Source organism: Dromiciops gliroides, chromosome 3, assembly GCF_019393635.1.
Source record: "Dromiciops gliroides isolate mDroGli1 chromosome 3, mDroGli1.pri, whole genome shotgun sequence".
Classification (NCBI taxonomy): domain Eukaryota; kingdom Metazoa; phylum Chordata; class Mammalia; order Microbiotheria; family Microbiotheriidae; genus Dromiciops; species Dromiciops gliroides.
Genome location: NC_057863.1, coordinates 593,365,631 through 593,426,298, shown reverse-complemented (window position 1 = coordinate 593,426,298; position 60,668 = coordinate 593,365,631). Strand labels below are relative to the sequence as shown.

Genomic DNA, 60,668 nt, shown 5'->3' with positions numbered 1-60,668 from the left:
GTTCAATTAAGTAAATAGCACTGTCCTATGCTAGGTATTAGGGTTAGAAAGCCAAAAAAAAAAAAAAAAAAAAAAGGAGGATCCTTGCCCTCAGGGAGCTCCTATTCTAGTTCTAGTCGGGGAAGATACATGTACTCCTCAATGAGTTTGACAGCTGTCTTACAATTTTTCTTTTCTCCAACTCCTACCTTTATACTAGGGGACATCAACATACATATTGATTCTCCCTCAAATACCTGAACCACTTAGTTCCTACTCTCCTCCTAGGAGCTACTCCTCCACCCCACCTCAGCCACACAACAAAATGGTCATACCCTCAATCTTGCCATCACCCACAAATGTACCTACCACCTCCATGTTCAAGAATTCTAAAATCCCTTTATCCAACCACAATCTATTGACTTTTTACCATTCCCTCTGCCTTCCTTTATATAATCCTACTTCTTCGTCCTCACTACCACCTCCATTCCCTCGAACCCTTAATTCTCTCCCCTGACATCTTCCCTGCATCTTCCTATCTTGAACCCTTGGGGAACCAATTCTACTCTACACCGTTCTCCTCTCTCTTATTTTAAAATAATAAACATTTTTATTTAAAGTTTTGAGTTCCAAATTCTATCCCTCCTTCCCTTCCTCCTCTCCCCCATCCCTAAGGTGATAAACAATCAGATATAGGTTATACATGTGCAATTATGTAAAACATTACCATATTAGTCATTTTGAACAAAAAACTCAAATAAAAGAAAAAAGTGAAAGAAAGTAAAAAATAGCATGCTTCAGTCTGTGTTCAATCAATATCAATTCTTTCTTTGGAGGTGGATAGTATGCTTCATCATCAGTCCTTTGGGATTGTCTTGCATCGTTGTATTGCTGATCATTGAATTGTGAAGTCATTCACAATTCCTCATCCAGCAATATTGCTGTCACTGTGCACAATGTTCTCCTGGTTCTGCTGACTTCACTATACATCAGTTCATATAAGTCTTTCCAGGCCTTTCTGAAATCATCCTGCTTGTCATTTCTTATAGCACAATAATATTCCATCACCACAGCTTGTTTAGCCATTTTCCAATTGATGAGCATTCCTTTGATTTCCAATTCTTAGCCACCACAAAAAGAGCTGCTGTAAATATTTTTGTACAAATAGGTCTTTTTCTCTTTTGGGGGATATATTTGGGATATAAACTTAGTAGTGGTATTACTGGAACAAAGGGTATGCACAGTCTTATAGTTCCAAATTGCTCTCTAGAATGGTTGCATCAGTTCACAACTAAACCAGCAGTGAATTAGTGCCCTAGTTTCCTCACGTCTCCAACATCCAATATTTTCTTTTTCTGTTATATTTGCCACTCTGATAGGTATGAGGTGACATCTCAGAATTGTTTAAATTTGTATTTCTCTGCTCAATAGTGATTTAGAGCCTTTTTTCATATGACTATAGATAACTTTGATTTCTTTGACAGAAAACTGCCTGTTCAAATCCTTTGACCATTTATCAGTTGGGGAATAATTTGTATTTAAATTTCTCTAAATATTTGAAAGTGAGGCCTTTATCAGAGATAATTGTTTAAAAATTTGTTCCCGGTTTTCTGCTTTCCTTATAATCTTGGTTGTATTAGTTTTGTTTGTGCAGAAGCTTTTAAATTTTATATAATCATAATTATCTATTTTACATTTTGTATTGCTTTTTGTCTTTGATCGTAAATTCTTCTTCTGTCCATAAATATGACAGATAAATGATTCCATGCTCTCTTAATTTGCTTATGGATCACCCTTTATGTGTAAATCATGTAGCCATTTTGACCTTATTTTAGATGTTGGCTATACCTAGTTTCTACCATACTGTTTTCCAGTTTTCTTAGCAGTTTTTGTTAAATAATGAGTTTTTGTTCCAAAGATTGGATCTGTGGGTTTGTCATATACTAGATTACAATAGTCATTTACTACAGTGTAATTTGTACCTATTCTATTCAACAGATTCACCTCTCTATTTCTTAGGCAGTACCAGATTGTTTTTGATAATTACTGCTTTATAATACAGGTTTGAGATCTGGTACTGCTAAACCACCTTCTTTTGTATTTTATTTTATTGATTTCCTTAATATCCTTGAGCTTTTGTTCTTCCAGATTAATTTTGTTATTATTTTTTTCTAGATCTATAAAATATTTTTGATAGTTTTATTGATATGGGACTAAATACATAAATTAACTTAGGTATGAATGTAATTTTTATTATATTGGCTTGACCTACCCATGAGAAATTAATATTTTTCCAATTGTTTAGATCTGACATATTTGTATGAAGTGTTTTATAGTTCTGTTCATATAGATCCTGAGTTTGTCTTGGCAGGTAAGCTCTCAAGTATTATATATTGTCTGCAGTTATTTTAAATGGAATTTCTCTTGCTATTTGTTGTTGCTGGACTTTGTTGGTAATATATGGAAAAGTTGATGGTTTATATGTGTTTATTTTGTATCCTGCAACTTTGCTAAAGTTGTTAATGATTTCAAGTAGTTTTTTAGTTGATTCTCTAAGATTTTCTAAGTATAACATCATATCACTTGCAAAGAATGATTGTTTTGTTTCCTCATTACCTATTCTAATTCCTTTAATTTCTTTTTATTCTCTTATTGCTATATTTAACATTTCTAGTACCATATTATATAATAGAGGTGATAATGGGCCTCCTTGCTTTACCCGATTGTATTGGAAAGGCTTCTAGCTTATCCCCATTATGGATAATGCTCGCTAATGGGGTAAGATAGATTTCTATATCTAACTGAGTGTGTATGTTATTCCCTCTTTGAACCAGTTTTGATGAGAGCAAGGTTTAAGCTTTGCCCACCACCTCCCCAACCCCATCTTCTCCTCCGTTATAATAGTTCTTTCATGTTTCTTTTATGTGGGGCAATTTATCCCATTCAATCTACCTCCTCCTTCTTCCATGTAATTTCTTTCTCACCCCTTTATTTTGTTTTTTTGAGGTATTCTCCCATTAATGTCACCTTATAACGATACCCTCAGTTTACATATACTCCTTCTAATTGCTCTTATGAGAAAGTTATTAAAATTTACAAATATTATCTTGTCATATAGAAATATAAATAGTTTAACTTTATTGAATTTCTTGCTTTTTTTCCTACTTGTTTCTTTTTTTAACCTTTTTATGTTTCCTTTGAGTCTTGTATTTGTAGGTCAAATTTTTTATTCAGCTCTGGCTTTTTAATCAGAAATGCTTGAAAGTCCTCTATTTCATTAAATATTCATTGTTTCCCCTGAAATATTATATTCAATTTTGCTGGTTAGGTGATTCTTGGTTATAAACCTAATTTCTTTGTCTTCTAGTATATCATATTTCAAGACCTGAGGTTCTCTAATGTGGAACCTGCAAAAATCTGTGTAATCCTGACTATAGCTCCATAATTTTTGAATTGTTTCTTTTTGACTGCTTACAACACTTTCTCCTTGACCTGTGAGCTTTGAAATTTGGCTGATATTCCTGGGAGTTTTCATTTCAGGTGATGATAAGTGGATTCTTTCAATTTCTATTTTGCCCTCTAGTTCTAATATATCAGTGCAATTTTCTTTGATAATTTCTTGAGAGAATTATCCAAGGTTTTTGGTGTTTTTTTTTATCATGACTCTTGGGTAGTCCAATAATTCTCATATTATCTCTCCTGGTTCTATTTTCTAAGTCAGTTTTTAAAAAATTAATAAAGCATTTTATTTTTTCCCCATTACATGTAAAGATAGTTCTCAACTTTTGTTTATACAAGCTTTCCAATCTCAGATTTTTCTCCCTCCCTCCCCTCCCTCCCCTCTCCCCTAGGCAGGTAATCTGATATAGGTTACATATATACATATATACATATATATAATATACATATACACACAATAACATTAAACATATTTCTGCATTAGTCATGTTATAAGAGAAAAATCAGAGCAATGATGAAGAACCTCAAAATAGAAAAACATCAGCACCAAAAACAAAAGAAATAGTATGGTTCATTCAGCATCTACTCCACAGTTCTTTTTTTTTTTTTTTCTTGGATTTGGAGATCCTCTTCTAGCATGAGTTCCCTGGAACTCTTCTGTACCATTGCATTGGTGAGAAGAATTTAGTCCATCACAGTAGATCAACACTCAATGTTGATGATACTGTGTACAATGTTCTTCTGGTTCTGCTCATCTCACTCATCATCAGCCCACACAAGACCCTCCAGGTTTCTCTGAACTCCTCCTGCTCATCGTTTCTTACAGCACAATAGTATTCCATTGTATTCATATACCACAACTTGTCCAGCCATTCCCCAATTGATGGGCATCCCCTCAACTTCCAATTCCTTGCCACCACATAAAGAGCAGCTATAAGTATTTTTGTACATGTGAGTCCCTTTCCCCTTTCCATGATTTCTTTGGACAAAAGACCCAAAAGTGGTATTGCTGGGTCAAAGGGTATGCACAGCTTTATCGCCCTTTGGGCATAATTCCAAATTGCTCTCCAGAATGGTTGGATCAGCTCACAGCTCCACCAACAATGCATTAGTGTTCCAATTTTCCCACAGCTTCTCCAACATTTATTATCTTCCTTTTTTGTCATTTTAGTCAATCTGATAGGTGTCAGGTGGTACCTCAGAGTTGTTTTTATTTGCATCTCTCTAATCATTAGAGATTTAGAGCATTTTTTCATATGGGAATAGATAGCTTTGGTTTCTTCATCAGAAAACTGCCTGTTCATATCCTTTGACCATTTCTCAATTGGGGAATGACTTGGATTCTTATAAATTTGATTTAATTCCCTATATATTTTAGAGATGAGGCCTTTATCAGAAGCACTGGCCTCAAAAATTGTTTCCCAGTTTTCTGCCTCCCTTCCAATTTTGGATGCATTGCTTCTGTTTGTACAAAAATTTTTTAATTTAATATAATCAAAATCATCCATTTTGCATTTTATAATATACTCTATCTCTTGTTTGGTCAAAAACTGTTCTCCTTTCCAAAGATCTGATAGGTACACTATTCCTTTCTCTCCTAATTTACCTATGGTATCACCTCTTATGTCTAAATCATGTATCCATTTTGACCTTATTTTAGTATAAGGTGTAAGATGTTGGTCTATGCCTAATTTCTGCCATACTATCTTCCAGTTTTCCCAGCAGTTTTTGTCAAATACTGAGTTCCTATCCCAGAAGCTGGAGTCTTTGGGTTTATCAAATATTATATTACTAGTGTCATTTACTACTGCATTTCCTGTGCCTAGCCTATTCCATTGATCTACCACTCTATTTCTTAGCCAGTTCCAGATAGTTTCAATAACTGCCGCTTTATAGTAAAGCTCCAGGTTTGGTACCGCTAACCCACCTTCCTGTGAATTTTTTTTTCATTATTTCCCTGGATATTCTTGATTTTTTGTTTTTCTAGATGAATTTTGTTATTATTTTTTCTAGCTCTATAAAATAATTTTTAGGTAGTCTGATTGGTATGGCACTGAATAAGTAAATTAATTTAGGTAGTATTGTCATTTTTACTATATTAGTTCTGCCTATCCATGAGCAATTGATATCTTTCCAATTATTTAGATCTGATTTGATTTGTGTGAAGAGTGTTTGGTAGTTGTGTTCATAGACTTCATGGGTTTGTCTTGGCAAGTAGACTCCCAAGTATTTTATATTATCTACCATTACTTTAAATGGAATTTCTCTTTCTATCTCTTGCTGCTGGACTTTGTTGGTCATGTATAGAAATGCTGATGATTTATGTGGATTTATTTTATATCCTGCTACTTTGCTAAAGTTGTTAATTGTTTCAAGTAATTTTTGAGTTGATTCTCTAGGTTTCTTTAAGTATACCATCATATCATCTGCAAAGAGTGATAGTTTTGTTTCCTCCTTGCCTATGCTAATTCCTTTAATTCCTTTTTCTTTTCTGATTGCTAAAGCTAACATTTCTAGTACAATATTAAATAATAGGGGTGATAATGGACATCCCTGTTTCACCCCTGATCTTATTGGGAAGGCCTCTAATTTATCTCCATTGCATATAATACTTGCTGATGGTTTTAGGTAGATACTGTTTATTATTTTAAGGAAAGCTCCACCTATTCCTAAACTCTCTAGCGTTTTTATTAGGAATGGGTGCTGTATTTTGTCAAAAGCTTTCTCTGCATCTATTGAGATAATCATATGATTTTGGTTGGTTTTCTTTTTTTTTTCCCCCGTTACATGTAAAGATAGTTCTCAACTTTTGTTTCTACAAGCTTTTCAATTTCAGATTTTTCTCCCTCCCTCCCCTCCCTCCCCCTTCCCCTACACAGCAGGTAATCTGATATAGGTTTTATATATATATATACACACATATAATACAATTAATCCTATTTCTGCATTAGTCATGTTATAAGAGAAAAATCAGAGCAATGATGAAAAACCTCAAAATAGAAAAAACAACAGCTTGGTTGGTTTTCTTATTGATGTGGTTGATTATGTTAATAGTTTTCCTAATGTTGAACCAGCCCTGCATTCCTGGTATAAATCCCACCTGGTCATAGTGTATCAACCTGGTGATCACTTGCTGTAATCTCCTTGCTAATATCTTATTTAAGATTTTAGCATCAATATTCATTAAGGAAATTGGTCTGTAATTTTCTTTCTCTGTTTTTTGCTTTGCCTGGTTTTGGTATCACCACCATATTTGTGTCATAAAACAAATTTGCTAGAACTCCTTCTTCACCTATTTTTCCAAATAATTTGTATAATATTGGAATTAATTGTTCTTTAAATGTTTGGTAAAATTCACCTATAAACCCATCTGGCCCTGGGGATTTTTTCTTAGGGAGTTCATTAATGGCTTGTTCAATTTCTTTTTCTAATATGGGTTTATTTAAGGATTTTATTTCCTCTTCAGTTAACCTGGGCAGTTTGTATTTTTGTAAATATTCATCCATTTCATTTAGATTGTCAAATTTATTGGCATACAGTTGGGCAAAATAATTCCTAATAATTGATTTAATTTCCACTTCATTGGTGGTAGCATCACCCTTTTCATTTTTGATACTGGTAATTTGGTTTTCTTCTTTCTTTTTTTAAATCAAATTAACCAATATTTTATCTATTTTATTGGTTTTTTCATAAAACCAGCTCTTAGTTTTATTGATTAATTCTATAGTTTTTTTGCTTTCAATCTTATTAATTTCTCCTTTAATTTTCAGGATCTCTAGTTTAGTATCTAATTGGGGATTTCTAATTTGTTCTTTTTCTAGCTTTTTAAGTTGCATGCCCAATTCATTAATCCCCCCTTTCTCTTTTTTATTCATGTAAGCATTTAGAGCTATAAATTTTCCCCTAAGCACTGCTTTGGCTGCATCCCATAGATTTTGGTATGTTGTCTCATTATTGTCATTCTCCTGGATACAGTTATTGATTGTTTCTATGATTTGTTGTTTGGCCCATTCATTCTTTAGAATGATATTATTTAGTTTCCAATTGATTTTCATTCTACTTTTCCCTGGCTCTTTCTTACATGTAATTTTTATTGCATCATGATCTGAAAAGGATGCATTTAGTATTTCTGCCTTTCTACATTTGACTATGATGTTTTTGTGCCCTAATACATGGTCAATTTTTGAAAATGTGCCATGTACTGCTGAGAAAAAGGTATATTCCTTTCTATCCCCATTCAATTTTCTCCAGACATCTATCATGTCTAACTTTTCTAGTAATCTATTCACCTCTTTCACTTCTTTCTTATTTATTTTTCGGCTAGATTTATCTAATTCTGAGAGGGGGAGATTCAGATCCCCCACTAGTATAGTATTACTGTCTAATTCCTCTTGTAACTCATTTAACTTCTCCTCTAAGAACTTGGATGCTATACCATTTGGTGCATACATATTTAATATTGATATTACTTCATTATCTATAGTACCTTTTAGCAAGATGTAATTTCCTTCCTTATCTCTTTTAATGAGATCTATTTTTGCCTGCACTTTGTCTGAGATAAGGATTGCTACCCCTTCTTTTTTTACTTTAGCTGAAGCATAATATATTCTGCTCCAGCCTTTTACCTTTACTCTGTGTGTATCTCTCTGCTTCAAATATATTTCTTGTAAACAGCATATTGTAGGATTCTGGTTTTTAATCCACTCTGCAATTCGCTTCCGTTTTATAGCAGAGTTCATCCCATTCACATTCACAGTTATTATTACTGTCTATTCCCCTCCATTCTATTTACCCCCTTTGTACTTTTCCCCCCTTCTTTCACCCTATTCCTCCTCACTGACATTTTACTTCTTATCCCTGCCTCCCCCAATCTGCCCTCCTTTTTTATCACCCCCCTCTCTTTTCTTTACCCTTTTCTCCCTTGCTTTTGTCCTCCCTTCTATCAGTCCCCCCCCTTTCCCTTCTCCTTTTGCTTCCCTAAAGAATGAGCTAAGTTTCTTTATCCCAATGAACGTATATGTTATTCCCTCTTTGAATCAAATCTAATGTGAGTAGGGTTGACACAATGTTCACCCCTCCTTTTTTTCCCTCTCTTGTAATAGTTTTTTTTCACCTCTTCATATGATATAATTCATCCCATTCCACCTCCCCTTTCTTCTCTTCCCCATAGACTCCCTTTTTTACCCCTTAATTTTTTTGTGTGTCATCACATCAAAGACAATTTATATTTATACCCTCTGTGTAAAGTCCTTCTCTCTGCCCCAATACATTTACAGTTATCAAGAGTTATGAGTATTATCTTCCCATGTAGGGATATAAACAGTTTAACCTAATTGAGTAACCTTTTTTCCCCCCTCTGTTTACCTTTTTAAACTTCTCTTGAGTCTTGTATGTTAAGATCAAATTTTCTATTCAGTTCTGGTCTTTTCATCAGGAAAGATTGAAAGTCTCCAATGTCATTAAATGTCCATCTTTTCCCCTGAAAGAGAATGCACATTTTTGCTGGGTAATAGATTCTTGGCTGCAATCCAAGCTCCTTTGCCTTCCAGAATATCATATTCTAAGCCTTGCCGTCCTTTAATGTTGAAGCTGCCAGGTCCTGAGCAATCCTGACTGTGGCGCCATGATATTTAAATTGCTTCTTTCTGGCTGCTTGGAGTATTTTCTCCTTCACCTGATAATTCTGGAATTTGGCTACAATATTCCTTGGAGTTTTCCTTTTGAGCTCTCTTTCAGGAGGTGATTGGTGGATTCTTTCAATGATGATTTTATCCTCTGATTCTATGATATCAGGGCAGTTCTCCTTAATAATTTCCTGGAATATGGTGTCTAGATTATTTTTCTGGTCATGGCTTTCAGGCAGTCCAATGATTCTCAAATTGTCTCTCCTGGATCTCTTTTCCAGATCAGTTGTCTTTCCAATGAGGTATTTCACATTTTCTTCTATTTTTTCATTCTTTTGATTCTGCTTGACTGATTCCTGGTGTCTCATGGATTCCTTATCTTCCAACTGTCCAATTTAAATTTTTAAGGCATTGTTTTCTTCAGTGAGATTATGCACCTTTTTTTCCATTTGGCCAGATGAATTTTTTAAGGCATTGTTTTCTTCAGTGAAATTATGCACTTTTTTTTTCCATTTGGCCAGTCAATCTTTGTGCTTCCTTTTCCAAGCTGCTGATTTTTTTCATAGTTTTCTTGTTTTGCTTTCATTTCTCTCCCCATTTTTCCTTCTACCTCTCTCAATTGATTTTTTGTTTTGTTTTTGTTTTTTGTTTTTAGAGAGGCAATTGGGGTTAAGTGACTTGCCCAGGCTCACACAGCTAGTAAGTGTTAAGTGTCTGAGGCCGGATTTGAACTCAGGTACTCCTGACTCCAGGGCTGGTGATCTATCTACTGCACCACCTAGCTGCCCCTCAATTGATTTTTATTATTATTATTATTATTTTTTATTTTTAGTGAGGCAATTGGGGTTAAGTGACTTGCCCAGGGTCACACAGCTAGTAAGTATTAAGTGTCTGAGGCTGGATTTGAACTCAGGTACTCCTGACTCCAGGGCCAGTGCTCTATCCACTTCACCGCCTAGCTGCCCCTCAATTGATTTTTAAATCCTTTTTGAGCTCTTCCGGGAAGGCTTTTTGTTCTTGAGACCAATTTACCTTCCCTTGTGAGGCTTCACATGTAGGCAATTTGAGGGTATTGTCCTCATCTGAGTTTGTGTTGACTTCTTCCCTATTGATACAGAAGCTCTCAATGGAGAGGGCTCTTTTTTGCTTCTTACTCATTATTGCAGCTTATTTACTTATTTTTAAAGTTGAGGTCTGCTCTGGGGGTACCAGGGTCCCTGTTTTGTGCATGGGTATAGGTGCTGTGTGACCAGCTTTTTACTCTGAGGCCTTTATAGTGTGTGCAGTTCGCACCCCTGCACTTCCTGTCTGAGCGCGCTCGGCCAGTAGCCTGATCCCACCTGTCCCATTTGTGGCCCTACAGCTGGCAACCTGCCCTCCCGGCCGGTGCAGGTAGGTTTTTCCACTGTCCTTTTTGGCCACCAGATTTTTGAGCCAGGTTCCAGGGGCCTCAGTTGTTCGGCAGGCTGTGGCCTGCAGCTCCTGTTGACTTGTTCCGACCCCCTTGGCGCTGGGCTGCTGCCCTGTGCTGGGCCTCCCTTTTGCCCAAGTTAGAACGACCTTTTCATGAAGTCTTCTAAATTATCTCTGGTTGGAAGACTGTGTTTCTCTGTCTCTTTGCAGGTTCTGTAGTTTCACAATCCATCCAGAGGCTTGATTTAATGTTCTTTTTGAGGGAACAGAAGGAGAGCCCAGGCAGCTTGCTGCTTCCTCTCCGCCATCTTGGCTCCACCTCTCCAGTTGTTTTTTTTCCAATGATACATTTCACATTTTCTTTTCTTTTTTCTTTTTTTTGATTTTGTTTTATTGTACCTTGATGTCTCATAGTATCATTAGTTTCCATTTGTTCAATTCTAATTTTGAAGGTATTATTTTCTTCAGTGACCTTTTGCACTTCCTTTTCCATTTGGCTATGTGATGAAATAATGGGATTTAGCAGATACTCAAAGACCCACGTGGAGATTAATTTAGACTGATTGAATCAAGTGAGAGTGATTGACTGCTGATTAGCCTACTTCAAGTTAACTGGATTGTAATCACACCTGGCTAGCCCTTAAGAAGGTATTGTTCTCAGAAGCTAGACTGTGAACTCAACTTGAGAACACCTTCAAAGCCAATGGATTTGGATGATGCCAACCAATAAGCTTGAAGCAGTGTGTAAGGACCACCTCTGTTCCAGACCTATAAAAAGCTTCCACAATCAGCTTGCTGGAGAGTTCCTGATTAAAGCAGGCTCCTGTCAGAGGACTTGAGGAAGAACCCAACCAGGCTGGAATCTAGGCTAGATAGACCTTTTCTTAACTTTCTGAACTCCATGTTAATACCTGTATGCTTTAATAAATGTTTAATGCCCAAAGACTGGTGCTGAAGCTTCTAATTTAAGGCGATCACACAATATAGATTTTAAACATCACAATTAATTCTGTTTTTTAAGGGGTTATTTTCCTCAAAAAAGTTTTGTATATTTTTCCCATGCTATTGACTCTTTTATTAATATCTCATTTCTTTCCCCAATTTTTCTTCTACTTTTCTAATTAGATTTCACCCCCATTTATTTAGAATTTTATTTCCCCCCAATTACATGTAAAAACAATTTTAACATCCATTTTTAAAACTTTGTGTTCCAAATTCTCTTCCTCCCTCTCTCCTCCCTTCAGAACACAAGGAATTCAATATAAGTTATACATGTGTAGTCATGCAAAACATTTCCACATTAGTCAGGTTGCAAAAGAAAACAGATAAAAAAAACTTAAGAAAAAGAAACTAAAAAAATATGCTTCAATCTGTATTCAGACACCATCAATTCTTTCTCTGGAGATGGATCACATTTTTTATAAGTCCTTCAGAGTTGTCTTGGATCACTGCAAATAATTTGCTTTTTATAGTCCTTTTTAACCTTTTCTAGGGATTTTTTTGGGCCTGACACAAAATTATACTTTTCTTTGAAGCTTCAACTGTAGCCATTTTGTTTGGTTTTTGTGGGGCAATGAGGGTTAAGTGACTTGCCCAGGTTCACACAGCTAGTAAGTGTTAAGTGTCTGAGGCCAGATTTGAACTCAGGACCTCCTGGCTCCAGGGCTGGTGCTCTATCCACTGTGCCACCTACCTGCCCCGGGTGTCTCATATTAAATAGTCATGTTATGAGAGAAGAATCAGAACAAAAAGGAAAAACCTCAAAAAAGAAAAACAACAACAACAAACAATAGAAATAGTATAGTTTGATGTGCTTCTAGATTCCACAGTTCTTTTTTTTTTCTTTTCTGGATTTGTAGAACATTCTCTGCCTCATGTTTTACAGAAAAAACAACAACTGTGGTTATGCGCTCTCCCTTCTCTTCTCCCCCTCATCTCCTATCACACAGATTCCTCCTCCCTCTCTGCTCCTTCACCCTTCTCACATGATGGAGTGGCCTTGCTCCTCCACTGTCTCCTTCATCCCGTCTCTTCTGACAGATAGATTGTTCCCCCCCATCATCCCTGCTCTTTCCCTTGTTTTCTTTTTCTTTTCTTTTCTTTTTTTTAAGTGGGGCAATGAGGGTTAAGTGATTTGCCTAGGGTCACACAGCTAGTAAGTGTCAAGTGTCTGAGGTCGGATTTGAACTCAGGTCCTCCTGAATCCAGGGCCAGTGCTTTATCCACTGTGCCACCTAGCTGCCCCTCTTTCACTTGTTTTCAATCTTTCCTTCCCTGCTGGCTCATTTCCTTCTCCCTACAAGCATGCCCATGTCTCCTCTATCTTAGAAAAACCTTCACTTTATCCTTCCATCCCTACAAACTATCATCCTATTTTTCTTCTGCCCCATGTAGCTAAACTCCCCCAGAAGGCATCTACAATGGATGTCTCCACTTTCTCTCCTCTCATTCTCTTCTTAACCACTTTACAATCTGGCTTCCACCCTTACTGTTCCACTGACATTGCTCTCTCCAAAGTTACTCATAATCTCTTGCTGGCCAAACCCAATAGCCTTTTCCCCATCTTTATTATCCTTGACCTCTCTGCAGCCTTCAACACTGTGGATCACTCTTTCTTCCTGGATACTCTCTTCTCTCTAGGTTTTGGGGAAAGGAACAGCTGAGTGGTACAGTAGATAGAACACTGGCCCTGGAGTCAAAAGGACCTGAGTTCAAATTTGGCCTCAGATACTTGATACTTACTAGCTATGTGACCCTGGGCAAACATCCGGGGCCATCTCCAGTCATCCTGATGTATATCTTTCCTCTGGACCCAGATGGGTCTGGAGGAGAGAGTGAGGTTGGTGACTCTGCACAGCCCTGCCTCACTTAAATCCAATTCACTGCAAGACATGATGTCACTACCTGATGTCATGGTTGAAGGACAAACAACAACAAGGATTTGGGGAAACCATTCTCTCCTGGTTTTCCTCATACCTATCTGACAGATCCTTCTCTGTCTGCTTTGCTGGATCCTCATCCAGATCATACCTTCTGGTGCTCCTCATGGTCCCATCCTGGGTCCTTTTCTCTTCTCCCTCTACACTACTTCACTTGGTGAATTAATCTGCTTCCATGGATTTGATTACCATTTTTATGCCTTTGCCTTTCCTTTGCCAAGTTCTCTGCTGACTTCCTGTCTTACATCTCCAACTGCCTTTTAGACATCTCGAATTAGATGTCCAGTAGACACCTGAAACTCAATATGTTCCAAACAGGATTCATTATCTTTCTGCCTAAATTCTCCCTGCCTCCCATCATGCTCTCCATGCTCCCAGTCCCTCAGGCTCATAACCTATGAGTCAACCTGGATTCCTCACTACTTCTCGTCCCCCCATATCCAAGCTGTTTCCAAGGCCTGTTGATTTAACCTTTGTCTCATCTCTCTAATGCACTCATTCCTCTCCTCTGACACTGCCACCACTCTGGTGCAGGTCCTCACCATCTCATGCCTCAATTACTGCAATGGCCAGATGGTGAGTCGGCCTGCCTCAAGTCTCCCCCAGTTCCCTTCATGACCCAGTCTCCTCCTACCTGGCTGGTCGTCTTACACCTTACTCCCCTCCAAGTGGTCTTTGATGCAATGTCACTGGCCTCCTGGTTGTTCCAGGAAGAGGACACTCCATCTCTCGGCTCAGGACATTCTCTCTGGCTGTCCCTGAATTCCTGGAACACACTCCCTCCTTGCTACAACTACTGACCTCCCTGACTGCCTTTAAGTTTCAGCTACAGACCCACCTTCTGCAGGAAAGCTTCCCCAACCTCTCAGTTCCAGCACATTGCCTCCATTCATTATTTCTTGTTATCCAGTATATGGGGTGTTTTGTATATATTGTTTGCTTGTGGACTCCTCTGTTAGATTGTAAGCTCCTTGAGGGCAGGTACTGTATTTTGCCTCTTTTTGTATCCCTGGGGCTTAGCACAATGCTAGACACATAGTAGGCACTTAATAATATTGAATTGAATTAAATGTATACAATAAATGTAATAGAAGGTAATTTGAGGAGTCAGAAAGCAGTAGTAACTGTGGGAAGATTGGGGAAGGCTTCATGGAGGTGGCATTTGACCTGAAACTTGAGGAGGGAGTGCTGGGATAATTCTTCCTAGCACCTTTTTGATAGAGGAGGGCATGGAAGAGAAGACATCTTCATTCTTCATTCATTCAACAAACATTTAGAATGTGTCTGTTGTGGGCAAAGTCCTGAGCTTGATGCTTTAGGGGATGCAAAGATGAAGATGTCTGGGTCCCTGTCCTCAGAGATCCAAAAATCTAGGCCTTTCTTGTATACATGGGGATGATGTAGGAGAAACAGAACTAGACTGGAATACTTTCATCCCTCTGACATCTGCCCTTATGTAATTAAGGTAAGGCTTTTCTTTTCTCTGAACGTGTCAAATTGAGGGGATGAACAAAGACCCCTTTGGCAAATGGTAGCAATAGGTACAGACGTGGATTGAATTTTCAGCAGACAGTAACTACAGACTCATCACCTACTCAACCATAGGTATAGAGCCAGCATGCATCTTCAGGTATGGCTCGTTTTTAAAAGGGCACAAACAAAACATTTATTTTTTATTTTATTTTATTTATATTTTTAGTGAGGCAATTGGGGTTAAGCGACTTGCTCAGGGTCACACAGCTAGTAAGTGTTAAGTTTCTGAGGCCGGATTTGAACTCAGGTACTCCTGACTCCAGGGCCAGTGCTCTATCCATTGTGCCACCTAGCTGCCCCGTAAATCTACAATATTTTTTTTTGTTTTTTTTGGTGAGGCAATTGGGGTTAAGTGACTTGCCCAGGGTCACACAGCTAGTAAGTGTTACTTAACACTTACTTAACTGTCTGAGGCCAGATTTGAACTCGGGTCCTCCTGAATCCAGGGCCAGTGCTTTTACCACTGCGCCATCTAGCTGCCCCAAAACATTTATTTTTATTCATTTCTTTCTTTCTTTCTTTCTTTCTTTCTTTCTTTCTTTCTTTCTTTCTTTCTTTCTTTCTTTCTTTCTTTCTTTCTTTCTTTCTTTCTTTCTTTCTTTCTTTCTTTCTTTCTTTCTTTCTTTCTTTCTTTCTTTCTTTCTTTCTTTCTTTCTTTCTTTCTTTCTTTCTTTCTTTCCTTCCTTCCTTCCTCCCTCCCTCCCTCCCTCCCTCCCTCCCTCCCTCCCTCCCTCCTTTCTTTCTTTCTTTCTTTCTTTCTTTCTTTCTTTCTTTCTTTCTTTCTTTCTTTCTTTCTTTCTTTCTTTCTTTCTTTCTTTCTTTCTTTCTTTCTTTTTGCAGGGCAATGAGGGTTAAATGACTTTCCCAGGGTCACACAGCTAGTAAGTATCAAATGTCTGAGGCCGGATTTGAACTCAGGTCCTCCTGAATCCAGGGCTGGTGCTTTATCCCCTGTGCCACCTAGCTGCCCCGAAACATTTATTTTTAAAAAAAAATTTAAATGAGGGAGTTGGTGCCTCTAAGGTCCCTCCTACCTTTAACCTTTTTGGAGTCAGGAAGACCTGGGTTCAAATTTGGCTCCTGACACTGACTTCTCTAAGCTTCAGTTTCCTCATCTCTAAAATGGCTATAATAATACCCATAGTGCCTACCTTACCAAGTTGTCTTAAGAATCAAAATCCAAGGGAAGAGAAAATGACTATGGAGAGAAGGTGGTGGTAATATAGGAGGTCAGGAGGGATGAAGATTGAGGAAAACCACTGGAGCTGGCAATTAAGAGATCACTAGTAACTTTGAAGAGAGCAATTATATACATTTCAGCTGTTATGATCCTTTATTAGGAGCTAAGGTTGGCATGACCATCTACCCTTATTATGAAGATCAAATAGGATTAAATGTGTGTGAAAGCCTTTGAGAAGCAAGGCAAAGATAAGGTATTACTATTTCTCTGCCTGTTGTCCCATCATTTGTAGGACTGAATTAGTATCTTTAGTAATATGGAGATCATTATTTTGGTAGGTTATTGTTAAATTAGAGCTATCGTCTTCAAAGATCTTTCCTCCCTATAGGAGCAGCAAGGTGGCGCCATAGTGCACAGAGCCCTGGAGTCAGGATGACTCATCTTTGTGAGTTTAAATCCAGCCTCAGACACTTATTCCTCTGTGTGACCTTGGACAAGTCACTTCACCCTGTTTGCCTCAGTTTTATCATCTGTAAAACAAGCTGGAACAGGACATGGCTAACGACCCCAAAGCTTTGGTGGGATTTGCCCCTAATATACGGTCTAATCATGGAGAAGATAGACTGTATCAAATGGTCTATCCCTGCTATCTCTGCCTCCTGGGCTCTTAATACTGGTTTATACTTCTATAGCACTTTGAGATTTGCAAAGCACTTCCCAAATATCATCTCAGCAGAGCTTTACAACAGTCTTGTGAGGCAGATACTGCAGGGATATTGGATTATTGTTCCAATCCATCCTCAGAAGACACTTTGTAAACTGTGTGACCATGGGTCTGTTCTCAGTTTCCTCACCTGCAAATGAGAATAAGAGTAGCCCCTACTTGACAGGGCAGTTTGTGAAGCTCAAATGAGATACTATTTATCAAGTGATTGGCATAGTGCCTGGCACACAGGAGGTGGTATACAACTCTCTTCCCTTCTTGTCTCCATTTTAGAGAGGAGGAGCCTGAGTCTTAGAGGGAGGTTAAGGGGCGGGCCCAGGATTAACTGGGAGCAGAGCTAGATTTGAACCTGTTCTTCTTGACCAAATCCAGCATTACATTTGTAGACTTTTGTCCACAGCTAGAATCCAATCCAACTTGTAGAGTACCTACTATGTGTCTGCCTTGTGCCAGGTCTGGTTTAATGGGTGTAGGAAGCTTCTTGTGAGGACATTCCCTCTGCGGAGAGGCTTACATGACTCATCAAGGGTCCCATAGCCAGTATGGTGTCAGGGTTGACTTGAAGCTAGTCTCAGTAGATCCTTAATCTATATTTGCTGAATTGAATTGAATTGAATGAATGTCACTGACCCACATGATGAAATAACAGGTTTAGAACAAAGAAATATGTGTGAGGTTTGGGGACACAAAGAACAGCCCTCACCCTCAAGCAACTTACATTTTACTGAAGGGTTACAACGTGTGCCCACATTTATCCACAGCTACAAAAGTCCAGGACTATGGTGTAGTGCCCAGAGGGCTGCGTTTGGAATTGAGAGGACCTAACCAGGTACAGATTCTGCCTGACAGTTGCTGTGTGATCCTGGGTGAGTCACAACCTCTTGGAAACACATTCAGCAATGGAGAGCTGGCCTGGGTGGGTAGAGGGAATTTCTACACTAGACATTTCAAGAGGGTGAGAATATGACTGCCAACAAGTGAGGCTTGGGAACGTCTCATGTAGGAGGTGGCGCTTGATTTGTTTCCAGGGAAGCAAGGGGTCCTCCAAGGTTTCAGTTAGTGGGGGTGTGCATTCCAGATGTGGGTGAGGAATTGTATGAAGTCACAGAGGAAGGAAATGGAATGTCAAGTATGGGAGACAGCTTGAAGACCAGTTTGACCAGGGTGTGAATGAAAAGGAATAAACTTAAATAAGACCAGATAAGTTAAGAGGTGCCAAGATGTGGAAGGCGTTAGGGCTTGCTAGACCGAGGATTTTGTATTTTGTCTTAGAGGCAATATGGTGCCAAGGATGATTTCTTGAGTAGAGAAATGACATTTATTTATTCTACAAGCATTTGTTAAATGCCTACTATTTGTTAGGGACTGTGCTCAATCCTGCTGATATAGACATAAAAACAAAGAAACAAAGTGGTGTTATGGAAAGATCACTGGTTTTAGAATAAAAAAGACCTGGGTTTGAATCCCAGCTGTGCCACCTGTATGCCTCTGGGCAAATCACTTCACCTCATCTATAAAATGGAATTCTTTCTCTAGATCAGTGATCCTATGCAGGAGGGCAGCTAGGGGACGCAGTGGGTAGAGCCCTGAAGTTTGGAGGACCTGAGTTCAAATCTCACCTCAGACACTTACTTGCTGTGTTACCTTAGGCAAGTCACAACCCCAATTGTTTTAAACATTTGGGGCCCTCTCCAGTCATCCTGATATATATCTTGCCACTGTACCCAGATGGCTCTGGAGGAGAGAGGGAGGTTGAAGACCTTGCACAGCCTTCCCTCACTTAAATCCAATTCATTGTAAGTCATGACATCCTCTTCGAGAATGAAGGACAAACAACAACAATAAGATTAAATGCATAGCTACATGGACAATTAAAATTTATACGGAGTCCATACAAAATGATTTCCTGGGAGAGGATACTAGTAACTGGGATGTGTAAAGAAGCAGCTAGCACTCCCCAATTAAAAATTGGTCCCCACAGATGGAATCAAGAAAGGCTTGTCATAAGATGTGGCCCTCAGGCTGATCTTTGAAGGAAAACGAGGACTTTATGAGACTAGAAGCATTTACGTGTAGGTTAGAAAAGGGCAAATGGAGATGGGAGGGGGAATGGTGTGGTACAGGAGACAACATGGGGGTCAGTTTGATTGCAGTTTTGAGGATATGAAGAAAGGTAATGTGAGCTCATGGGCAGCTAGGTGGCACAGTGGATACAGTGCTGGGCCTGAAGTCAGGAGGACCCATCTTCATAAGTTCAAATCAGATACTCAGATACTTACTAGCTGTGTGACCCTGGGTAAGTCACTTATCCTTTTGGCCTCAGTTTCCTCATCTGTAAAATGAGCTTCAGAAGGAAATGGCAAACTGCTCCAGTATCTCTGCCAAGAAAACCCCAAATGGAGTCATGAAGAGCTGAACATGACTGAACAGCAACAATGTGAGTACGGTTTGGAAAGGTGGGTGGGAGCCAGACAGACTATGAAGGACTTTAAAAGTGCAATGGAAGTGTGCCACCTTCTACTTGAACCCTTTCTTAATCTCCTCAACTGCTAGTGTCCTCCCTCTAAAAGTACCTTGTATTGAGCTGCTTCGTATTCATTTGCATTAGTCTGTTTATATTTATTTTTATATATTGATACATTTCGCTCCATTAGCATTTAAGCTTCTTGTGAGTAGGAGTTGTTTTCTTTCATTCTATTGGCATTCCTAGTGCCCAGCACAATGCCTGGCACACAAAAGGCTCTTAACAAATATTTGTTGATTGGCTGACTGGGTCACTGGAGTTTCTTCAGGAGGGGAGTGACCTGGTCAACCCAGTGCTTTGGGAGTATCATTTTGGCATCTGTGTAGAGGGTAGACTAGAAAGGGGAGATACCGGAAGTCAGTTAGGAAGCTATCTCCATTGTCTAGGTAAGAGGTGATGAGGGCCTGAACTAGGGTGGTGGCTGCCATATAAGTTGCTAAAAAGGGCTCGATAAGAAAGAGTGGAAGTAGAGACATCAAGACATGGAGGTGAGGGAGAAGGAAGACTTTGGGATGACGTCAGGGCTGTTAATGTGGATAACTGCAAAAATGATGCTGTCTTGAGCATACATAGAGAAGTTAGGAAGAGGGGTGGGTTTGAGGGGGAAGATAATGACAACTCCCTCATTTTGTTGATGAGGAAACTGAGGCCCAGAAAGGGTAAGGGATTTGCCCAACATCACAAGTGCTGTTAGTGTTAGAGGTATGAATTGAATCTAGTGCCCTGATTCCATATTGAGTTGGAGATGCTTAGAGGGGCATCCAGTTGGAAATGTACATCCTTGGTGATGTAAGACTGGGGTTCAGGATTGGGGTGGATATATATTTCTGGGAGTCATAGTCTAGAGATGATAGTTGAACTCATTGAGGGAGTGGAGAGAAGGCAGCTGAGGACAGAGCCCTAGGGCACATTCATAGCTGGGGTCGGGGGGGAGAGGTGAGGTATTAGTGATAGTACAGCAAAGGTAAGTGAGGAGTGGGCATTTCTCCCATAGGTAGGAGATATAAGGGAGAACAGTGTCAGGAAAATTGAGGTTGGAGAGAATACTCAGGAGGAGAAGGTGGTCTCAAATGCAGCAGAGAGGTCAAGAAGGATTAGGCCGAGAAAAGGATGTCAGATTTGGCAAGGAAGAGATCGCTGGTAACCTTGGAGAGAGTGGTTGAATCTGAGTGATGAGGTCAGAATCCACATGAGGTTTCTGACCTGTGTAGTAAAAAAAAAATATGAAAGTTTTTTTAACAGTTGGTTAGGATAATTGAAAGACGCCAGTTTTTCTTTAAGGACCATCCTTTCTGGGAGGAGACCAATGGCATGAGCTGCACACGCCAGTGCGCCTGCTGCGCATGTCAGACTGCCTGCTATGCACTCGACTTCCGGGGTGCGAGCTGAAAAGGCAAGGAGAGAACAGAAGTGGGTTTTTTTTTCTGCTCCGCTGGTCTCCTGGCTGCGCTGCACAGACAGACTCGGACTGGAGTTTGACTTGGCCCGGCTCTCGGTTAACAGCACGAGCTTGACTCGGTCTCTCTCCCTAAAAGTGGCCTTCGGTTTTGGTGAGTTTTATACAGAATATAGACTAAGCCTAGACTTAAGACGATTTGTATTGTATTTCTATTTTCCTATCCTTCTAATCAACATCACCTTGTGACTACCATACAATAAAGGCTCTATCTAGAAAACCAGAAGCTTCTTCCATTTACTAGTCTGGGAGATAAATTAAGGGAAAAGTTAAGTAGGGGAGATTTATGATCTAATATCCAATTTTAATCTCACACCTGATAATGGCAAGGGATTGAGAAGTCACTGGGAGTTGAAAAAAGTGGAGGCAGTAGTGGCCAACAGCTTGGAGATTGGCCGCCATTTACCCTAGAGATGTCTTGTATGGACAGAGATGCTTGCATGTGGTTGTCCCCATTAGACTATGAATTTTTTGAGAGCAGGGACTGTGTTTTTGCCTTTATTGGTATCCTCAGTGCTTAGCACAGTGCCTGGCACATAGTAAGTGCTTAATTGTTGTGGAGCATGATCGTGTCAACTGAAGGTCAAGTTCTATGTTTCAGTCTTGATGAAGAGGACAGCCTGGAGAGGGGACAGCCTGGAAGCAGAGGAAGCTAAAACTGCTTGGCTCTGTAAGGAGGAAAGAGGATTTTTTTCAAACACTTCTCGGCCTACCCAAGAACCTCATCCAGAAGCTCCCTCCATTTCTGTATCCTTATAGAGGACTGAAGTTTTATTTTGCTTCAAGAAGGTCCAAGAAATTGTGCAAACTGAGGTTTGTGGAAGCATCTCTGGTTTTTAAATCTTTTGCACATGTATTCAGAAGGCCAACATTGATTCTCAGGGATGCAGTTTATGTTGGGGGAAAACACCACACTGAAAAGGCCAATTCTTCATTTCCCTAGCTTAAAAAGCATCCTTTCAGCCCACAACCACAGAGTGATTGCTGCAAGACCCTGCAACTGGGATGAAATAACAGCTTCTAGGATGGCAAATAACTCTGTTAATCTCTTTGGCCCCGAAGCCCAATTTGTAGTCTGTAGTTACTCTGGCTGCTTAGCAACACCACCACAAGCCCCAGGGCCAAGCTGATCTGGGCATCGGCTGTGGCCTACCAAGTGCTGCCTGCCTCCCAGCTGCCTGGACCAGAAACCCACATCAAGGGAAAATTCAGTAGGGACAGAGTCCCATTGGTTGAGGAACCAGGGTGGGGCTCAAAGAGAATTGTTGGGCTTGTTTTTTTTTTTTTTAATAGACCTTTCCTGTCATTTTAGGCTGAAAGGTCTTCTTGTTTGTGCATATCAAGGGAAGCAGAATAAATGTGAGATTCAGGGGGGTGCCAAGGTCACCTGTGCTGGGTGAGACAAGCCAGGGAAAACTAGAGGGGTTCTGCTGTCAGAAGGGCCCCAGAGCCCTTTGCAGGTACAATCTTTTCCCAGATCATTCTCCTCATTCTAGGACTCCTCGGAGGCTGCCAGTGGGGAAGCAGAGCTGAGCTGAGGATGCTCCCAAGGAAGCCCTGTGTCCAGCCCACTGTGGCAATCTCGTGATTTAGTCTCCTCCCTCTGTTATTGCCTTGGAGCATGTTCGTAATTTCCCAGTGGCCAAGGCTCACCTGGGCTCCTTTGGCATTTTGTGACCTTCAGGGGACTGTCATGTGGTTGGGAAGAAGTGGAGAGGGAAGGAACCAGAAGATTTCTGCCTGGCAAACAGATTGCTGATTTACATCCACATTGCTAGGCTCAATGTGATGTTCTTTTTGAAGATAGGAATCCAGGGTCTTTTTTTTCAGCCAGTCCCAATCTCTCCATGTTCCCTCAATGAATGGAATGTGACAAAATGGGGTATGGATCAGGGCACAGGTAAAGGGGGGTAGGTGGAAGTACTGTCTGATAACATGGGTGGTTACTTTAGAGTGGGTAGTCAGTCAGTCAATAAATGCTTATAAAGAGCCTACTATGTGCCAGGCACTGTGCTAAATGCTGAGGATAAAAAGAAAGGCGAAATACAGCCCCTGCCCTCAAGTAGCTTGCAATCTAATGGAGGGTAGGAGGAGAAACATGGAAACCATTATGTAAAACAGTAACACCTGGAATATAATAAAATAATAGTGTATACTCTTCTAGGATGTTAAAGTTTACAAAGTGATTTCCTGACAATGATAGGAAGTAGACAGAACAACTGTTACTATTCCCTTCCTCCCATTTTACAGATGAAGGAAGGTTGTAATCTCTGAACTCAGGTTTATGATTCCTCATCCAGTGCTCCTTCCTCTACATTATCTGCCTAGAATTAGGCTGAAACATAGACAATGTCCTTTTTGTTTTTGTTTTTGTTTTTTTGCAGGCAATGGGGGTTAAGTGACTTGCCCAGGGTCACACAGCTAGCAAGTGTCAAGTGTCTGAGGCCGGATTTGAACTCAGGTACTCCTGAATTCAGGGCCGGTGCTTTAACCACTGCGACATCTAGCTGCCCCGACAATGTCCTTTTTTACTCTAAGTTACAAAGAATGGTCCAAATTTTTTTGCCATATAAAAAATGTTCCAAAAAGGCATGGGCTTCAAAGATGTTAAAACATTTGGAAATACTGAACCCTCGAAAAAAAATTTACAGACATTTTGGGAAATGGTAACATATGTAAGACATTTTAAAAAAACACTCCTTTTAGATATAAAGTCATTTTGCAAGTCTGAGACATTTAAGTGTATTCCATCTGCTTGAAGAAGTTATAGTATGTAAACAGGAGGTAACAGACAATGATATAGTTTTCCCTTACACATCTCAACTTTCCCCACTGAGATTTTGATATATCATGGGCCAGCAGAAGAAATTAAATGGATATTTTGGGGGAGTTTTGTGAAAGCCCCAGACAATGCGTGAAGGCCAATAGACGACACAGCGTCTGACCAAATACTTATCTCAGATTTTACAGTAACATACTGTAAACACCCAATAAAAGAAAAAGAAAAATTCAGACTTCTCTGGTACAAAGGGAGGGCCAAATTTTTTTTTCCAGATTGCAGGGTTCTCTGCACCTAATCCCATGATGTGGAAGGGATAACTGTATATGGGTGTGTACTTTTTTTTTAGTGAGGCAATTGGGGTTAAGTGACTTGCCCAGGGTCACACAGCTAGTAAGGGGTGTGTACTTTTGACCCCCTATAATTTCTTTTTTTTTATTTCTTTTTATTTTTTTGATAATAACCACTTTTATTTAAAGTTTTGAGTTCCAAATTCTCTCCCTCTTCCCCTCCCTCCCATACCCTGTGCCCTGAGGTGGTAAGCAATCAGATATAGATTATACATGTGCAGTTATGTAGAACATTACCATATTATTCCTTTTGTATAAGAAAACTCCAATAAAAGAAAAAAATGAAAGTGAAAAATAGCACTCTTCAGTTTGTGTTCAATCAATATCAGTTCTTTCTTTGGAGGTAGATAGTATGCTTCTTTGGGATTGTCTTGGATCATTGTATTGCTGAAAGTAGTTAAGTCATTTACAATTCTTCATCCAACAATATTGCTGTCTTGGTGCATAATGTTCTCCTGGTTCTGCTCACTTCACCATATATCAATTCATATAAGTCTTTCCAGGCCTTTCTGAAATCATCCGGCTTGTCATTTCTTATAGCACAATAATATTCCATCACCATCATATACCATAGCTTGTTTAGCCATTTCCCAATTGATGGGCATCCCTTTGATTTCTAATTCTTAGCCACCACAAAATGAGCTTTTATAAATATTTTTGTACAAACAGGTCTTTTTTCTCTTTTTTGGCATGTCGTTGGAATGAAAACCTACCAGTGGTATTACTGGAACAATGGGTATGTACAATTTGAGAGCCCTTTGGGCATAGTTCCAAATTGCTCTCCAGAATGGTTGGATCAGTTCACAACTCCACCAGTAGTGGCTTATAGTGTCCCAGTTTTCCCACATCTCTAACATCCAGTATTTTCCTTTTCTGTTATATTTGTCACTCTGATGGTGCCAGGTGGTACCTGACCCTCTAAAATTTCAACCAGCTGTTTGGAGGGAACTTAACTGTTACCCCCCCCCCCCCACTTCTCTTCTGAATCAGATGTGTTCTCTGAATAAGTTAAAAGGGGCTTTTTCCCTTTCCCCCACCATTCCCTCCCTTTTCTTGCTGAGTTAACCAGGAGAAGATGCTCCCCCTCAGATAAGAGCAGACTACATACATTATTCAAATCCCAGCTTATCTCCTTTTCCAAATTTCCCTTCCTGAGTTAAAGTTAGATAATAAAGAATCTAAAATCTCAGGGTCTGGGTGGGTGGTGGTGGTGGTGGTGCCACATCTGGGGGAGGGGTATACATGTTTAGAAGTATCCTGAAGAATGTGAACCCAGAGTAACCAGTTCAGGTGAAAAAGGGCAGGGAATCCTTACATTAGGGACGTATATAAACTCAGTGTGAAACAAGCATGGTGTACACACAACTTCTTTGGAGTATGCGCCCTTTCTTGCAAGATCGTAATAAAGGCCTTCCTGCTTTGCACCAGACCAGGGACCCTGTCTCAGTTTACCTGTTTCTTACATCTTCTAAACTCACAAAATGATCGTGCTTTGTATAGTAAAAATATAATGTATTCAAGGCAATGATTACAAATTTGCTACTTGAATTTATTGTTAAATGTTTCACGTCATTATTACAAATGGCCTTCGAAGCTGTTCTGAATATGGCTTCCAGAGTGCTCCTTCAGAGGTAGTCTTGTAACCCAGGTACCTTCTGGCCTTGGTATCTGCACCTGTTGGCAGATTGGGCCCACTAAATCATGCACATCTGGATTCTCTTTGAAAATAACAGTGAACTTTATAGGTAAAAGTAGATCATTGTTACTTTTTTTTAAAGGTAAACCAACCATTTTATTTTCCTCTGATTGATGGAGGAGGCAAAAAGGGGTTAATAGAAAAACCCAAGACCCAAGCTCTAATACAGACATTAGCTCTAAAAGGGAGTCAGACCCTAGTTAATGGATAACTTATGTTAGGTTCTCATACCCATAGTGATCAACATCCATAATGGACCAGAATGGGTCAGGTCAAAATAACAATAAAGGAAAAAGACAACCTATAGAAATTCTCATGAAAAATGATTTTGAAACTAGCCATGGGGATCAGAAAGAGACATGGGCAGAAAAGGCCAAATCTGTCCCCAGGTTCACCTTTTGACGTGTAGACGCCCAAAACACACCTCCACTGAAAAAGGTATGGGCCTCGGGGGTTGGCTTAGGACCCCAGGAACTCCAAATTAGAATAGGCCCTCCCCTGTACCTCCCTGAGGTGGAGAATATTATAATGAGTAGAACAGGCTCTCCCCTGTACCTCCCCAAGGTGGAGATTATTATAATGAGACTGATAATCAATTTATCCATACTATAAATATAACTCTCTTTCCTTTCCTTATTTGAGAGATACCTTTCCACTTTTCTGGTTCTCTCCCATAGTATTGCAATAAAACTTGGGAAACTGAGTCACTGAGTTTTGTAATTCTTTTGGGATAACTCACAATCAATTTGACCCCAAATTCCAGCCCACATCATGATTAGTTCAGGAATTTTGATAGGCAGACAGCTCTTTACATGGGCTTTGGAGGGGATCTGGGGGGCAGCACCTTGCTGTGGATCACAGCTCACACAGTAATGTAGTTTCACATACAGTTTGGGCAGCAAAGAGTCGAAAACATGGGACTCGGAGATATCCCTGATGGCCGTGGCTTCCCCAATGTTGGGGATGACGACCTTCTTGTCCTTGGGCACACAGCGGGCACGGTTGGTGCAGCAGCTGCACGTGGTGGCGGCCCTTCTTGGCGTGCCCATTGTTTCTCCTGTTCTTAGTCATCTTGTAAGTCAGAAGCTGAAAAAGCCCAATATTACTTTAAAAGCAGGCATTCTTAAATTTATTGTGCGTGTTATTGACCCCTTTGGCAGGCTGGTGAAACCTAAAGACCCCTTCTCAGAACCACAGTTTTAAATAATTGAAGGAAATGCTAAATTTAAATTAGAGGCTAGTGAAAATAATAATGTCATTTCCCCCACCCCCACCCGTTTACAAGAACTCCTATTTAAGAGGAAGTTTTGCCTCAAACCAAATTACCACTTACCACACATCTTTTTGGCAAAGGGAATTTGGTTCTAATGCAAAAAACAAGTACATACACACAAAACATGCATGCCCCAAGGAGGGAATTACACCTTCCCAGTCACAGATCTAGAAGGGAGAGTTCATGTAGTGACTTGCTCAAGTCTGTAGAGTTACCAGATGGCAGGAATTTTGACTCAATCACAGGTTCAGAGGTCTTCTGACTTCTAGACCACTGTATTTTTCCACTTCACCCATAGGCCCTTGAAGTTCTGTGGAACTATTTCTCCTTTTCTTTTCTTTTCCTCCTCCTCCTCCTCCTCCTCCTCCTCCTCCTCCTCCTTCTTTTGTGGAGCAATGAGGGTTAAGTAACTTGCCCAGAGTCACATAGCTAGTAAGTATTTGAACTCAGGTCCTCCTGAATCCAGGGCTGGTGCTTTATCCACTGCACCACCTAGCAGCGCCCCTGTGGAACTATTTCTGAAGCTTTGGTTATATGGCCTGGGGACCATCAGTCCAAGACCATGAGGATCTTTCAAGTGACCCTGGGAAAAGAAGAGCTAAGCAAAGTAGCCAGGGACATGAGGGTATCCCCAGTTTCAAAAGGGGTCATCCCCCCCAAGAAAAGACCTTTATAAACCATTGGTTCCTTACAACAAAGGTCTAGGACTTTCTGGTTTAAGGTCATACTCTCCTTCCATTGTCAGGTCTGTGGTCTCTTCAGATCAAAGGTCAAAACACCTAGTTTTGTGGTTCTGGCAAGGGGCAAAAATAAGAAGGCAGCTATCTGGCATAGCAGATAGAGAAGGAGACTTGGAGGTGGATAGACCCGAGTCCAAATCCTGCCTCAGATATTGACCAGCTAGCTATGTGCCCCATGGCAAGTCACTTAATGTCTGTATGCCTCAGTTTGCTCATCTGTAATATGGGGATAATAACAGTACTTATCTTCCAAGGTTGTGAGGATCACATAATATTTGTAAAATGCCTTGCAAACCTTAAAACACTATGTAAATGCTAGCTATTGTTGTTGCTGTAATTTCCAATTTCTTAATTTTACCTCTTTGGCATACTACCCACCTCCTGACAGAGAACTGATGGATTCATGGAGCAGAATGAGACATGGCCAGTGTGAGAATTTGTTTTGTTTGACTACACATATTTGTTACAAGGGTCTTCCTTCTCTTCTCTTCCCTTTCCCTTCCCCTTCGCCCCAAAAATAATTTTAAAATTGTTCACCTTTCCTTTCCCCTTTGGGAGTATTCTTGGTATTTTCCTTGTTTCCATATTCATACCTGGTAAAAGGGGAGGAAGAGAGAGATCTAAAGATGGAGGATCCTATCCCCACTGTTCCTTCACACTACTGTCCTTTTCATGTCTCTAAGCCAGCAACCTTAATAATTTTTTATTCATACATTCCACAACTATTTATTTATTCATTCATTCATTCATTCATTTATCTATCTATTTATTTTGGGCAGGGCAATGAGGGTTAAGTGACTTGCCCAGGGTCACTCAGCTAGTGTCATGTATCTGAGGCAGGATTTGAACTCAGGTACTCCTGAATTCAGGGCCAGTGCTTTATCTACTGTGCCACCTAGCTGCCCCACAACTATTTATTAAGCATGGACTCTGTACCAGGAATTGTGCTAGATTATGTGAACACTATAATCATAGACCAAACTAAAACAGGCCTTGTCCTCAAGTAGTTTACATTCTATTGGGATGAAGTGTATATATTTTATTTGTTCTTCATTCTTAAAGAGGGCCATGACATTGGGAAGTGATGTCATGACCTGCAGCGAACTGGATTTAAGTGAGGGAGGGCTGTGCAAGGTCATCAACCTCACTTTCTCCTCCAGAGCCATCTGGGTGCAGTGGGATGACTGGAGATGGCCCTGGATGTTTACAATTGGGGTTAAGCGACTTTCCCAGGGTTATACAGCTAGTGTCTGAGGTGAGATTTGAACTCAGATCCTTCTGACTCCAGAGCTAGTGCTTTATCCATTGTGTCCATTTCCTCCCCATTGGGAGGAAATAACATACAAATGATATACCAACTCAATACAAAGCAATTTATTTTTGGTTGAGGAGAGGGCACTATCAACTTTGGATAAGCCCCACATGTGGGGCTTCAAGGAGTTTTTCCTTGTTTTTCTCTGGTGTCTCCTATGGGCCTGGTTTAAACTTGTTCTTTTCTAGCCTTTGAATTTCTTCTGGAGGGAAGAGGTCAGTTGAGTTCCAGAGAAGTCCTCTCCCACCTTCAGAGAAAACAACTTCTTTAGTCTAGTTGCAGAGCTCCTGGATTAAGCTTTTTTTTTTTTTTTTTTTTGGTGAGGCAATTGGGGTTAAGTGACTTGCCCAGGTCATACAGCTAGTAAGTGTTAAGTGTCTGAGGCCAGATTTGAACTCAGGTCCTCCTGAATCCAGGGCCGGTGCTCTATCCTCTGTGCCACCTAGCTGCCCACCTGGGCTGAGCTTTAAGGATTCTTGCACCTCTTCCTTTTTGCCACTTTGAGAAGCAACAAGAATTCAAGAAGAAACCATCGATAGAATGTTGAAAAAAAAAAGAGGTGGCTATTTTCTGGACCTGGTGTGCTTTGAGATGTTAGGCAGATACAGAAAGTCTCCACTTTCAGAAAATTAACTGAGGAAAGATATGCTGGGAAGTGGCTAATGGGTCAGAGGGAGAGCTTGTATTTGCTTCACTAGAGGTCTGTCTAGCAGTCTCCCTGACATGCCTGCTAGAACCCAGGCTGGATCCTCTCCTCCCTATTATCATCTTAATTCCTTCCACTCTTCCAAAAATTTAAAAGTACTATATAAATGGGATATCATGTGGAAAGAGGGTTAGATTAATTCTGCTTGGCATCGCAGGGCAGAACTTGAGAAAATTATAGGGAGGCGATTTTAGCTTAATCTAGGGGAAAACTACTTATCAATTAGAGCTGTCTTAAAATATTATGTATTGCCTGGGAAAGGTAGTGAGTATCCCTAGTCAATCAGTCATTTAGTTAGTTAGTTAGTTAGTAAAGCAGCTAAGGGGTGCTGGATCTGACATCAGGTAGATCTGAGTTCAAATCTAGCCCCAGATATTTTGCTAGCTGTGTGACATTGGGCAAGTCACTTCACCTCTGTTTGCTTCAGTTTCCTCAACTGTAAAATAGGGAATAATAACAGCACAAGTGTTTGAGGCCGGATTTGAACTCAGGTCCTCCTGAATCCAGGGCCGGTGCTATATCCACTGCGCCACCTAGCTGCCCCCTATCCTAATCTTTTCTAATATCTTGGAAAACAGCCTTGTGGGTCTCCTATATTATTTTGACCTATGGAGCCTTTTCATCTAAAAAGTTTCTTATGACAGCAGGATTAGAACATCTTGGTAGATTAGGGCCACGAGACCTCAAGAGTTCAGAGACAAAGTGGCTATGCTGAGGTCTTTTCTGCTCATCCATGAATACCCTCCCCCCGCCACTTCCTACATAGGGAGGAGAAAGAAGGGTTTGATAGGTGGGATGAGGCTGGATTGTGGAGATCCTTGGATGCCATAGGCTGAAGGGGACACTGGCCTTTGATGCTTTGGGTGGTGGCTCCTAGTGGGAGTGCTGTTTGGAGATGCCCCAGGAGTTTTGTCACAATTACACACATGATGATGAGGTTGTAGAGATTATGAGAGTGCCAGGTATGTGGAGATCAGTTCATTGCATCACCAAGCTGCCAGCCCTCAACCCAGAGGCAAAGGGGCAGGGAACCCAATGAACCAGAGGCAACCCCCCACCTCCACCCCAGGATTCTTCCAATGAGGGTGCCAGCCCCTGCCCCAAGCCTATAGTGATGGTCGTGTGTTTTGTCCTAATATGCATGTATGATCTGGCAGGGGGTGGGAGGCCTCAGGAGAATGATCCCTGAAAATGCTGTAGAGATGGGTAGGAGGCACCTGAATGTGGAGGAAGGCAAGAAAAATAAAGAGAAGAAAGAAACATTGGGTAAACCAAGGAAGAGGAAAAGGGGAGGCATACTTAATATGTGGTGTCGGAAGGTCCACAGACCCATCTCAAAGTGGATCCTCCCTGCTGATGCTCGAGGAATCTACCTTCAGAGAGCCAGATGTCTCCCACCCCCTGTGTTCATTGCCATCATCAGCATTCTCCAGGTAGGTTATGTGCTTCTGGGGAGGGCAAAGGGAAAGAAGAGGACGAGAGAGGGGTTCCTTGGATCAGCATCCCCAGAGAACAGAAACAAGCTTTGAAGCCTTCATCCACAAGGAACAGGGGATGGAATAAATGTGGAGCAGAAAAGACAAGTGATGGACAGAATCTTTACTAAGTAATGGCCAGATATTCTCTCCATCTCACTGCTCAGACTCTTCCATATTCTTCTTTCTTTCTGTCCTTCCTAGTCCTGGTTGTAATGATTCCTCCCTCATCACTTTTAACCCTGTCTCTCTATCTCAACAGTTCTTTGGTGAGGGCAGTCTGGGAATTCTGCCCACTTAAAAATAAAGGTTAATTGGGGCAGCTAGGTGGTGCACTGGATAAAACACCGGCCCTGGATTCAGAAGGACCTCAGTTCAAATCCAGCCTCAGACACTTGACACTTACTAGCTGTGTCACTTAACCCTCATTGCCCCGCCCCCCAAAAGGTTAATTGATGCCTTTTATTTTTACAACATAGTTAATTCTGGAATCCCTCCACCCAAGATCCCCAAACTGACCTTGTAGTAACAGCAACAAACAAATAAGCAAAAAAAGTCACCTATAAAGTGACTTTGTTCTGACAGTATATCTCTCAGCTGAAAAAAGGAAGAAGCAAGTTTTCAAAATCTGTTCTTGGGTACCACGATTGGTCATTACAGTTACTTAAGAGTTCCTGCCCACACATTTGCTAAGAGATTAAGTGACATTTCTCAAAGGATTTAACCACAGATCCTGTGGTGATGCCATTCACAGTGACTAATGCTTAGGTAAAGTAATTATGGAGGTTGTTTTTGCCATACAATTTCAAGCATGCTTAGGAAGTCTTCCCCAGAACACCGTTCACCCCAAATCTGTTCAGAGATACATTTAACAGAATGAATGAAAAAACAGTTAAGTGCTTACTAAGCATGACAAAATGAGATTAATACAATGTCTTAAGGTCACCCTAAAGTTAAGATGGCTGATAATAGGGTTTTTCTCCCCAAGAACAGATTCTGATAGGGACAGAAGAGAATATCTGAAGTGGATGAAAAACAGGATAGGAGAGGATAAAGGAGAAGTACAGAGCACAGTAGACTGAATATACTGAAGATACATATGGATGATTGTACAATTTTGTCTAGGGCTGGCCCTAACTCCACTGACCACTAATATCTGGAGGAAGTGTGATACACAGGGCTGGGGAAGGGCATGAAATGGTCGCACCAGCCATGTCTTGTTATTCTTGACCATCTATTGCTGGGTACCTTGTTTAGCAGCTGCCCCATTTCAAACAAAGGCACTACATCTATGGGTTTAGCAGGGCCACTCTTTAGCCTTGGATGAAGTATCATTAACATTGTTTGTCGCTGTTGGCCAGGTTGTTATTTTCATTTACTATGCCTTCTGGAAGCCCCAGGAACAATGGAACAGCCCTGATGTAGGCATCTGGGATAGCCCATTCATCTATCGGCCTGACAAGAGAGAACAAGCTTGGAGGTTCATCTCTTACATGATGGTGCATGCTGGGTAAGAAATAAGAGATGGGAACGGCTGCTGACTGTTAAAACAGGTTTTACATATCTGTATGTATAATGTTATTTATGTAGATATTGTATTATATATTATTAGATATTACACATATAATATACCACAATATTATATATTAGATGGTATATTGTATATAATGTTATTTATGTATATAAAATATGTACATATTATATATGCACATATATGTAAACGCATATGATCTGTAACATATTCAAAATGAGAGACATTATTGCACAGAAGTCCGTAGCTCTGCTACTTAACTACATAGATGATCTGGGGCCAAGTTATTTCTCTCTCTGTGCCTCAGTTTCCTCATTTATTGGACTAGATTACCTATAAAGCTCCCTGTCTGACTCTGTATCCTAACTCTTATAAACTTCAAAACCAATTCTTGCTTTTCTCAGTTAGTCTATTTCTTTTTGCAGTTTCCCTTTGAGCTGGATCGTTTAGTCATCCTCTTCTCCTCACCATTTGCCCCATCTTTGAGAACACAGAAACATATGCAGCCAGTCTTATTTGGATGGCTATCCATTTCAATTTACCCAGCTTTTCTTCAGTGCAGACTGCTTTTTGTAATCTTGTTTGTGTGTCCTAGCAATTACAATATGCTAATGAGAGCCAGTGCCAGAGCCAGCAATACTCTGGAGGACCATTCAAGGCTTCGGGTGGCAAGACACTTTGGGCTCGTGGCTAGAGGTGTCCACAGCCAGATAGGGCTTCAGGTTCTGGCCTCTTTCCTCAGCAACTCCAGGTCATGGTCATTAAGGTGTGAAATTCTTTGGACCCAGTGATATGGACTCCACAATCAGATTTGCTGAGCACCTACAAGAATAGGTTTTGGGTACAGTGGAAAACGCAAAAGATAGATAAAATAAGGTCCTTTTTCTCAAGGATCAGACTCACATAGCAATCTGATGAACCCTTGCTCTGACACTAATGTCACCTTGGGCAGGTCACCTTTTGGCATCTCCTTATTTATGAACTAACGGGGTAGGATTAGATAATCTCTAAAGTCTGTATCAACCCGATGATGACATGATTTTATGATTAAGTATCAGAATTCCATGGTACCATACTTAGTGTTATAGGAGACAGTAGATAAAGGAGAAACCAGTTTGGGAAGATTTCACAGAGCAGGGGGACACTTCATAAAAATGATAGTATTTATGTAAAACTTTGAGGTGTGCCCTCATCTGATCCTTACAAGAAACCTGCAAGGTAGGTTGCTACTATTATCCTCATTTTGAAGATGAGGAAACTGAGGCAGACAGATTTAAATGACTTGCCCAGGATCATATGGCTCAAAAAGGTAGAAGGCAGGATTCTAACTCAGGTCTTCCTGCCTGAGCACAGTGCCTGGTACATAATAAGCATTTAATAAATGCTTATTGTTTGATTGATTCCTACCTCTAAATCTGAGGCTCTATTCCACTATGCCACCTGGCTGCCTGACCTGAGTTGGACCCTGAGAGGACTGGTAGGAATTTGATGAAAATCAGTATTGCTGTGAAAATGCCAGGGGTTTTAACCCCAAATTAAAAAGAAGTCAGATGGGGGCAGCAAGATGGTATAGTGGATAAAGCACTGGCCCTGGATTCAGGAGGACCTGAGTTCAAATCTGGCCTCGGACACTTGACACTTACTAGCTGTGTGACCCTGGGCAAGTCACTTAACCCTCATTGCCCTGCAATAAAAATAAAAATAATAAAAAAAAGAAATCAGAGATGAAAGGTTTTGTTGTTGTTCAGTCATTTCAGTCATGTCCAACTCTTTGTGACCCCACTTGGGGTTTTCTTGGCAAAAATACTGGAGTGGTTTCCCATGTGCTTCTCCAGTTTATCCAAGAGGAATCAGGAGCCTAGATTGGAAACAACTTGCCTAAGGTCAAACAGCTATTGAGGAGAGATCTGGAACTTGAGTTCAACCCATCTGATCCCAAGGCCAGCCTTGGGATGTCAGATACTTCGTGGTGCTGGGTGATTCAGCCTGCTTTCTAGCCTGCTTTATCTTATCCCCCAATATCCCTTAGGGACCAGAATTCACTTTTTCATTTATTTATTCATTCAAAAAACACTGTGCAGAGCAAGGGAGGTGGTTTGGGTAGCGGGAGACACAAAAATAAAGACTACATAGTTCCTGCCCTCATGGAGTTTACCATCTAGTAGGAAGGGATAGAAGACACATAAAGATAAGCAGAATACAAAATATATTCTGATAAGTCCATAAGACAGTTTTAAACAAGATACAAGAAGAGTTCATAAAAAAGAAAGATCCCTTCTAGCTAGAGAGTCAGTCAAAATGAATGTCATGCTTCCTAGTTCTAACATTTTGTGCCTTTATAATCCATTCAAATACAACAGGGCTTCTTAAACTGGGCTCTGTGAACTTATTTTAAATATATATACATATATATATATTGATAATTGTATCTCAATATAATTGGATTCCTTTGTTATCCCACACATTTTACTTTAAGTCTTTAAATATTGATTCTGAGAAGGGGTCCATAGACTTCACCAGATGGCCAAGGCAGTCCATGAAACAAAAAAGATTAAGAGCCTTTTGAATACAAGCGCAGTCCCTCTGAAGCCTAGATATAGGAATGGTTAAAAAAAATTTTTTTTTAAAAGTTCAAATGTTCAGGTCAGATTGCTCCAAGCTGAGTTGCCCACTATGGAAGAATAAAAAAAATATCCCATTCTGAAAGTTCTTTGGCACTTACAAAGCACTTTACTAATAACCACCTTGTGCATCTATTATAACCCCCATTTTATGGATATGGAAATGAAGATAAATTTAAGGAACTTACACAGGGTCATCGAGTGGCAGAGATGAGATTTAAATCCAGGTGTTCTGAATGTGAATCTTGTATTCCTCTCAAAGCACCACCCCGCTGAATTTTCACATGGTTTTATCCTTTTCTTTAAAGATAATGTGGACCGTGCTTCTAGTGGCTAAAAAGACAAGCCAGTAACTAACAGTAAGACTGCAGAGATTGATGCACAAAGCTCACTGAATGAATTGCCTCCACACAAGTCACATGGCCTTCAAAATAATCAAGGAAACCCATGCATGGGATGGCACCTTTGCGGGTGATTCAAAACTTAGTTCTTTGACAGTGGGAGCTGTCCAAAAGTGGAATAGGTGATCTCAAGGGATGATAATAGTAACTGACCCTTAGAGAAGAAAGCTTTGAGCTTTTGTAAGCTCATTGTCTACAAAACTGAAGTCTCACAACAAATCTGTGGTGTGAATACTATAAATGGTATTCCTAGGTTACATGCCGGGCAACTGATCCTCAGAGAGGTCAAGTGACTTGCCCACTGAGGTGATTTATATAAAATTCTTTGAAAGTTTTAAAGCCCCATATGGATGTTGGTGGTGATGATGACGACGATGACAATGACAACAACAATGATGACGATAATGGTTCTCTATGACTGGAGGGCTGGATGACCAGCACAGATCAGGTGTATTGTGGAAGGGGTGGCTGATTAGTTAAAGGTTGGACTAGAAAACCACTGAGGTCTCTTTTTGCTACAATTCTTTTTTCTACAGGGTCCTAAGCACAAAACACAAAACAAAAACATCAGACTACACTGTTATCAAATTCTAACAATAACATTGATGGTGGCCTCTAGATTAAGTATATATTAAGCTGAGACAATATCCCAGTGCCTAGATAACCCTCAAAGAAAGCTGCTGAGTGATTTGCTGATGACATCACAGGCTTCCATGTCCACATGCTGATGATGAGATTCTTGTTTTCACTTGTAGGGTTCAGCATATTTGTGGAAATCTACTTATGCAGCTTCTTTTGGGACTTCCCTTGGAAATGGTTCACAAAGGTCATCGTGTGGGGCTGGTGTACCTGTCAGGAGTGATTGCAGGTCAGTATTCTGGGATAAACACATACTCAATGTGGTATTGGTTGGTTGGTTGGTCTGTCCAGGGTGGACAGAGTTAATTAAGTAACCAACAGATACCACATTGGCCCTAAGGCATGGGCTGAATGTTTCCTTCATATCTGGCTTGTATAAAACTCCAAGTGCAGCCTATGATTGTGTTCTCAGAGAATATCAATGAAATCGATGAAGTCAGAGAACAGTAATGACTCAAAATGACTTAAAACTGAAATGGAAAAAACCCCTTCCTTAAGCAAATACATTTTAACACTGTAATTCTCTTTATGTATAGTGATCCCCCGCCCTTTTCAATGAGATCTTTTGAGGATGTAGCCTATATTTGCATCACTATGGCATTTGTCAAGCAATGACTTCGTGCCTAACACTGTAGGTGTTCTATGGGTACAGGAATGACATGACATACTCTTGCTCTCAGAGAGTTCAGGAAAGAAATATATCTGGAATCATTAGAAAAGTCAAGGAGGGCATAATTGTGTGGTGGTGATGAGTAACTCCCATAGTAGCTCAGGGAAGAGAAAGAAATAGGAAAAGGCAGGACCTGTGCTTGGCCTCCACTGGGGAAAAGAGAGACGGGTTTGTGTTCGAGTGTGGCCATGGAAATGAGCATGACACATTGAGAGGATGGTAGAGCCCTCTTCCGCCAGTGGATACTGGGACAGGAGAGCACTAGGGAGCAGCAGCTGGAGGGGGTATAAGAAGAGCCCTGGCATCAGGAGAGGTAGGTTCTAATCCTTACCCAGTAACTCTACAGGTCTGTGACATTGGGCAAACCTACCAGCCTCAGTTTACTCATTTGTAAAACAAGGGTGATAACTGTTGTGAGAAAAGCCCTCTATAAGCCTTAAAGCACAAAAGAAATGTAAATGATTAAATAAGGCTGGATGTAGGAGTGGGCTCCCCTCTTATTACCAAGGCACAAGAATTTGAATTTGATGCCGCAGGCCAAAGGGGACCACTGAAGGCTGAGCAGAAAGGATGTGGGAAAGGGCAGACATCAAGAAAGAGAACTGAGTGATGCAGATGAAATTATATTCAGAATATATCATGGTGATTAGTTGCTTCTATTTAACATCAAAGATGGGAAAAAATAAATTTGGAGGTCTTTGTTGGTGTGTTAAAATATCAGCAAATAGCAAAAACATCTTGAACTTCTACTCTATTCTGGAGAAATGTGGCTCTCAGTTCAATTAACTTATCAAACATTTATTAAGTACCATGGCCCCATCATTGGGTTAAGTGCTAGGGGGAGATTAAAAAAAACCAAAAAACAAAAAACTGGATCCCTGCCCTCAGGTGCTTCACAGTCAAGTAGAGGGAATATGACACACATTCCCAGGAATAACAATAATGAAGATAGAGGATTTGAAAGTGAAGGGCTGTGTTCAAATCCTGACTCTATTTACTGGAAGATACACAAATTTAGAGACATCTTCACTCCATATGGCCACATGTTCTATTTGTGATGTGTGACATAGTGATGTCATTTGGGTCCTCTTGGAGAACAAAGGACAATAGCCAGCTGTATAGCCTTTGGCAAGTCACTTAATCTCTTTGGGTTTGTCTTCTCATTTCTAAAATCAGGGTGCTAGATGATCCCTGGTTCTACAATCACACGATATAACAAATCTGAGGAGAGAAAGCTCATTTCCACTTGGAACTGTGGATGAGTGGAGTCAAGGAAGGCTTCTTAGAGCAGTGGCTTGTGGGTAGAAATGCAAGGATGGGAATTCCAGGTGTAGGGAACAGTGTGAACCAAAGCATGAAGGTGAAGAAAGTATTCAACAGGTAGGGGGAACCCCACAAGGAGTCTGACTGGGCAATGAGATAAAGCTGGAGGGAAGGGTAGGCTAGGAATGGAACTTGGCCTCCTAATGTTTGAACATTCCAATAAGGAAAGGCCATATTGAAGAGTTTGGAGTAAAGGAACTAGGAATAAGACCTGGGCTGTGCATGAGGAGCATGAGAAGGAGGAAGTCAGAGGGGGAAGGTGGGAGGTGGGGAGACCAGTCTTCCATTGGTGTTTTCACTTCTGATACCCTTGTTTCTCTGAATTTCTTTCATTTCTGTAGGATCTCTTGGAAGTTCAGTCTGTGACCCATACCATGCTCTTGTGGGTGCCTCTGGAGGAGTCTATGCTCTCACAGGAGGCTATTTTATGAATGTTTTGGTGGTAAGAACCCTTTCAGGGAATGGGGAATACCAAATGGCAGATTTTTTTTTTACTGGTATTTGGTTCAGGGATAATAATTATTTTTTAAATCATAACATTACATGTAAAGATAGTTTTTAACATTTGTTTTCATAAGATTTTAGGTCCAAATTTTTCTCCCTCGCTCCCTTCCCTCCCCCCTCCCCAAGACAGAAAGCTATCTGATATAGGTTATTTATGTACAATCACATTAAATAGATTTCTGCATTAGTCATGCTGTGAAAGAAGAATCAAAACACAAGGGAAAAACCTCAAGAAATAAAACAAACAAAAAAGTAGAATCAGTATGGTCCATTCTGTATTCAAAATCTACAGTTCTTTTTTCTGGATGTAGAGAACATTTTCTATCATGAGCAGGGAAAATAATTTTTACCAATATTTACCGAGTGTACATATTAAATTGGAGTATTGTATAAGAGGCAAACACTGGTTTCTAAACAGGGCCAAATCCTGAATAGAAACGAACCAGTCATATTTTAAAAACAAAAGCAGAGGAAAAATGGGATTATTATCAAATCCCTTCCAAATACGGAAATCGATTAGAACAAACAAATTTCAGGCTGCTTTTCTTGGAGCATCTTCCCTGGGAATAGGATTCTGGTTAACTTGAAAGGGAAGAAAGAAATAATTTAAATACTTGATGGAAATTTTATATTCTCTCTTGGTATGCTTGCAGTGCCTTAAATAAACAGTGTTTTCTTTTGCAAAATGGCAAATTAGCTACAAGTGCTACTTTCCTATGATACTTATTCTTTTGGGCAAATCAATCACTTAATTGGATCAAATGAAATAATGGATGTAAATATGGAATGAAAATGAATGGATGTAGGGGCAGCTAGGTGGCACAATGGATAGAGTACTGGCCCTGGAGTCAGGAGGACCTGAGTTCAAATTTGACCTCAGACACTTAACACTTATTAGCTGTGTGACCCTGGGCAAGTCACTTAACCCCAATTGCCTCACCAAAAAAAAAGAAAGAAAGAAAGAAAGAAAAGAAAAGTAAAAGAAAATGAATGGATGTAAATAAAATAATGGATGTAAAGTACTTTGTGCTCATGTAACACTAGAGAAATGTAAGCAGTATTAACATTAAACTCATGTTTTATGTTGACGATTGTGAGGAGGCTGATGAACTGAGGTATTCTTTGATCATATGTAGTATCTTATATTTTTGTCCTTTTCTCCTGGCAAGAATTTTAAGAACATGGTTCCTTTGTTTGGACTTTTCAGACTAATGCTCATGTTGTTAATTGGTAAGTATTTTATCTTTGTTGCTATTTTATATTTTTAGTTTTGAAAAGTTCAACATACTTAAACTACCTCTTTTTTAAAACCACCAAACTGAATGTTTAATTTAGGCATGCTGGAATGGGAGGATAACAGTGTATTTTGGTTACTTCAAACAACAAAGCATAAATTGTGGATGTGCTTAATTAGGAGAAAAACTTAACATGCCTCCCTGATGTTATTTTAATATGAATAATAGCTATTTTAAAAAAAACTGTTAACTTTCACTAGTAAAGGAGAGCATTCTTTTAGAGGAAGCTTTTGATCTTTTGAAAAAATAAAAGCTTAAAAATACAGTTTGGTACCTTTCTCACTGTACCTTATCACCTATATCATCTCACTCTGAATCTTTGTTGTTGATGAGTCATTTCAGCCTTGTCTAACTCTCTAGGTTTTCCTGGCAAAGATATTGGCATGATTTGCCATTTCTTTACCCAGCTCATTTTATAGATGAGGAAACTGAGACAAACAGGGTAAAGAGACTCGCCTAGGATCACACATCTAGTAAGTGCCTGAGGCCCAATTTGAATTCAGGTCCTTGACTCCAGGGTCAGGGCTCTATCCACTGTGACACCTAGCTGACTACCCAGAATCTTAGCTTGGAGTAAAAGATCCTTCCTCCCCTAGGTAGGTAGGTGGTATGATAGGCTGCTGAACCTGGTCTCACCTCAGACACTTAATAGCTGTGTGACTCTGGCCAAATTGTTTACCCTCTCTGCCTCAGTTTAGTCAACTGTAAAATGGGGATAATAATCGCATTTACCTCCCAAGAGTTGTTGTGAAGGTAAAATGAGAGATCTGCAAAGTGCTTAGCACAGTGACTGGCACATAGTAGGTGCTATATAAATGGTAGCTATTACCTGCCTGACTTCAAAGTGGCCCTTTCATACTTTTAGAGATGGAATTGACCCCTGGTTGTCATTTAATAGAAAATTCTCATTTTACTTTGAGTTTCAGAGAGGCTAAGTGGCAGCTAGTAGCTTTTGCCTAGCCTGTTGGTATTCCCAAAGTTGTTTTTTTAAGTGAATTTGTGGATTAGAGTAGCCGGAAACATTTCTTCCAAAACCTTTCTTAAGAGGCTGATCATTCTGAGCTTTGGATCTGAGATTTAAAGTGACTATCACAGAAGTCCCAAACAGTTTCCATTCACTCAATAGTCTAAGTTTAAATTTTCAGACCCTGAACAAAAGGTTTATCGTGGGAGAGATCCCCATTTCCCCATGCCTGACCTCTCTTTTGTGGCTACCTTTATCCTCCTCTGCTAACATTCCCTGTCATTCTTAGCATAAAGTCACCATGACCAGAGGTTGAAAGGGGTGAATAAAAGTCCTAAACTCAACCATTCATTGCTTTATTTTTTGTATCTCGCATCTGTCACATTGCCTTTTTTTTTTTTTTTTTGGTGGGGCAGTGAGGGTTAAGTGACTTGCCCAGGGTCACACAGCCAGTAAGTGTTAAGTTTCTGAGGTTGGATTTGAACCCAGGTCCTCCTGAATCTAGGGCCAGTGCTTTATTCACTGCACCACCTAGCTGCCCCCTGTCACATTGCTTTTAGTGGCTTAAAGTAAGAGGCTTAATTGAAGTCTCCTAATTATTTTTTGTCTTTCAATTACCCATACTTTCCCAATAACACTTATGAAATACCTACTACATGCCAAGCACTTGTTGATCCTGGGGAAGATACAATATTTAGACAAAAACTAGTCTTTGCCCTTGCAAAGCTTCCAGTCTAATCAGGGGTGAGACACAAATACTAGAGTGGAAGAGGGCTGGAGTCCAAGCCAGGAGCACCTAGACTGGAATTTGGTCTCTGATACCTGTTAACTGGCTAACTGTTAACCTCAGGCAAGGCACTTCACTCCCTCTGCTTGGCTTCCTCACCTGGAAAATGGTCATAATAAGAACAGGGGCACCTACCTCAAAGGCTTGTCATGTGCCTTAAATGAGGTTAAAGTGTTATAGAAATGCCTGCTATTATCATTCCTGTAAATGCCTAAGAGAGATGCAGACTCAGCAGCGCTGTGTCTGAAGAAGGAAGGGCCTTACTGAGGGGAACAATCATCAGGGAAGCTTTCCTCAAGAAGTTGTCATTGGATTTGGAATTTGAAGGACAGGAAGGACTTGACCAGAATGGGAATGGGAGGGCACTCAGGCAAAGGGAATAGTAAGATTACATAGTCTTATCCCAAGATATGTTTTTCAACTTTTCTTTAAGTTGCCTCAGAGCTGTCTATTGCCTTTTCCATCACAGCCTGAACATTGTGTGGGGATGCAACGGTGCAGTTAGGTAGGTATGTGGTCCTGTTTAGGTCAGGGCAGGACAAGAAAGGAGTCTCTGACTTTGGGGTCAGAGCCCCTGGCTCTGAATTCCAGATCTTCTCCTTCTACCTATATGATTGATCTAAGGAAAGTCACCACACTCTGAACATCCTCATCTCTAAAATGAGGGAGGAGCTGACCTACTTTGCCATCAAGATCCTTTCCAGCTCCAATGCCTACTACCCTGGGTCTTTTTTTTTTTTTTTTTTTTTGCAGGGCAATGGGGTTTAAGTGACTTGCCCAGGGTCACACAGCTAGTAAGTGTCTGAGGCTGGGTTTGAACTCAGGTCCTCCTGAATCCAAGGCTAGTGCCTTATCCATTGCGCCACCTAGCTGCCCCTACCCTGGGTCTTTTTATATAGCAATTTTGGTTATGAAAACATTTATCTTCCCCACTTTTTAACTTCCCACCCCCACCCCTGCAAAGTACATGCAAAATATACCTCACTTTCCACAACAGGTATACTCTTGGAAAAAACAATCCACAAATTTTTATAAGATGAATCACCTTTTTAAAGATATATTTGTTGTGGATAGAGCACCGGCCCTGGAGTCAGGAGTACCTGAGTTCAAATCTCCTCAGCCACTTAACACTTACTAGCTGTGTGACCCTGGGCAAGTCACTTAATCCCAATTGCCTCACTAAAATAAATAAATAAATAAATACTTTATTAAAAAAAAAGATATATTTGTTATTATGGACGTAACTGTCAACAAAAAGAATTAAGCAGGGGCAGCTAGGTGGCACAGTGGATAAAGCACTGGCTCTGAAGTCAGGAGGACCTGAGTTCAAATCTGGCCTCAGACACTTGACACTTACTAGCTGTGTGACCTTGGGCAAGTCACTTAACCCCAATTGCCTCACCACCCACCCCCAAATTAAGTAAACAAATTCAGGGGCAAAAATCCTACCCACAATCCTTTAACCTTTAAAAGCAAAACCAAAAGAAATAAAACAAGATGCCTTCCTCCCCCTTCCTGCCCAATTTCATTAGCGCTAGTCCTTAATTAAAACTACATTTTAATTAGTAGGGGAAAGATTCAATTCCTTTGTAACAGTCACCCAACATTTGTAGATTCATAGAGTTTTGCAGAAATTCAGAGTATTTCAGGTGCAGACTTCAGAGATAATCCAAACCCTTATTTTACAATGGAGCAAACAGAGAACCATAGCTGGGAAGTGACTTGCCCAACTGGGTTGGTGGTAAAGCTGGGACTAGAACTCAGGTCTCTTGATTCTCAGTCTGCACTGCATTCAGCCCACACTCTGAAATCTTTTTCCCCTAAAAGTTAGGATCCTTAGTTTTTTCTTTATACAGTAGGTACTCAGTCTTTTTTTTTTTTTTTTTAATTTTGCGGGACAATGAGGGTTAAGTGACTTGCCCAGGGTCACACAGCTAGTAAGTGTCAAGTTTCTGAGGATGGATCCTGAATCCAGGGCCGGTGCTTTATCTACTGCGCCACCTAGCTGCCCCTCCTTTTGTTTTTCTGAAGCAATATGACATTCATATGGATCATCTATTATGAATGACAGAAAAAGGCCTAAACCAACACTAGGTTCAAATCTCAGATTTGCTACTTTTATAACCTGTGTAAGCTTGAGAAAGTCACCCGAGTCTCTGAGCTTTAGATTCTTCCTTTGTAAAAGGAGACCAGACAGGGGGCAGCTAGGTGGTGCAGTGGATAAAGCATCAGCCCTGGATTCAGGAGGATGTGAGTTCAAATTCAGCCTCAGACATTTGACACTTACTAGCTGTGTGACCCTGGGAAAGTCACTTAACCCTCATTTCCCTGCCAAAAAAAAAAAAAAAAGTAAAAGGAGACCAGACAAAGTGATCTCTTAAGCCCCTTCCATTATGACTCTGGGAGCCATGACATAGGTCCTGTCCTCTAGGAACTTACAGTCTAATTGGAGTGCTGCAACCAATATTCATGAAACAAGGAGCAAAATGAAAAGACAGTTAAGGGCTGTGGAAATTCAGAGAATATAAGGTCAGAGTGGTCTGAAGTTGTCAGGAAAGTCTGCATGGAGGAGGTGGATTTAGAATAGAACCCTGAAAGACAGGCTGTATGTAGAGAGGAGGAGTGGGGGGCACGTCCAACACAATCATGCTCTGGATTTCAGTTTTCTCCTTTGTCAAATGAGAGGCAATCTCTGATGTTCCTTCAAATTAAAAACAAACAATCCTCTGCTTCTATGGTAGGGTACAGTCAGACTATAGAGGGCAAGGAAGTACAGATGTGATGGGGTTGGTGTCATTTCCCTGTGAATGCCATATTCCATGTTAGGCAAAAAGTCATTGTGTTAATTTGGTGTCGAGGGTTTAATTATTTCTGATGTTGAGAATTACTATGGGAACAAGGACAACTGTTTCCGAGGAGAGAAACATTTAGTTTGGTGATGAAATTTAGAGCTACATATTCCTCAGAATGAAAATGAACATTTTAAAACAGATTTTTTTCCTTGGGAGATAAAATTCCTCATTTGGTTAAACTGTAGACTTTTTTTGGGCATTTTGATATGATTCTTTGTGCAAAGAGGAATTAAAAAGGGAGAATTTTGGCAGCAAGCAAGGAAAGGAAGGACCTGGGAGTTAGCCCTTGCTCCTCTCTGGTCTGGCTGCAATGAGTGCTGACTTAGAGAGAGGTAGGGGATACATTAGATAAAGTTACCAGGCTGGGAGTCAGGAAAACCTGAGTTCAAATCTGATCTCAGATACTGAGTGACCCTGGGTAAGTCACTTAATTTGTTTACCTCAGTTTCCTCATTTGTAAAATAGGGATAATAGTACCTACCTCTCAAGGTAGTTGTGATGATCAAATGAGATCATATTTGCAAAGCACTTAGCACAGTGCCTGGCATATAATAAGTACTAAAGAAACATTAACTATTAATTATTACTGGGCAGCTAGGTGGCATAGTGGATAGAGCATTGGCCCTGGAGTCATATTCAAATATAGCCTCAAACACCAGCCCTTGTGACCCTGGGCAAGATACTTAACCCTGTTTGCTTCAGTTTCCTCAATTGTAAAATGAGTTTGGAGAAAGAAATGGCAAACCACTCCAGCATCTTTGCCCCAAATAAGGTCACAGAGAGTCGGACATCACTGAAACAACTCAACACAACAACAATTGTTATTATTAAAAGCGTCAGGGAGGCTGACAGGGAAGCAACTTAGACTTAGCAAGTTTTCCAACCCTCTGAGTTCTGAAGATTCAGGAGTCAAAGAACTGACAACTCCACAGAAAAAAAGTGACATTATCTTTTTGTCAATGGGTCTTCAACTGGCTTTTGGCAAAAACATGTTGCTTTTTTTTAGGGTAGTGTATGGGACTATTTTCCTTTGAGAATCAAAAACACTCCAAAATTCTACAGGGGTGGTGAGGGTGGTGCAGGGGCACACTGATTGTATTCATCTCTGTGATCTTCCAGGTCAGAAAGCACCTGTGCCATTTATGGGATTAGTAAAAAGCAGTGAATTGAGAAAACAAAACTTTTCAAGAGTGGCTACCCAATCCTGTCCATTTCTTGTTACACTTATTTGTTTTTGTTTCTTTGGGTTTATTTTGCAGGGTAATGAGGGTTAAGTGACTTGCCCATGGTCACACAGCTAGTAAGTGTGTCAAATCTCTGAGGCCAGATTTGAACTTGGGTCCTCCTGAATCCAAGGCCAGTGCTTTATCCACTGTGCCACCTGGCTGCCCCACTTGTCACACTTATGTTGAGCATTTCTGAACATGCTGGATCCCTTGGAGATAGGGAAGGAATCACCAACACTTCAAAAACTCAGGACATTATAATAAATCATGAATAATTAAATAGGGAATGCAAAAAAACACTTGAATTCAATTTCCTTGGGAATGTACATTTCATGGTGCTTGTTAAAATTGGCTGTATATCTTAATTCAGAAATATAATGGTGGCTAGACTCTGCCTGTCCCCTCTTCCTTTGTCTCCTCCATCTCCCTGTTCCCTTCCCCCAACATAGCATAACCGTTGGGTATATTTTACAAGTAACGGCCCATAAATCTACTTTTCCTCCAGATTACTAGAAGACAAGAGAAACAGCAAATTTTTCATTTGGGGACAGATGAATCTTTATGAATTAAAGCAAGTCTTTTAAAATAAGAGCCTTAAATTTTTCATGACAATTTTTTTAAAAATTGGAAACTCAGGCTTAAGCTGTGCTGTTCTGTATGTCTGGGAGGAAAAGAAATGACAACCAAAGGTTTTAGGCAAGATTGCAGTCCCCAAGTCTCTTCAGAGGCTGGAGCAATGCAGGAAAAACATCTGAGGAGCAGAAAGGGGCACTTGAGGATACCTAAGTATGAGAGAGAACTAGGGAAGAAATGATTCAAGCTAAGTTACCAAAAAAAATTAGGATGTTCAAAGTTGCAAACACAGTTTGGGTGAGGAATTCTGTCCTGCAGTGAAGTAATCAGGGTGTTTATCTTTTAAACAATTTGGCACAGAAAGGAAGTTACCAGAACACCTAGCTACTTCCCTCAGTCATCACCTTATATTTTCTTTGTTCAGATTTAATCAAGCAAGGGCACTTTGCATCCTAAAAGTCGGTTGTGAAAGGCCACAAAGGAGGATGCTCAGATTAGATTCTAGAGACAACATCTAGTATTGCATATCTGGGTTGATTGTAATGATGAGAATGACAATCCTAGCTGTTTTCAAACAGTTACATAACAACTGAGTTGATGAACCATTCCTTGGGTTTTCCCCTAACACCAGGCCTGTACCTTTTTACCTCTTAGGACATCATGAATCCCTAAAATAGATATTGGGCACACGACGTCCCATGTGAAAGGTTAAAGCTGCACTTTACCGGCTCTTCTCAAGCACCAGTGCTAGGTAGAGCTCACCTTGGTCCTGGTCTCTGAAATATACGATTTGTCTGTTGTTCCTGACCCCTTCTTCAGACTCTGTGGCCGTGCTGCTTTTGTAGGGACAGCGCTAGCACTTGAAAGAGGACAAGGGGTGTTTGGGGTACCATTTCGGAAATGTCACGTGGGCTATCAGGGCTTGACCGGCATGTTTTTCCTTCTAGTTGTATTTGACATGGGATTTGCCCTCTACAGAAAATTCATTACTCCTGCCAGTGGGCCCCCGGTGAGTTCTGTTTACTGTTGTTGATAAGTATCCTAGTCTTCACCTCTACTTTTGTGCCTTCCCCCCCAAACTAAAAGATCTGAAAGTGGATAAGAAGGGAGGGATGGTGCCAGATGAAGCCTGCAGGAGGCTTACGGCTGGCTGGCTGCTCAGTTTCCAAACACTGCCTCGGCAAGTGATGCAGTCTCTTCCTTATCCCTCAAAGCCCCAAGGTCTAGGTTCAATTCCACCCCCATCTCTGGGCCACAAAATGACCAGGGGTATCACAGACACCAATGATAGGGTAGCAACACCCTTCTATTTGGAAGACTGACAAGTTCTAGAGAAAATCTGTCATTTGATAGAACAGAAGCAAGTATTTAAAATTGTGGAGGCTTCTTTCTCCTCGCCCAGTCAAGTAGAATGCATTGACCACTTAGGTGGTGGGGATGTATGGCCTGACAGGAATGGAGTCCCCAGCTAGTGCTGGTTCTGTTGCTGCTTCGAGCCCTGGCCCCTCCCTGGTAGACCTAGGGCTCTTTTGTACAGCTTCATCTTTCCCTTACAGACACAGGAGAGGGGAGCTTTCCCATGTTCAACATTCTTCAGGATTCCATTCTGAAAATATGCTCTAGAGGAGAGAAGAGAGTTCCTGGGCTTGAATCTCAGTTCTGCTAGTTACCATTTGGGTCCTAGGCAAGGTGGTCCCCTCTGGGCCATTTTCCTTTTCTGTAAAATGAGGGAGTTGGACTGGATGACTCCTAGGGTCCCTTCCAGTTACAGATCTATGCTCCTCGGATGACAATCTTGGCCCTGCTCTACTTAGCCTACCGAAACTTGAATAAACAGTCGCTAATTCACAGGAGAACAGATGATTTTACACTGTTTCTCCTATATGGATGTGTGATTATCTATGAAACGTGATGTCTCATTAATGCAGGGTTGGGCGTTGTACCTACATACTCCACTCACATAAATTCTTAGGTTCTGGTCCTCCTGGTTGGCTTTGCTAAAAGTGAAGCTAATGACTGGGGAGTCAGGGAAAGTAGCTGGTCTTCTGCAAGACCTTGGACAGTGGGTCAAAGTGACATATCCCTGGCTCTACATATTTTCGTTTTTGGTCTGGGTGAAAGAGCACGTGGATGTCCATGTCCATCCAGCAAGCTGGGTTTCTCTCAGATGCTTGTTTGCACTTGGTTCCCTATACTTAAGAACTATAAATAATACATAATGTGAGTTTCTTCACTTATTTTTTTTTCTTTTTTCCTCCCAAGGTGTCCATTGTAGCTCACGTTGCTGGTGGCTTAGCTGGCATGACTGTAGGTTACACCGTGTTTAGCTGCTTTGAAAAGGAGCTGCTGAAAGACCGGATGTTCTGGGTTGCAATCACTGCTTATTTTGTTTGTGTTTTATTTGCTGTGTTTTTCAACATCTTTTTATCACCAGCAGACTGAACAGCCCCTAAGATAATCCAATAAAAAAACCCCCAAAACCCAGCATTCATGAGAACACTGAGGCATCTTTGAAAGGCAAAGGGGAATTCCACTAAGTGTTCACTTTGTTTCCACTGTTCGGAAGGCATATATAGAAGCTACATAACAAGGGAAGGGAGGATGATTTGGGTAGCCCCATTATGTGTCTTGGGTGGCAGTACAGTATTCCTTTAACGTAAAGGAGAAAGACTCTTGCCATTCATACAGGATACATTCTAGAGATCCCAGCAAATATGAGACTCCAGATACTACCCTATGGAGAGAATAAAACCTTTTGGTCCTCTTGCCTATTGGTTGTATTAACCTTCACTTTTCATTTTCTACCTGGCTGCTTTCTTGGACTTCTTCATCTCCAGAAACTCATCATTCTACAAGGTGAAATCAACTTGGAAATGCATACCTCCTCAGATCATTACCCATTCTGGCCCCTGATCTGGGCACTCCCCACCCCTCTCAGCTTCTTTTTATGTGTAGTCTTCCCCATCTTACTGTGAGCTCTTGGAGGGCAGAGACTGTCATGTCTATTTCTGTATCCCCAGCTCTTAGCATAGTGCCCAGAACACAGTAGGTGCTAAATAAATGTTTATTGACTCGGACTCTGACTTACTCTTTTAGCATCATGATGGAGTCAATACTCAAATATATTGAAAGTACCAAATATATAGTGGTACTATGTATTGAACTTAAATATATTGAAAGTAAAGAGATAATTCCAGTCCACTGTTCAAGTATTGCCTACTTTCAAGGGGAAGTTAACGTGTCAGGCTGACAATATTTGTAGGTTCCTCCTTGGTAATGAGGGAATTGTGGGAATTGAGTGAAAACAACACTTGACTGCATCCTGTGACTCAATTCTGGAGCTAGCTCAGTTCCCTTTCTATTCAATTACTTATGCGTTGAGACCAATTCTTGTGAGAAAACTTTATTCAGTTATGGGAGTTGTGAGAAAATGTTATTACATTGTGGGAAGCTGGACCACCTCTACCTGCTGCTTAGAGACCCTTAAGTACCTAGGTTATGCTGACCAGAAGCCAGTTTGATCTGAAGATTAAGGCTGGGAGCTTTCTCATGGTTGTATATCTCAAATAACTCATATGTCTTATCTGAAAACTGGCCTTGTACTGGTCAGTCAGTTACTGTTTCCTTGTTCCTTTGATACAAGACACTTTTCTGTTTTAATAAAGGTCTCCTGTACTGATATCTAAGTCTTCATCATCGTGTTTTATGATTTCTGTTCAAAGGTCTGGTTGCTCATTTTGGGGTTCAGAGGAGCTACTGACTCCCTGGGAAGTGGAATGGAAACTATTACTGCTGTGCCCTGGACTCTGGGCCACTCTCTTTCATGGAAAGGTTCTTTTCTCCTTCTGTGGCTACTGGGCCCTCACAGGACCCACATGTGGAACTGATAACTGGCAAAACAACTCACTTATTAGCTGTGTGACCCTGGGCAAGTCACTTAACCCTCATTGCCCCACAGGAAAAAAAAATGATTCAACTGGATCTCAAGGGCCTTCTAACTCTGACATCATTGGAGCCATGAGTCTCGAAGGGTGCCAAGAAGATCCCAAAAGAGTGAGTTTTCATTCACCTCAACCTTTTTTTTGCGGGGAAGGGGGCAATAAGGGTTAAGTGACTTGCTCAAAGTCACACATTAGTGTTAATATTGTTTGACAACTCACTAAAATCATTCTTCCTTAAAGGACTACATCCTATTTTTTAGATCATTAAGGAGAGTTCTTAACTTGGGGGGTCCATGAAGTTGTGATTTTTAAATTTGACATATTTTATTTTCTGCATTAAAAATGTCATTTGAAGAAGAGTCCAGAGGCTTGTAACTTTTTAGAATTTGAGATGCTTAGAAATTTGCTAATCTTTGTGTTTTGTAAAAAAGGAGAATGAAGTCCACAAAATCAATTTTTAGATTAAACTATGTTTATTTATCTAAGAGATATCTTATATAAATATTTAAATAAAATTAACATTTCCATACCATTTCTTTGTTTAATGAAGAAAAATGATGCCTTCTCAAAGTCCTTTCCAAGAGTCTGATTAATAGCTTAATTATTGATTTCTGAAATAAGAGAAGAGTGAGTCTCCTGGAGTCACTGGGGTTTCAAACTTGTTTTGCAGGTGTCTTACTGGTATGAGTCTCATTTCGTGACACAATTTTTTAAAGAGGATGAGGTGAAGAGCACTGGCCCTGGATTCAGGAGGACCTGAGTTCAAATTTGGCCTCAAACACGAGACACTAGCTGTGTGACTTTAGGCAAGTCACTTAACCCTTATTGCCCCCCCCCCCAAAAAAAAGGTTGAGGTGAATGAAAACTCACTCTTTTGGGATCTTCTTGGAACCCTTCGAGACTCATGGCTCCAATGATGTCAGAGTTAGAAGGCCCTTGAGATCCAGTTGAATCATTTTTTTTTCCTGTGGGGCAATGAGGGTTAAGTGACTTGCCCAGGGTCAAACAGCTAGTAAGTGTCAGGTGTCTGAGGCCAGCTTTGAACTAAGGTCCTCCTGAATCCAGGGCCGGTGCTTTATCCACTATGCCACCTAGCTGCCCCCTGAACTGTTTACTTTTACAGGTAAGGGAACAAGACCCTAGAGAGAAGGGACTTTGTCTCACAATAGGAAACTCTGTTGGTTAAATCAATAGGCTATATAGCAGTGTAAAAAAAGAAACAAGCCAACACTAAACTTAAACCACTGAAATGAGCTCCTAGTCACCTAGTGACACTTATCACTTGACCTTTTCTGATTTCTTCTATTTGATAGAGGCCAGACACTGTTAGTATAAAGTCATCTCAGCTCCCTGGCTGACTATCTCGGGAGTTTTAGGGTTTGTTACAATGGAATTCAGCTTGTAGGAAGGTTGAGAAAGGTCTATTATAGCTATAAAACAATCGCCATGAATAGATGCCCTTCTCTGATGGATTCTGGAATGCCTTCACACATTCACAAGAATGAAGAAGTAGAAAGATGGCCCTCTTCTTTGGGGCGAGACTTCTTTGCTTTCCTTCAGTTTTCCTAAATGTTCATCCCTTTCCTTCTAGAAGCTTCTGTTCTAATGGGGGCAGAGCCAGAGATGGGGGGTGGGAAGGGGAGCTGTGTGTGTGGTGATGAGTGGAGACCATGTGGAAACAGCCAAGCCTGTATGGTAACACTCGAGGAGGGAGAGAACACCCACATCAGGGGCTTCATGATTGGCCAGAATATTTTACATATATTTTATTGGCTTTACCCTAGATGATTTCTTGACATGGCACAGAGACCCATGGATAAGCACAGTTGACTTTTATATCAAGGCCAATGGAAAAGACTATATTATTTATGCAATCCAGAGCAACTCTCTTCTTAAAAATATTCTAGAGATGGCTGTCTAGGTCTGAAAAGGATCCAACAGGGACTTTGGGAGCAATATAAAATCAAGGATGAATGTGATTTTTGGGGGTTAACTGAAAAAAAGAATTTCAATACCACAACAGGCTTCTCTGAGTACCTCCACAAATCCAAACAAGACACTACCATCTGTACTTGTTAGTCACACCTTGTTCTCGGAAAAATAAACTAACTCCTCAGCACATCCCATCTTCTGCATTCAGGTTTCTCAAGACAATCACTGGGGAAATGATAATGATATGATTAATGATAATGGTAAACAGGATGCCAAGTTCTCTGATGAGATGGATATGGTTAACACCATAAATAGTCATTTGCAATGCATTTGCTTCAATAATAATGAAGGAACAGATGTTAATGGCACTCAATGATGAAAAAAATTAACAGCAAACAAGATCACAATAGTAACCACTTCTACCCTGGAGATCCATATTTTTATGCAACTGTCACTAATGTCTGAAAATTCAAATTTAGAGGCACCCTGAAGGTCTGTCTCCACAGAATCTCTAAACCACTGGAACTTGGGGATAACTGCAATCATTCTACAGAGGGTCCAAGAGAGAACTGATTCCCAGACACAACAATAAGGTCCTAAACAAAGTGAGCACAGACCACATTCAAGCATTCCCCTAGAGATATTTCCACCACCCCAATGGGTAGACACTTCTGACTCTTTAGGCAGGTCAGGCTCTGAAATGAAACATATGAAAACTCTGATGGTCTGTGGGTTTTCCCTTCCTTTCCTCTGATGTCAATGATATTTAAGTGTGCTGCCACTGACCTGCGGGTCTGTATGTTTGGTGCTCACTCTATGACAGCCATTGCACAAACAGCCCAGTGGTGGCAGAGAAGAGATGGCAGGCAACATTAGGATCTCAAAATTAAATATTTAAGACCAGCAACAGCAAACCATCAAAACGGTTAAGAGTGTCCTCAAAGGGAGAGTTTTGATGGGAAACTGGGGAAAAAATCTTTGCAGCAAGTTTCTCTGATGTCTCATTTCTAAAACATCTATAGGAAAGGGAGTCAAATTAACAAGAATAAAAGTTATTCATTCAATCAATCAATCAATATTTAGCACCTTCTCTGTGTCAGGCACTGTGCCAAGCCCTGGGGATACAAAGGCAAAAGACAATCTCTGCTCTCAAGGAGCTCACAGTCTAATGGAGGAGACAACAATCTAAAAATAGGAAATAATTAACAGAGGAAAGGTGCTAGAATTAGGAAGGGTTGGGAAAGGCTTCTTGTTGAAAATGGAATTTTAGTTCAAACTTAAAAGAAGCCAGGGAAGCCAAAAGGTGGAGATGAGGACGGAGAACATTCTAGGCATGGGAGACAGAGAAAACGCCCAGAGCAGAAAGACGGAGTGTCTTGGATGTGGAATAGCCAGGAATTCTGTGTCACTGGATCAGTGACTGTGTGTCTGTGAGTAACATGTAAAAAGACTGGAAAGGTAAGAGAGGACTAGGTTATGAAGGGCTTTGAAGGTCAAAAAGAACATTTTGAATTTGATCCTGAGGACCATAGGAGCCACTGGAGGTGACTTAGGTGGGGGTGAAATGGTTCTACCTGTGCTTTAGGAAAATCACTTTAGTGGCTGGATAGAGGATGGAGTGGGGAGTCTTGAGGCAGGCTGACTCACCAGCAGGCTATTACAATAGTTCAAGAATGAGGTGATAAGATGGAGAGGGCCTGCAGCAAAATGGCAGCAGTGTCTTCATTTGATAAATGATCAAAAGATCTGAATAGGAAGTTTTTAGAAGAAATCCAGGTTATCAAAAGACATATAGGGGCAGCTAGATGGCGCAGTGGATAGAGCGCCGGCCCTGGATTCAGGAGTACCTGAGTTCAGGTCCGACCTGAGACACTTAACACTTACTAGCTGTGTGACCCTGGGCAAGTCACTTAACCCCAATTGCCACACACACACACAAAAGGACATAAAAATGCTTTAAATCACTGATAACTAGAGTAGTGCAAATGAAGACAACTTTAAGGTACCATTTCATACTCATCAGATTGGCAATGATGACAAAAATGGAAAATGACAAATGCTGGAAGGGATGTGGGAAAATAGGTACACTAATCTACTGTTGACAGAGTTGTGAACTGGTCCAGCCATTCTGGAAAGAAAATTGGAACCATGCCCCAAAATCTATTAAACTGTGCATACTCTTTGACTCATTGAAATGGCTACTACATCTATGCCCCAAAAGAGACCAAAGAAAGAGGAAAAGGGCCCACGTGTACAAAAATATTTATAGCAACTCTCTGTGGCGGCAAAGAATTGGAAAGTGAGGAGATGCCCATCAATTAAGGAATGGCTGAAGTGTGGTATATGATTAGGATGGAATACTATTGTGCTCCAAGAGATGAAAAGGATGGTTTCAGAAAAACCTGGGAAGACTTGTGTGATACAAAGTGAAGTGAGCAGAAACAGAAGAATGACTTATACAATAACAGCAATATTACAATCAACTTTGAAAGACTTAATAACTTTGACCAACACATTGAACAACCCCAGTTTCAAAAGACTCATGATAAAGCTCGTTTATCACCTCCAGATAGACATCTGATGAACTCAAAATGCAGGCTGAAGTATATTTTCTTCTATTTCTTGGCTTTTCTGGGGGGATGTGGCTAGTATGAAAATTTGTTTTGCATGATTATACATATTTTTAATGACTTATTTGAATGGAAATAAAATAGAATTTTTAAAAACAGCTTTGAGGTAGAGCCAGGATGGTAGAGAAGTATAACCCAGTTCTCTCACCAAACTTCCTCCACAAATATTTAGAAAATATACCTGACTGAAGAATCCAAGAAAAAAAAATCAGTTAGTCACTTTACCAGCCCAGGTTGGTTTAGAGAGACAGAGAGGTATGGGTTCTGCCCTGGAGTATATCTGGGGACTGAAAGAGGACAGAGAATGGGCAATATGGCAAGAAAAGATCCCAGGGGTTCCCTGAACTAGCACAAGGTACAGGAATAGCTGACATCAGGCAGCTCTGTCGCCTACTATTCAGGTCCAGGTCGTAGACTCAGGGTGAACTGAGAAGAGACCTATAACGAGGTGTGGCAGAGAGGAGCAATTATTGTCACAGGCCCTCACTGTGTACAGCTATTTCTTCCACACAGGGGAGGTAAGGGGGCATCGGTTCCCCCACGATCTGGAAAATCCACATAAAAATTTTTGGTCCTCTCTTTGTACCCAGAGAAGAAGTATGAATTTTTCCTTTTTATTTTATGGGGTGTTCATAGTACTTTATTGTAAAATTTTGTGTATTTTTCTGTGTCATTTGTTGGCCTTCATGTGTTGTCTGAGGCTTCCACAAAATTCCCCCAAAATTCTCATTTAATCTCTTATGCTGACCCGTGATATATGGAAACTGAGATGGGGCAAGTGTGGAAGGGATAACTGTACTCAGAAAGGAACAAATTCAGAAGCAAACAGGCTATGTGGCTCTGATGTGAGAAATAGAGAAGGAACTCAGTTCTAGCCTCCAGCCCATGGTGCAAGCCTGGTGTGGAATAACCAGGGTAGGAGTCCAAACTCCCAAAGGAGAGCCAGCATTTTAGTTGCTCTACATCTGAAGAGCCTCCCAGTGGGCTCACAGTAGCTGAATCCAGTAGTAGTCTATGGAAACTCCCCACCAGTGTGACAAGGTTGACAGGTCCAAACCTGGGCCAAGAACTTGTAGAGCTCAGAGCAGTGAGGGCAAGGAAATAGACTTTGCCCTGGATCACAACATTTTGGGAGCACTAAAAGCTTGCAGGCCCTAGCCTGAACTATGAAAGTAGCAGGAGGATGCAAGATGACAGACACTCAGACCAGACAATGCCCCCAAAAGAAATGTGCAGAGACTAGGCCTAACAACATCCAAAGTCAAGAAGAAGGCTGGAAGAAAGAACACCCTCCCCACCCCCCAAAACCAAATCCCAAAACCAAAACCCCAAAGAATCCTGTTGGAAAGCACAATCACATTATTATGTTAATAGGGGAAACTTCAAGACACAAATCCAGAAGAAAATGACTTTAAGACATCTGTGAGAAAAAATCTTAAACAAAAATATAGCATGGATACAAGTCCAACAAGAATTCTTAGAAGACATAAAGCAAGAATTTTTAAAAAATGACCTATAAAGTGATTTTAAAAAACCAAATGAGAGTGATAGATGATAAGATGGGGCAAAAAATTAGCTACAGAAGAATGATAATAGGAAAAGAACTAATAGGAAAAGCTTGGAACAAGAGGTACAAAACCACATCCAAGAAAATAACTCCCTGAAAATTAGATTTGACCAAATAGAAGCTAATGTCTCCATAAAATATCAAGAAATATATTATTTTGTTTGTTGTTTTGTTTTGTTTTGGTGAGGCAATTGGGGTTAAGTGACTTGCCCAGGATCACACAGCTAGTAAGTGTAAAGTGTCTGAGGCCTGATTTAAACTCAGGTCCTCCTGAATCCAGGGCCAGTGCTCCATCCACTGCACCACCTAGCTGCCCCAAAAATATCAAGAAATATTAAAACAAAGTTAATAGACTGGACAAAAATAGAAACCTTGAGGTATCTCACAGGAAAGGAAAATAGCTTCAAACCCTATTTTAAAATTCAAGAAACAAAATATTTAAGGAGGGCAAAGACAAGCTGAATTATAAGAGAAGAACACTGATAAAGGTAAGGGGTCTTGAAGCTATGAAGAACAACTGAAGAAATTGGTAACCTGGAGAATATAAGACTTAGGAGAGGTGCGTGATAGATATCTTTAGATATCTGAAAGGCTGCCTTTGGAAGAAAGATAAGATTTTTTTTTCTTCTTGGCCCTTAAGGAAAGAATTAGGAACATTTGGGGAAGGGAAGTAGGGAGGAGAGTTACAGTGAGAAAGACTTAACTATTAGTTTTGTCCAAAAATGGAACAGGCTATCTTGTTAGTGAATTGTGGGGTTTTTTTTTAGTGAGGCAATTGGGGTTAAGTGACTTGCCCAGGGTCACACAGCTAGTAAGTGACAAGTGTCTGAGGCCGGATTTGAACTCAGGTACTCCTGACTCCAGGGCCAGTGCTCTATCCACTGCACCACCTAGCTGCCCCGGGTAATGAATTTTAAAAACTGAAGGTGATTCAGACAAGATTACCTTGTTAGACTAAAAACCTTGTGAATCTCAAGAGGTCTGGAGGGCAGCTTGACACTCATGTGTTTCACAGTGTGGAATTAAGAGCCAGTAAAACAATGATGTCTTGACATTTAGGACCTCAGCCCAGCTATGGTTGAGACACAGATTCACTCAGCAGAAATACTGCATATAGACTCGAACATGATGGGATCAGTGCTATTTGCTTCAGGCTCTACTGGTTTCCAGCTAGGAGAGAGAAGATGGAAGAGGTCAACTCCACTTCAGATTCCTGAAGGGTGAAGAAGCCAACACGAGGGGAGCTGGTAGTCTTCATCATGTCCCTATCTCTAGTTTGCTATAACAGACACTTCAGAGAACTTCCCCTTGAGTGAAATCTACGACTCTCTCTCTCTCTCTCTCTTGGTTGAGTAGAGTCACTTTGCTCCCAATGGGAGGGCTCCTTCACTCTGTCTTGTCTGGTAGACACTTTGGCAAGTACTGTGCAATAACCCTGGAAATGTCTGCATGCTTTAAATTGTGAAGGGCTTTAAAAGTCAAATAGGGGAGAATGAATTTTATCTCAGAGGCTAAATAGGGAGCCAGTGCAGCTTTTAAGCAGGAGAGCCCAAATGGTTGGTGCTTTAGGACTATCTGCTTAGCAGCTATGAGGAATATGGATGAGAGAAGACAAGAGACTGGATGGAGGATCAACTGATCATCCTTTACCATTGGAACACACTGGGCCATTTCTTTAACATATATTAAACTGGTAAGAATGACTTACTTTCCTAATGATATTTTAAAAAATCAACAAAAAAATAACCCTAAGCTCCTAGTATGTGCTAGGGTCTGTGGACACAAAGACTGAACAATTTCTATTCCAAGCTTACATCCCAATGAGGCAGATAAGCATCCCCCACCCCCACTAAATATAAAACAAATAAATGCAAACATACACAAAATAGTTCCAAATAGTTTGGGGTGGGGGAGGCACTGAGGAAATCAGGAAAGGTTTCAAGACAATGGTACTTGGGCTGACTTAAAGAGAAGAGATGGACTCCAAACATGAGGTTAGGAGAGACATGGAGGACAGCCACCGCAAAAGCACACAGATGGAAGATGAAGATCACGTTTCTTCAAATGTTTAACATTCCTGGACATCTCAACTATAGGAAATTCGACATCTCTATAACAGAACTCTTCATTTTTATCACAAACTCTGTTCCTTCTTTTAATTTCCTAACTTTTGCCAGTGCCACTATCATTCTTTCAGTTATTTTTGATTCCTCCCTTCCAAATATCTTTTAACTGTTTTCCATTCCTACTTTCCCATAATCATTCCCCTTCCAATTCCTCCAAAGATCTCCATGATTTGACCATACCCGACATTTCCAAACTGATTTATAATGACTTCCTTTTATGCATAACAGACCGTGTTACAGACACATTGGTGTCCTCCACTCTCTCCCCATGCCTTTGCACATGTCCAAATGCTTCAGATTCACACACTATCAACAGCTCTGCCTGCCTGATTTCTGCATCCTTCAAGGTTCAGCTCCAACATCATCTCTATGAAACATTCCCTTTTACCCAGGGGTATGTTGGTAAATGTTTAACAACCAGCTTGGGGGGTGGGGGGAAGGGAAGGATACACACACACACACATTTATTATATATTTTACTTATATAAAGAATGTGTAGCATATTATTTACAAATAATAAAATATGCAAATACTCTTTATTGTAAATTCCAGAGTTAAAGGATTCTTATGGAATGCTTTTGCTGATTTTAAACTCTTAGGCCCAATACCCATAGCTAATCTATAGTTATAACCTATAGCAATTCAACCCTGATTTGACACATGGAGTTGCATCCCAATTTAACTTTCTTCCCAGAATTTGTTATTAAACTTGATATATGACCTACTGCTAAACCATTTCTCACTTTTGTATAAATTCTATTCATTAGACTGAAAACACTTTCAGTTTCAGCCCTAGTGAGTGCAACATTGCTAGCTTTTTAGCTATTTGTACAGCTGTAGGAGCTGGAACATTTTTTGTTTTATTTACAAAACCTCAAAAATTATGCAAATCAATTTCATGTTTTAAAATTTCACTTAAATTATGTATATATACATGATTTTTGTAAAAAAGGAACTTGTTTGACTTTGTCAAATCTTTAACTTGAGATTCATGCTTTCCAGTACCAATCTAAGTTTTTCAAAGCTCTTCTGTATGCTATGGCTCTTTATATTTCCAGAGCTCTTGATTAATTTTTTTTTGCAGGGCAATGAGGGTTAAGTGACTTGCCTGGGATCACACAGCCACATGTCAAGTGTCTGAGGCCAGATTCGAACTCACGTTGTCCTGAATCCAGGGCCAGTGCTTTATCCTCTATGCCACCTAGTGTCCCTCTTGATTAATTTTTGTGCTTTTTGAATGTTAATTGACCTGGACCTCAAATGAAATGCAGCAACTGAAAGTAATGAAAATTTTTTTTTTGGCCAGGGCAATGAGGGTTAAGTGACTTGTCCAGGGTCACACAGCTAGTAAGTGTCAAGTGTCTGAGGCCATATTTGAACTCAGGTCCTCCTGAATCCAGGGCCAGTACTTTATCCACTATGCCACCTAGCTGCCCTAACAAAAATTCTTCAAGGATGATATTTATTAAAATAAAGTCTTACAAGAAATTAATGTATTATTTCAACAACAACAACAACAACAACAACAAAAGAAATTAATGGTAGCTAACTCCTTTGCAAAAGCTGAAGCAGAATGAAGAAAAGCTCTGCATGCCGTGTAGTAGTAGCATCTGGAAATCGACATGCCATCGACCTCCACCATCTTAGTATTCCATTTCAATTTTAGGTTCTTTAGCTACCATTTCTAGGTTGGTTTGATTTTTATTAGATTGGTGGTAAACAATAAATTTTATGCAAAACTATTTAAAAATGGACGAACTTTCTTTATTTCAGATATTGAGTCATCAAGTGATAACTGCGATGTGATTCAAACAGGGCCAAATGACGATTTTAAGAAAAATGTCTAACATTGTAGTTACTCCAAACTTTCTTCCCAGCATCATATTAACACCATTAGAATAAAATGCAATTAAATTTGTATTCA

The 60,668-nt window shown here is 40.4% G+C and overlaps 1 protein-coding gene and 1 pseudogene across 1 annotated transcript; one reads left to right on the top strand and one right to left on the bottom strand.

The window, feature by feature from the left end:
- Window positions 1-26,464: 26,464 nt before the first annotated feature.
- LOC122748120 lies at window positions 26,465-26,727 on the bottom strand (annotated as a pseudogene).
- A 4,138-nt stretch (window positions 26,728-30,865) lies between these two features.
- On the top strand, window positions 30,866-48,990 carry RHBDL2 (rhomboid like 2). Its single transcript, XM_043998528.1, has 7 exons — window positions 30,866-31,120; window positions 32,524-32,672; window positions 36,471-36,583; window positions 38,689-38,789; window positions 40,021-40,081; window positions 47,496-47,557; window positions 48,811-48,990. Exons 1-7 carry the CDS (start codon window positions 30,866-30,868, stop codon window positions 48,988-48,990), a joined length of 921 nt encoding a protein of 306 aa, XP_043854463.1.
- The last annotated feature ends 11,678 nt before the right edge of the window (window positions 48,991-60,668 follow it).

Bases quoted from the DNA above. Each gene is read 5' to 3' on its own strand.
- RHBDL2 (XM_043998528.1), top strand. From the start codon at position 30,866: ATGATCCCTGAAAATGCTGTAGAGATGGGTAGGAGGCACCTGAATGTG. The intron at 40,082-47,495 runs GTAAGTATTTTA...TTTTCCTTCTAG, and splicing joins AATGCTCATGTTGTTAATTG to TTGTATTTGACATGGGATTT. The intron at 47,558-48,810 runs GTGAGTTCTGTT...TTTCCTCCCAAG, and splicing joins CTCCTGCCAGTGGGCCCCCG to GTGTCCATTGTAGCTCACGT.